We start from the raw sequence: 71737 nt of genomic DNA on the forward strand, positions 1-71737 counted from the left end.
ACTGGATTAATTGCTTTTCATTTGGTCCCCAAAGTGACCTAGGTGAACCCTAAAAGAGCACCTATTTTACTGTATATAATTGGTTGTGTCTGCCTAATACCTCAATGTAATGGAGAGGGTGGGGATTATCTTGTGGCATTTGTATCTTAGTGCCTGGCAGGAGCTGCTAATCCCTAATATAGTACGGGTTTTTAAAATATTTTTATTGGATTGAAAAATGAGCCAAAGAATGCAATCAACAAAGCAAATATGGGTGCAGCTCCACTCTACATTTCAATCCATTCAATACTGGAGGCAAGAATCTGCTTGGGAAGCTCATGGTAGAACTAAGTCCTCCACCTTTCCACTACTCCCTCCGCTCCTCAGAATGAAGAGGCTTAGAATACTATCTTTTTCAAATTCAAGACTCAAGATTCTACCGGCTTTTATCTCCAGCTTCCTTCTTTAAGAATAGCATCTTTGACAGAGCAGTAGTACGTGGCAGACAGGCAGACAAACTGCACATTATAATTATTGTCCAAACCACCTGGCTGAATAAGTCCCTTTAGCTGTTGATGAATCATGTGATGTCTCATCCTGTACAGCAGAGGTCAAGTTCTACCCGCAGAATTCTTTCTGGAACTGTGGTAATGGTGTTTTGTACAAAGTAGTCATTAGAAAATGTATATTCTCACCGTATGTAGCCAGGAAAATGAGGCAAGTCAGGAGGAGACACTGGGGAGTCACCGCCACATGCCAGTCTTGACACAGCAGGAGCCTCAACAAAGGGATTAATCCAGGAACCCTAGGATTATTGGCAGACATTTCTCAGTCATGCAACATCTAGAATATTTATGGCTGCCAGTTTAGAGAAATATGTTGCACCAGTCAAACTGTTAATTGCAAGTAACACCTCAAACTCGCCTCAAAATAGCTTACTATTTTACAAAATTGCAAACTCACCTCAAAATAGTTTAGGCCAAAAAGAGGAATATAGAATGTTATGGAACCACACCAAGATTAGCTTCAGATACTGATATACTCTCAGATCTTGCTTTCCTCTTTTCTCAATTGTGCTTCTGTGTTGGCTCACTCTCTTCTCCTACAGATAAGCCTCTTCCAAGTAGTGGAAAGCTGGGCCAACATAGCAATTGGAGCATCTACAAGGTTCTGGGAAAAACTACATTGGCCCAGGCCAGATCACATATGTGCCTCTGTATGTAAGGAAGCTGTCTCCATTACCAGAAATTTGGGGGAGTACAGGCATGATCACTGGACAAATCTTTGCTAGCTAGGTGACTTGACAATCTGTATTGACTGCATGTTAATAATGTCATATATATATATATTTTTTAAGATTTTATTTACTTTGAGAGAGAGAGAGAGAGAGAGAAAGCAGGCATGGGGCATATGGGTATGCTGGTGGGGGAAGGGGGAAAGAGAGGAATGGAGAGGGAAGCAACTCTGTCCCTAGCCCAGAGCCCACATGGGGCTCCATCCTAGGACCCTGAACTCATGACCTGAGCTGAAACCAAGAGTCAGATGCTTAACAGACTGAGCCACTCAGGTGCCCCTCGTTTAAAATAAAGAAAGTTCAGGGAATACCTGGCTGGCTCAGTAGGAAGAGCACATGACTCTTGATCTCAGGATTGTGAGTTCAATCAAGCCTCATGTTGGGTGTAGAGATTAAAAATAAATCAAATCTTAAAAAATAATAAAAAATGAAATAAAATACAGAAAGTTTGGAAAGGAAAAAGGAGTGGGAAATATCCCATAATTCCATCACTCAAATGGCAGCCATTGTTAGCCTTCTGTTGTTTTGTTTAATGCTTTAAAAAAGAATCCCTTATATAAGTAATTTTGCTTCCTGATTTTTAACATAACACATGCATTTCCCCATGTCATAAAAACTCCTTAAAACATTGCTTTAAGTAGCTATATAGTATACTCTGAAAATTTAATCACCTCATTCAGGAGGAAAGGCAGTGGAATGAGTCAGCATTCCTCCTATACATGTGCTCTGTCCTCAGGCATTTTAGTTCATGGGACTCAATTCCAGCCTCAAAAAAGGGGCCATCCTACTGGCATTCCCCTCCCCCACTTCCTGCATTCTTTTAAACACTTTCAAACTTGTCTAATCCACACTCTTCCTTCCTCTGCTCCAGGCTTAGAGGATTTGCTATGAATCTGGCTAGTGGTGTTAACACTTTAGGTTTAAATCCTGATACTTTGTAGTGATATAATCAGGTAAATTCCTTTTAACCTCTGGAGAGATCATATGTATAATGGGGATTTTGTCAGAGAGCTCTTACAAGGGTTAAATTATATTATGTATCTAAAACACTTAGCACATAATAGGTGATCAATAAGGGGTAGTGAAAACAGCAAAATCCAGATACCCCTCTAGCTATAGCCCTCTTCTCCCTTGCCCTTCTCTTTCAGCCACGTTTCTTGAAAATGATTTATGATTTATACATGCTCTTTTCACTCATCTCCCATTTATACCCCAACTCACTGTAATCTGGCTTTTTTTTTTTTTTTTTTGTATTCTGGCTTTTGTTCCCCGCACCCCCACTCTTTCCACCAGAACTGCTCACCAAAGATCTCCACTCCAGATGTCTTCACAGAGCTTTGAGTAACTTAATCTTTTCTGTATAGTCATTCTTAATTTCTCCTTCAAACTTCTCAGTTTCCATGACAGTAGTCTTCCCAATCTTCCTAATATTCAGACTGTCCCTTCTTACTCTACTTTATTGCTTGCACTCTTTTCCTTAATTACTATTTGTCCACAACTTTCACATGTCTGCAAAAAGGATTCTTTCCCATAACATCTGAATTGGAATTTTGGCTTTCCTACTTACCAAACTGAGTTCCTAAGGTATATAACTTACCTCAACCTCTATAGTCTCATCTGCGAAAAGGTGACCCCTCTCTCGATAATCATTCTAAATGGAGTCGTTGTACACTGAACCTACACTTCCCATTGGCATAATGGATCGGTAGGCATAAATTGGAATTCCAGGCCTGGTACCCATTTCAAATCATAAGAATGTCAAAACTCAAAACAAGTAAGATGTTCTTTAAAATATTTATTAACCATATAAAACTATACAATATGAACTATCATATAAATGTTCCTTGAGGTATTTTTCTTCATGGGCTGGACTGGCCGAGGTTTCTTAGACTCTTAGTTTAATGAAGTTTGGACAGAACATACCATCTTTTCCTGGTAAATCTTCCTAGAGCATACATAGATATTTTTCCTTATTCCAGAGACCTTTGAACTGCATTGAAAATTAGGGTCATCTGCCACAAAGAAAAAAAAAGTTCAATGATGTTCAGATGAATGCTTCTCAAAGGTTTTAAAAGCTAAGTGTTGGGAAAGGGGCAGTTTCAATGATGTCTTACTCCTCCTTTCTTACAAAAATCTACCTGGCTGAGCTTCTGAGAAATTTCTAACAAAACAACCAAGTTTGTATGAAAAACTTCTAGATCCACTCACTCTGCAATGTCAAATCAGTTGCAGTAATGTTTTTTACAGTTATACAAATGCCTCAAAATACTGAATGAGGAAGTTTCTTCCAAATTCCCAGTTCCTACGATGCCTGGGTGGCTCGGCAGTTGAGCATCTGCCTTTAGCTCATGGGATCGCATTGGGCTCCCTGCGTGAAGTCTGCTTCTCCTCCCTCTGTCTATGTCTCTGCCTCTCTGTGTCTCTCATGAATAAATAAAAATCTTAAAAAAAAATTCCTAGTTTCAGGCTTAAGATTTTTCAATATCCAAAACACATCCAAAATTCCTTTTTGATCCATCCTCCTTGTTGATTTTTTTTATAAAGATTTTATGTATTTATTCATGAGAGACACAGAGAGAGAGGCAGAGGGAGAAGAGAGAGAAGCAGGCTCCATGCAGGGAGTCTGATGTGGGACTTGATCCCGGGTCTCCAAGATAACACCCTGGGCTGAAGGCAGGGGTGCTAAACTGCTGAGCCACCCGGGCTGCCCGATTGCTTTTAATTTTTGCCTTTAAAATTTTTACTTTTTATAAAAAAGTATAAAAATACTTTAGGGATGCAACCATTTATTTGATCTGTTGGCTAAAGTCAGGGAGATGCTTTGTGATGAATTTGGAAGAAAACTAATCAGGATGCTGCTACTTTAAGAATTGGGAGACAGCTGAAAGCATTACCCAAATCCAGCTGTTAGCAATATTTTAAATGCCATTATTTCTTGACCTCTGGAACAGAGTGAAAACGAAAGCTTCAGAAGTGGCTCTTCAAAAGACATTAGCTCCTAGCTAAAGGAGGCTGTTTTGGATTCCTGCCAAGTTAAAGATAAGGCAGCAATTTCATTTGCGGTCACATGCAATGCGATTCTCCTACCTGCCTGCGTAGTCCGTATTTAAAATTTTTCTCCCTTACTAAAGTCTGCTTTCCAAAACTTTAGTTGTATCAGTGTTAGATGTCTCAAACAGTAACAGGCCCCTGGATCTTAGTTAACTTTCCTGGAAAATTCTTCAATGCTTCATATTAGCACTTGTAGCTTCCTCCTGATGTTATGCTAACAAGTTTTCATTCTATCATATAAAAACAAAAACTGTTCAGTGTGCAGTGCTCCTATCTAATGAAATCTCTATTCTATAGTGTCCATGCACAGGGGTCCTGGCTCAGGCCTTCTTTCCTCTTACCCTGTCAGTACAATGGCTTTGAAACCAGTCTAAATGTAATTCCCTGGATCTACTTCCTGCTCTACCACCAGCATCTCCCCAAGCTATGTAACTGTCCTTTGAGCTATCACTCTTCTCATAGAATCCCTTCAACATAGTACTTATCACATTTTATTGTCATTTTTAGGTTTACATGGGTCTTATCTATTTTACCCTGAAACTAAGGGGCAAAGACTATTTCTTACAGATCTTGGTTCTACTAGTTAGCACATAGAAGTCACTCAACCTAAGTATCCTGTGAATATGAGCCCATCCCTCCTATCAGCTTTTAGATGGCTTAAAAATTCCTTCTTAGAAGACCAGATTTTTTTCCTAATCTTTTTTTTTTTAAATTTAAAAATCTAATATTCTTAAATATGTGAAAAATCTACTGCCAAGTATTAACTTGAAAAACACCTGTTTTTCTTTGAAGCTAGAGCACTAGAAAAATGCACCTTAACGACTTTGAATGACCCTAATGTACACCAATTATACTTTTTACAGTTTTGTCTAGTGACTACTGAAATGTGTTACCTACTCCAGCCTCTGAAGCTTTTTCTCTCTCACCCATACCTATCACCTTTTTTATCTAATTTACCTGTCTGCACGAATTCCTCTCACACCTCTAAAATGTGCTTTTTAACATGCCATAGGCTTAAAAGCTAAAGTAATTAAGCTTATTAGGAATGTTTATAGTTGGAAGAAATAGACCCTAATCAACAGAAATTAAGTACCCATGATCAAAAAGCACAAGAATCTTGCAAAATCCTTTTTCTTTTCGTGGGGGAGGAGGGGAACATCCATTTTTAAAGTTCTACGGCCTTTGCAGCTTATTCTGGATCTAATCTACATCAGGAAAAGATGTCACATAGAATTAGCACTGTTTATCACTTAAATTTGCACTCTCAATTCTTAAAAAATCAAGCCTAGTTGAGTTACAACTTTAAAGCTTTTGTGTGACTCAGCTCAAATTAGAAAGTTGAGTCATTATACCACTTCATAATCTAAAGCTATTTTAAACTGCATTACACTACTTTTCTAGCAGGTCAAATGCATAATATGCAATGTAATGTACAAATATTAAATACTTATAGTCAAAAAACATTTGATGGACAAATTTTTCTCCAATAACAAAATATAACTGATGTAGACTAAAACTTATCATTAAATAATGTTTCATATTCTGTGGAAAAATGTGCCCTATTTCAGTACTTTATATATATTATACTCTAAGTGTTAAAGTGTAGTGATACTAGAGATAAAAAAGTAGAATACAGGCATTACAAAGATTTAGACAATTAAGGTAAGCTCAGAGTGACTTTTAATATGCCAATCAATGTTAATAAAACACAAGTCAAACAGACAAGTGCAAATGTGTTTTAAACCAAAATTAATAGGAAAACAAACAATAGACAAAATCTATGTTGTTTTTTGCAATGTCTGGTTAGCCAGTATTATTAATCAAATGGCTTATCACTGATAAAACATATTTTGTGAAAAGCTTGGAATAGTCAGAAGTCATTCTGGCATTTCAAACAGCTATGTACACTATCACCAAGATTAGTTTATATACACAAATATTGAAGAGAATCCGGGCAAAACATTTAAAAACAGACTAACAATACAATCAAGTACAAAACTTGGGTAGGAGGAGAGAACATTTTTAAAAAAGAGTCAGGGAAGGGCATTATCAGGAGAAATTACAAAACCAGTAATAATTATACTACATTAATACAGCAATCCAAAAGGGAAAAAAAGGTGCATTACTCCAATGCACTAGCTTCAAAGTTCAAAGGAAAAAAAAAGGCAAATAGCTGCTTGTCATCAAGAGCAGCTATATATTTCACATAATTGTTTTCCAAAAAGCCTATTAACAACAATGATTGTTTAATGCTACAATTTTACAGCAAAGACAAAACTAAAATAGCAGCAAATTCACAAGGCAATACTTCCACAGAATTATTATTCCATGGTTCATGCAATGCCTACAAAGTGCTCCCAGTTGGATATACAAGTATAATTCACAATTAAAAAAAAGAAATATAAGATTGACACACAGGTACATTGAAGGCTGAGTAGTAGAGTCTCTTAGCATCTCCCTTTTCAAAGGGAGAATATGTTTGTAATAAAGCCCTTGAGTCCCTTTACAGGTCACTACAGGGAAAGACACCCTTTATTACAATGCATCAGCAAACTATAAGCAGCACACCACCACAGTGGTTAACCCTGGAAAGGCTGGTGTAACATCCAAACAGTGACTGACATCCTACAAAAGACAGACTGTTAAGACTAGATGAAAGCCTGATATAGCACTGGTCAAAATACAGCTTTCAACTGTAATTCACAAATAAAGTCCTAAAAGGTATTCAGTTAAACTACTGACACCGATTGAGAAAGTAATTGCAAACTGGATTCTAGCAGTGATTTCAACCTAGCTTCCTCTTGTCACAGTTTTTGGGGGGAGGTGGTGGGAAATGAGTAGTTCAGTATATGGTAAGGCTGACAGAACGGTTCATTTTCTTTCCAATAAGTCGAGATGTTCTATTACTCTGGGTGGTGGACCTAGTGGTCATCCGATCAGTGAAGAGTGCTCTTTCCTCAGCTGCAGCTTTTGCCATCTGGGCTTTCTTGAGTTCTCTAAGAACATAAAAATAGGAAACAAGACTTTTCACCTATTGTATTAACCCTAGGAAGGGATCCTAAGAGGCCAAACACAAACTGTATTGTCAACTTGGGAGATCTTAGCAGGCCATCAAAGACACAATCGAGGAAAAAAATTACAGTATGAAACTTTAGCTTGTGCTCAAACAACTTAAATTTATAAAATGATTTTATTTTGTGATCTCAGAATTAAAATATCATATACACTTGGATATCAGTAATAAGGATGCTAGTAATGACTTTGAATTATAATAAATAATTTCAAACAGAACTCTAATTCGTATTGTGAAAATATTTACATGACAGAGATGAAAGGAAAGTTCTACTTTCTATTTCTATGAACACTGGTGGCTAGCAAACTCACGGCAAATAAATCTTATATCGCAAGTCAGTTTTTAGGTTACAATCAGCAATAAAGCAAATGAATTAGAATTATTACAAACATTTTTCTGAAAATATCAAAGGTCATTCAGATACAATAGGAGACTCATCTAATTGATGTTAATTGATGTTAATTTTCATCCTTCCAGGCAGTCCTGGTGGCTCATCCTGTTTTTTAAGTTAATTGATGTTAATTTTCATCCTTCCAGGCAGTCCTGGTGGCTCGGTGGTTTAGCGCTGCCTTTGGCCCAGGGCGTGATCCTGGGGCCCCGGGATCGAGTCCCACATCAGGCTCCCTTGCAATGGAGCCTGCTTCTTCTCCCTCTGCCTGTGTCTCTGCCTCTCTCTCTCTCTGTGTCTTTCATGATTAAATAAATAAAAATCTTAAAGTTTTTTTCATCCTTCCATAAAAATAAATAGAAAGAATGAAGGAAAATGTAAAATTTATGGTGAGAGTTTAGGGGAGGGGAAACCTTATACAGGCTCACTCTGCTTTTGCTACAATTTAGGGATTGAGGATTAATACCACTTGCAAATACATGCTAGTCTTTTTTTTTCTTCTTCTTCTTAAAGATTTCATTTACTTATTCATAGAGACAGAGAGAGAGGCAGAGACACAGGCAGAGGGAGAAGCAGGCATCATACAGAGAGCCTAATGTGGGACTCAATCCAGGGTCTCCAGGATCACGCCCTGGGCTGCAGGCGGCGCCAAACCGCTGTGCCACCGGGGCTGCCCAAATACATGCTAGTCTTAAAAAATTTTAAGTCCATAATTTCGAAGTTTAGGAACAACACAAATTAATAGGTCACAAATACTAACTTAAGTAAGGCAGAAATCCCCAAATTTTAACTGTACAATATAGCAAACCACTACAGCCTTCACTGACAGAAAAACTAAATCTCTCACTAAAATTTGAGAAAATGAGAAAGTTAAAAAACATTCCAAAAAACCCTCACTTACTTCTGCAAAAGTGAATTTTTGAATTTTTCAGCGTTCAATTCTATTCGTAATTGTTCTGCACTTTTTCTAGAAGCAGACAGCAATACCGAATGCTTTACCAATGCCATTGCTGATGGTCTTCTCTCTGGATCTGGATGAATCATAACCTTAGAAAGAGAAGTAAAATTAAGGTAAAGACATGTAATTTAATAACCTATAAAACCATGTGAATAAAAAGTGCTTCATATACAAACAATGCTCACTTTTAGCAACTCTGTAAACTCTTGGGAAAGCACTTGGGGAATCCGAGGTAATCTACCCTGTCTGATTTCATGCCATTGGTCTCCATTTCTGGGAAGAGGTTCAGCACCAGCAGCACACACCACTGTGAGGGCAAGGGCAAAAATATCCGCTTTTGGCAGATGAGTATAGTTCTGTAAAATTAAAAAAAAAATTTTTAAGGGAATATAAAAATGGCCAAAATAAAATAAAATTACACTTTAGTGATGACTGGTGAGAAATAAGACTAAATTAAAATATCCAATGCCACATTTAACTCTTAAGACCTATTCAGATAATAAGTTAAATTTGAGGAGCTTTTTAAAACCACAAATACATACATACTCTGGGAGTGGTAAATACATTTCTAAAAATAAATACCTTCTCCTTTTCACTAGTCCAATTCAACTCTTAGAAAAAACTCCTATTCTTTTGGGAGTATTCATATGAATACAGGAAACATACGTTGACAAATACATGTACACATATAAAAAGAACAATGGGATCATGCAATTTATTTGTTCTACTTATTCTACTTCCATTCAAAACTTTTATCAAGGGATCCTGGGTGGCGCAGCGGTTTAGCGCCTGCCTTTGGCCCAGGGCGCGATCCTGGAGACCCAGGATCAAATCCCACGTCGGGCTCCCTGCATGGAGCCTGCTTCTCCCTCTGCCTATGTCTCTGCCTCTCTCTCTCTCTCTCTGTGTGACTATCATAAATAAATAAAATTAAAACAAAACAAAACAAAACAACTTTTATCAAGAGATACTCTGTCACATTTTTTTGGTCACACTTTTTCAAACAGTACTATTAACTATATGCTGTAATTTATTTAATCGTTCCTTTATTGCTGGACACTTATGTACATCGTTCTCTATATTTGTATATGAACATTTCTGTGGGAGAAACTCCTAAATAAATGTAAATTCTGGGTCAAAGGTATAGGATTTTAAAATGCTGATACAAATACTTTGATCTCCTAAGAGGCTATGCCAATTTACAGTTCCACCAGTAGTGTATAAGAACTTCTTTTATAACTCCACTATTGTTGAATACTGTAAATCCTTGCCTTGACTGAATTTTGCTAGATTAAATATCCCCAGCTCATGGGTTAGGCTTTCTTTACCAGTTTACTAGTTATTAGCTTAAAATTTTAATATGTCTGCATTGTTACCTCATTAAAAAAATAAAGCAAACAGCATTATTAAAGGAAAAAACTACCTCCTGTAAAACTTCATTTGCAAGAAAACGGCTATCACCCTCTTCAACTTGTGGACTAGAGATTCTTGTTACATGTCCAAGATCACCTACAAATATTGAAAAAAAAAAAAAAAAAGAGTCAAGAGTTAAACAGCCTCTTATACTTTAGTTTAAGGCAATAATCTGGTTATCTTTCTTTCTTACCTATTTTAAACATAACTTTGTTGGATGCCCAGTCATCTTCATCTCCTTCTTCAGAGGCAGCATTTGGGATTGAGGTTCGAGATATGAAAATATTACCTGTCAAACAGTTATTTATGTAAGCTGCACTAACAATTAATAGGTAACCAAAATTCATAAACAAGGCCGTACATCAGAATCATCCCAAGAGCTGTCAAACATAGATTCTCATATATTCTACTTCAAAACCCAATGAGAATAAGAATCTCAGGGGATAGGAAATGGTATTGTATTTTCTTTTTTTTTTTTTTATATATAAATTAATTTTTATTGGTGTTCAATTTACCAACATACAGGTATTGTATTTTCTAAGGAACATATGTTCTGGCCTACTGCTGATCTTTGAACACTTGGAAACTACTTCATTAGACCCTTGTCATCCACACATTGATCTTTGGTTTTAACTACATAGAAATAATACAAAAGATAGTAACATAGTAATTAGTCTGTGATGCTTCCAAACCATGAATTTTAACCTAATGCTACAGGATGGTATGAAAAATACAAGTAATTTAACTTTTGAGTTTGGCTGACCATACAGAATTTACATCCCAATGTGGCTTTGTGGTTCACATCTCTGTTGTACACACACTTTTCTTCTTCAAATTCAGGTAAGTTCATGATTAATGTGAGTCTCAGCAACTGATTTCATTTTAATAGTTTTACCAATGTAATACTGAGTTTATAAATGTTACATTCATCTTATTCATCTTTCCAGTAACACTTTATTGGGGGGATCCCTGGGTGGCTCAGTGGTTTGGCGCCTGCCTTCGGCCCAGGGCGTGATCCTGGAGTCCTGAGATCGAGTCCCACATCAGTTTCCCTGCATGGAGCCTGCTTCTCCCTCTGCCTATGTCTCTGCCTCTCTCTTTTTCTCTCTGTGTATCTCATAAATAAATAAATCTTAAAAAAAAATTTTATTAATAAGGACACTTTATTTTAGGATGGTATTTGTAAATTTGAAATTTTAAAACTTCACATGCCTTAATATTTTCAACTATGGTACTTCTAAGGGTCTACTATTATGTTTGTCTTATACTTAATACAAGATATGAGGAAGTATAGGCAAACTTTACTAATTCCTATTTATTGCCATCAGTCCAAATATTATTTTTCCCCTTCGACTATAAAAATTTCAGGGAGTTATTGACAGAGAAGAAATTCTTCATATAACTTACAAGATTAAAATAAGTTGTATGAAATGAATATGAATTAAAATTCTCATGAATCACATTTTCATAGACAAAAAAAAAACCACACACACACACACACACACACACAAAAAAACCCACAAAAACCCTTCATTAAATTCAACTTAAAACACCTAGCCTAAAATTCATACTTGAATTCATCAACCTATTAGTCTTAACTTCCAGTCTATAGGAAACCTAGGGGGAGGAAAAGGAATAAGATAAATGATGCAAGGGAGCAATCAGTCAAATCCAAAAGAAAGGACATCTTATAAAACAAAGTTTAGGAAAAAAAAAAAAAAGTTTAGGGCAGTCGGGTGGGGGGGGGGGCGCTCAGCGGTTTAGCACCGCCTTCAGCCCAGGATATGATCCTGGAGACCCCGGGATCAAGTCCCATGCCGGACTCCCTGCATGGAGCCTGCTTCCCCCTCTGCCTGTGTCTCTGCCTCTCTCTCTCTCATGAATAAATGAATGAAATCTTTAAACAACAACAAAAACAACAAAGTCTATACTAGTATATTTTTTTAAAGTAGGGGAAGGGTAGAATCTTAAAAAAGAAAAAAAAAAGGATAGAGGGAGATGGGATGCATGGTTCTGAAATGGAACTAGTTTGGACAAGTCAACCATTAAGGACTTGGGTCACCTGGGAATAATTTTAATATGATCTGGCTATTAGAAGAGATGAAAATTTACTAAAATAAAAAGGTAAAGCTGTCTTATAACAAGTATTTTTTTTTTAATTTTTAAAAAGATTTTATTTATTTATTCATGAGAGACAGAGAGAGAGAGGCAGAGACATAGGCACAGAGAGAAGCAGGCTCCATGCAGGGAGCCCGATGTGGGACTCGATCCCGGGTCTCCAGGATCACGCCCTGGGCTGAAGGCAGACGCTCAACCACTGAGCCACCCAGGCAACCCACAAGTTTTAAAATAGTGTACATAGGGGCACCTGGGTGGCTCAGTAGTTGAGCCTCTGCCTTTGGCTCAGGTTGTGATCCTGGGGTCCTGGGATTGAGTCCCACATCAGGTTCCCTGCAGGAAGCCTGCCTCTCCTTCTGTCTAGGTCTCTGCCTCTCATGAATAAATAAATAAAATCTTTATGAATGAATGAATGAATGTGTATATGATGAGGTTTTTTTTAAGATTTTGTTTATTTATTCATAGAGACACACACAGCGAGAGAGGCAGAGACACAGGCAGAGGGAGAAGCAGGCTCCCTACAGGAAGCCAGATGCGGGACTTGATCCCGGGTCTCCAGGATCACACCCCAGGCTGCAGGCGGCGCCAAACCACTGTGCCATCAGGGCTACCCTGATGAGGTTATTTTAATAAAATGAGAGGAATTTACATGAAGATGTTACCGCAGCATTTACTTGCACCCTTTTTTTAAATGCAAGATAATACACTGCATGTGCTGTTTTCTGAATAATACAGTAACACTTTCATGGTATATAAGTTAGAAATTCCATGTCTGCATAGCACTTAAACTTCCAAAAATGTTTTCACATATCTCATTTTATTCTAACTACCCTGTTAGCAGCACCAGCAATATTTTGTTGTTATGGTTCTATAGCCTAGCGAAAGAGAAGGGCTTTAAACAACAGGTTCTTAATCTCTCCATCATTGTCTCGCTTTGTGACTATGTGGTTCCCATAAGATGCAGCAGATTTTTCCAACTTTTAATAAAAATGAGTTGGTTGTCTCAACTATTTTGGAGAGAAGAAACACACAGAAATAATAAACCAATATCAATATCTGGCTCAAAGGTCTTTTAAAACTAACAATGAAAAAAGTAGGATGTATATTTTCCTATTGTTTTAATAAAATCATTTATTCTCTATAACACTAAAGAACACAGATCAGAGAATTTTTAATACTTACTAGGCTTTATATCCATATGAACCAAAGACATTGAATGGATATACCTCAAGCCCCGGCCAACTTGCAAAAGAAGATCCTTCAACTCTGCTTCTGTAAAGTAACTCATGCTTCTATAGTTTTCACTTATGGCATCCGCTAAACTTCCACCTAACAAACATGGGAAAAATTAGCAATTTCTTCTTCCTAAGATCTTATTTCTCTTCCATCTTTACTCAATGGCCACAAACTCAACAAAGAAAGTAACATTTTATACGACCTACTCTGTTCTTCCTGCTTATGAAATCAAAATTTTATTTATTCTTTCAATAGGTAATATACTCATATGGATACAAAATATAGTGTAAAGTCTCTGCTTCATCCACACACCCCAGCACACTACCTGGTTCTTTTTCCCAGAATAATCCAACCTTATTGGTTTCTTATATATTCAACTCCTTTTTATACAAATGATAGCATATTTTCATTATCTCGAAGATCATTCTTTACTAATATACAAAGACTACCTTGTTCTCTTGTGTCTCTACAGAATTCCATTTATAATTGAATGGTGATACATTAACCAATGTCTTAATTGATGAGCATTTTAAAATAATTTCTAAGCCTTTGCTACAACATACTATAATACAAGGAATAACTGTACACTGGTCATTTCACACATATTTAACATGTATCTCATAGAAACAATTGCTGGTTTAAAGGGCATATACAGGTGTGCCTGGGTGGTACTTGGTTCAGTGTCTGACTCTTGGTTTCACTCAGGTCATGATCTTGGGGTCGTGGGATCTAGCCCTTCTTCCTCAGGCCATGCTCACTGCACAGTCTGCTTGTCCCTCTCCCTCTGGTTCCTCTCCACAACCCCTCCTCTCTCATGTTCATGCACGCAAATAAATAAAATCTTTTTTTAAAAAAAAATAAAGGATATGTACAGATATAAAACAATACTAATATGTGGCTCAAATATATGTGTGAAATACTATCTCATATATAGAATATATTTTTATAGCTGAGGGGGATTTCTCTATCCTACAAAATAACTTAGGATTGGTATTCACATCATCAGTGCTAAAACTTCATTGCCTGTGAAAATTCACATAAAAGAAGTTAACAGTGTATCCAGTTTCTGATTTCAAAATGGCTGGTACTTAAACTCTGCTAGCACGCGCCTTATGTGAATATGAAGCTTTGGAAGACAAATCTGGGGCAATTTTACTTACATTTACACACACACACACCCTGAGATAAGGCTGTACCAATTTATACTCCCATCATTAATGTATGAGAGTAACTGTTTTCTCACATCCTTGGCAACAGTCTATGAATTTTACAGATAAAAGCCAGTATCTTAGTATAGTTTTAACTTACACTACTTTTAATATGAGAATAAAACCTGCTTTTATAGGATCAAACCAACAAACTCTTTTGTTTATACTTTAAAAAATGAGTTTAGGGATCCCTGGGTGGCGCAGCGGTTTGGTGCCTGCCTTTGGCCCAGGGCGCGATCCTGGAAACCCGGGATCGAATCCCACATCGGGCTCCTGGTGCATGGAGCCTGCTTCTCCCTCTGCCTATGTCTCTGCCTCTCTCTCTCTCTCTCTGTGACTATCATAAATAAATAAAAATTAAAAAAAAATGAGTTTATACTTTATAAGTTTTATTAAAAACATTATAAATTTATAACTTATCTCAGAGGAAAAGAGGAGTTATGTAAAACAAAACAAAACAAAATTCAAAAACCAAAATAAACCACTTCTGTTTAAAGCTTAGTTAGGGATAACGAAATCAGAGCCAGAGTAATAAAATCAGGAAGGTATACTGATACATACATATCAGGAAAGGAGGTACTACAATTTGAACAAGACTAAGGTAGCAAAATGTCCAACGTGTTTTAAAAATAAAAATAAATCACACACCTTGATATTTTAGGCTTAAATATGTTCTCCACACTTAACTTGTACAAATCTTGAACTGCAGGAAAAGAGAGGGCTCTAGAAGGGAGGTCAATAAACGGGCTTCAAGTCCTAGACCAAGTTTAATAAGATAGAATTCGGCTGCATTTTAGCGGTCTACCAACTATAGCTAGGCCAGTTCCTTCTATTTCACTGCTGAAAGGAAAAGAGGTGAGAAGAGCAAGATCTGATATTTCAGGTTCTCTTCCATTATCCATCAAGATTTTCACACACTTGTTTACCAGGGGTAAAAATTTCAAGTCTATCACCAAACCAAGACAAAAGGCTTAAAATGCAAATGACTGTTTAAGATAATAAGGAAACTTAGTCACAATAAAGGATATCAGTTAATCACCATGTACAAATGAAATGTTAACAGAATCATTTCCCTTTTAAACTGTGGAAAAGAATCTGAAGATCAGGCCTATTGCTAGGACATTCAAAAATATATATGGAGAGAAGAATGGTAGCAAAAAGAAATAGAAGAGTTCACAAATCTATCTAGATAGACTCATTTCCTTTCATCCAAACAGAATAGACAACTAAGAGGTTCACACAGATTTCATTTAAAGATCTGTAGATTCTTTAAATGTTCTATACCATTCCAAAATAATAAACTGTTTAAAAATATAATTTTATAATCTAGCTTTATGACAAGACAAAGTTTTGTTTTGTTAAGACAAGGTCTTTACAATCTGAGAGGGCAGCAAGTAAACTCACTCTTCCTTATCCCTCCAGGCCCAAGAGTTTTCTTAAAATCATCTAAATTACACAACCACATAGTTATTTGGTGGACTGTTAGAAATGTGTGATCCCTAGAGTGCTACTGAAATACTTAAGACCAGCTACCATCAACCTCTCCCTAGGTGAGAGGGAGAAAGAAACTGAAAGATGGCATCTAGCACATATGGAGTGGGAAAGACATGGTCAAACTGTCCTATATTAAGAGTAGTAACTGAAAAATGAAGGTTAAGAAACAGATTAGTCCACAGGGGTCATGAGAGACAACTACATAAATATTCTGATGATATGAATAGAAACATTTCGAGAAACGAGTGAAACGAATTAGCAGCAATGCTATATGCTGAGCATCTTTCAAATATAGAGAATACAATGACAACTCAACAAAAAGGTGAGAAATGGATCTTTTACTTGTTTTGTTCAATGTTTTTAAATGCTGAAAACCTGAATCCACTACCTACACTACTTCACAAGCTATGAGAAGGCTAGTCTTGTTGAAGGAAAAAAATAATGAGAATCAAAAAAAAAAAAAAAAAAAAAGTAACACAAATCTTTGCTATCACTTCTCAACTACCCACTAAATTCCAAATTCTCGGGATCCCTGGGTGGCGCAGCGGTTTGGCGCCTGCCTTTGGCCCAGGGCGCAATCCTGGAGACCCGGGATCGAATCCCACATCGGGCTCCCGGTGCATGGAGCCTGCTTCTCCCTCTGCCTGTGTCTCTGCCTCTCTCTCTCTCTCTGTGACTATCATAAATAAATAAAAAAAAAATTTAAAAAAAAATCCAAATTCTCTAATATTCGTAGAAGATATACAGAAATGGAAATCCAGCATATATAAAGATTTACCTATTTAAGAACAGGTATTTACAAGAATCAGAATTGAGACTAGGGTTTTGATAAAGGTTTAATGAAAAAGAGGGGGAACCAAGCTCGTCCTTGAAGGACTTGTTGAAAGGTAAAGCTCTACGGAGGTCCAAAGTTGAATGCTTGTTTTGTTGGTTTTGCGGGGGAAGTGCGGGAGAAAGGCACAGCTAGCAAACTAAAAGCATAACTTAGTAGACAAGTCAGAGTAGATTCTGGTGGTAAACAAAAGGTTGGAAAAATGGGAATGAAAGCAAGATTATAGAATACTTTGTAAACAAAAGGCTGAAGTTAGAACAATGGAGAGCCACTGTCACTATGAGTAACCAGTATCAGTTTTAACAGCACATAAAATGAAATGGAAAGGAAGGCCAGATGCACTGAACATACCTTATTAACTGCTATACCCCAATACAGTATGCTACATGCTAGGGATATCAAAATATACAAGGTAAGGCCATGATCCTTTCAAGATCAGTTTGACTAACAGGTACACAACTACTATGCACAAGGGACTAGGTTTTCAATCTTTGCTTAGTATCCAAGTAGGGGATGCCTGCCTGAGTGGCTCAGTGGTTGAGCATCTGCCTTTGGCTCAGGTTGTGATCCCACGTCCTGGGATTGACTCCAACATCAGGCTCCCCACAAGGAGCCTGCTTCTCCCTCTGCCTCCGTCTCTGCCTCTCTGTCTCTTATGAATAAATAAATATAATCTGGGCAGCCCCTGTGGCCCAGCGGTTTAGTGCCGCCTTCAGCCCAGGGTGTGAGCCAGGAGACCCGGGATCAAGTCCCATGTTGGGCTCCCTCCACGGAGCCTGCTTCTCCCTCTGCCTATCTCTCTCTCTCTCTGTCATAAATAAGTAAATAAAATCTTAAAAAATAAATAAAGTCTAAATAAATAAATAAATAAATAAATAAATAAAAAATAAATAAATAAATAAAATCTTAAAAAAACAACCAAACAAACATCCAGGTAGGCAATGAACTTGAAACTCATGTTAGGCTTCTTGCTCTTTGAATTTTTAAGAGATAAAAGAAAAAAAAATTAAAAAAAAAAAAAGATAAAAGAGACATAGAATTACAGCAGGATTTCAGATAAAAACTATTTCCTCAGTGTTCATTTTTTTAATTTTACAAGTTTATAAAACAACCAACATATTACTCACCATTACAATATTCATTCTGTATAAGCATATGATCATCTTCTGCCCATGCAGAGAAATATCGAACTACGTGAGAATGCTGTCCGAGCACTGCATGGGCATATACTTCCCTCAAAGCGTTCTGCCTAGGAGAAATTTGACATTGATAGAATGGTAAACCACTTTTACTCAATCCTAAACTGAACTAATTTATCTGAAACTTCGTAAGAGAAACTTGTCTTCTGTTATTTATTATTATGCTGAAGGATAACTTAAGAGAGAGGGGATTAAGACTCTACTAGATTTTTCTAAAGGCTTCCATTAAAGAACAATGTTAATTACAAAGAAGGAACTTTGCTAGTCCTAGGACTCAGGAAACTCCATTTTACTATGAATTCTTGGATGCTACCAGAAAAAAGAAATTTAAGTTAGGCTCCAAAATCAGACTATTCATATAATTTTACCAAGTTCAGTAAGAATTAATGGCACAAAATGAAAAGGATCTGATTAAATTATTATAGTTTCTCAAAAGTGAGAAATTTCAGTGCTTGATTATGTGAAACACTGTTTGCAACACCATACGGAATAAAAGAGCAAAAGATAAAATTTTTAATACATACTCATCGACAGAGCCGGCCAATGGCTTTTTTGATCGCTTAATGGCATAAATGCATCCATCCAGCCTCTTCACACACTTAAACACAGAACCAAATTCTCCAGAGCCAATTTTCTCTAGCTCATGAAATTCTGTTGTATACCGTGACTTCATATTGCTTTCAGTAATTGTAATTCTCTGCAATAAAGTGTATCCATATACATAATACAAAGACATGAAGATGATTTTTTTGCCGATGATAGCACTATGTGTGAAATTTAAAAATCCTATATCTTAATGCATATTTAACATGTATATATGGTAACTTGTTAAGAAACAGAAAATGAAATTCAGAAACAATAAAAAGAAAATAAAAAGCTAGTTACTTTAGCAGGTCTTGTTTCATCTTCTAACTCATAATCACTGGCTTCCATGTCTTCACCACAAGAACTGAAAAATATTATGTATGTTTCTATTAACAGATCTGATAGACACATCAACTAGCGATCCAAAACTTTATCTGATAGGTATACAGGTGAAATTGTATTTTAATGAATAAAAACAGACAAGCAAGCACATAATTTTATAATCATAAGATATAGCTCAGCTGATGGAAATGCTGTCCCTGCTGAAATATGCTCATTAACAAGCCAACACAATCACACGTATCAAAATTAAAGTTTTTCTAAATCAACTCTGCCTGCCTTGTTTTTGACACCAGCAGATTTTCTACAAACTCCTTAGGCTTTTTATTCCTTCCTTTTTCATACCGTTACTTTTCCATAGCTGATTACTTTCCACCCACCTTTCCTGGGAAGAGGGTGCTAGTTAACAAAAAAAAATTTTTTCAAAGCATAAACTCCCAAGTCATTCAGATAAAATTAAAGTTTGATAAGTACCACAAACCAATCTTGGGTGACTGGGGACCAAACTGTGGAATACTAAATAACTTACTCATTCCAGTGTGTTCGTTTTCTTCTACGACACTGTCCTGAGGAATGAAGTAACACAGAATCTGGGGTAAAAGGATTAATATTCACTTGAGGCGTCTGTCGCATGTCAAATTCCCTTTTTCCTGATTTTCCTGTATCCATGAATAGAGAACCACCTCGGAGTTTAACAGAGCTGGAATCAATTCCTCGAGCTTTGGAGAGTAAACTCTAGGTCAGGAAAAATAAAATTTTTAGTCTCTAAATCCTGTAGACAGCCTTCTCAACCCAACCTTCAACAAGCCTTTCACATGTCTGATAGTGTGGATTAAAGCAACTGCACAAGCCTCTGTCACATCTGAAGCAAAATAAACACTGGTTAACTTTAGCAGTCTGAAAGGTGGATACTAACCACTTTTCCTGAAAAAGACTGCCACATAAAATAAGTCTCCGACCCTAAAAAAGAGTAGGAATGCAGACTAAAATTAAGTTTATTCTGGAGTCTAAAAGTTAACAAAACCTCTCATTCCATCTAAAAATAGAAAGCAGTCAGGGATCCCAATAAAAGCTCCCTTCCCCCCTTCCAAATAGGGCTTTGAAAACCACCTCCGCCGGACTCCTCCCCTCACTTTCAGAGGGATCATGCCTTGGGCAAGTCCCTAATAAACAGTAACGCTCAAAAAATACTTCTTCCTGAGGTTTACGACAAAGGCACTGCAAGGGACTCAGAAAAGTACATTTTCCATATTAGTCTTATAAACGCGATACTTGTCTCAATGTCGTTGAAGGGTCCGTTTTAAAATCTGCTGTTACTTCCAATGTTCCAGAGGCAGTAATCTGCATATTCACTCGCTACTCAACAAACAGGTGCTGAACACCTTCATCACCACAAGGGTCCAAGCAACCCCACCAATGCTAGCTTTTAACGGATGTCCCTAATCGCTACACTTAGGCTGGCCCCACATAGGCACTGCAAACCGGTGTAAACAAACGCTTACCCAATAATAAACAGCGTGTGCGGACAGAAGCTTAAACGCTACCCTGAATTAAGGAGTCTTTAAGACTGGAAATGCTTGGAAAGCCAGCCTTTTCTCCCAAGTCGAAGCGCACTCTCCCTCCATACCTCAAACTTAACCCCTTAAGGCCACATGACACGAAGCGATAAGCGCATGAAATTTCGTTTAACCCAACTCCTGCTTGCGCCGCCCAAATTACAGGGCCCATCACGGCGTTTAAAAGGCACCATATGGCTGCGGCGCTCGGGAGTGTCAGGTGGCCGGGCCAGCACCACTCCGACATCCTTCCAAACCACGTTATCAGGGCCACACTCCGGGCTGACACGGTCGGGAAGGCCCCGACTCGAGGGGCGTGAAATCATCAGCCACCTGGACGGCGCCGATCAGCCCCTTTGAAAGACGAAGAAGTTCCAGAAGAGGCCCATTGTTCAGTTACATAATCTTAACGGACAACTTCTGGGCAGGGCCAAAAAGAGGGGCTGCCAACTTTTTGTTGCGGCTCAGGGGAGCGAGTGGGGGTGCGGCAGGGCGGTTATGTAACCGAACCCGAGCAGCGGCGCGCTCGGCTCCCGGCGCCGCGGCCTTTTTAAATGGCTGGGCGGGCGCGGGCCCGGCGTGCCCCGGCCCCGCGTCCTCTCACCTTGGGCGTGTGCGGCGTGTCGAAGAGCCGCAGCTTGCGGAAGGTCTTGTGCGGCGGGGTGCCGGGGTGGTCCGGCAGCGGCGAGCAGGGGCCCTCGCTGGCCCTGCGCGCCCCGCAGCCGCGCGGGGACGCGTCCCCCGCGCCGCCGCAGCGCACCGGCGAGAACGAGCTGCCCAGAAAGTAGGCGGCTGCCGGCGACTTGACCGGCGACGAGGAGCCGAAACCCTCCTCCTCCCACGAGTCGCCCTCGGCCCCGCCGCCCGGCGCGTCGGCGCCGGGACAGGCGCCCCGCAGCAACATGTCCTCCTCCAGCTCCCCGGGGCTGCCGGGGGCCGGGCCCGGCGAGCGGCGGCGCTCGGGCCCGGGCTCTGCGGGGCTACGCGCGGGCGGCAGCGGCGAGTCGGGCTCTTGAAAGGCCGAGTCCTCCCCCGTGCTGTGGCCGCTGCCCTCCTCCTCTTCCTCCTCCTCCTCCTCCTCACAGTCGCTGCAGGGCGAGAAGATCAGCTTCTGCCTCAAAGTGCAGGAAGCCCCGGGACGGCGGCGGGGCGGCGGCGGCTGTTGCCGGCTCAGGAAACTCATCGCGCCCCTGGGGCCGGGGCCGGGGCCGAGGCCGAGGACCGGAGAGCCGGAGCCCGCGGAGTCCAGGACGCGGACGGCCCAGGGGGCGGGTCCGCCACGTGCGACTGGGCGCGCCGGGTCGCCGCGGCGGCGGACCTGCGCGGTGACGGGGTGCGGCTCCGGAGCGCTCGGGGCTGCGGGTGGCGGCGGCGGCGGCGGTGGCGGCAGCGGCGCGGCCTGTCCAGCAGAGGCGGGGCGGCCTGGGCACCGAGGCTGGGGTCTCCGCAGGTCCAGCCGCAGGTCCGGGCTCCGCAGGTTCGGGCTCCGCGGCTTCCCGCGACCGTTAACCACGTGAGGGCCTGACCCACCAATCCACGCCCAGCCTCGGGTTTGAAAAAAAAGGAGGGCGCGACGTAGGCCGCGGGGGAGGGATCAACTACGCGATTTTGGCGCGAACCCGCTGGCTCCGCCCCCCTCTCGGCCGCCCGGGCGGGCGCGGCGCGGCGCCGCGGGCCTATGAGGGAGCCGGACTTGTGGGAGCCTAGCCCGGCGCCGCCCGGTCGGGGCCGGGCGGGGGAGCCGAGGCGGCCCTCTGGGAGGGGCGAAAGGTCCCGGGCTCGGCTAGGCCCAGCCGCACGCCCGCCTGGAGGTGGCCCGCTCGCGGTCCCTCAGGCGCTCCGGGGCCTGAGGTGGGACCTGGGAACTCCCGTGGCTCTCGCGCTCTGCCCCGGGAGTGCGGCCTGCGGCCGCCGCGTCCCCGTGGTGCGGGCGGCCGGGGCGTTGTGGGCGTGGCTGTGGGCAGTCACGTTCCCCGGTAGAGGTTGGAGCCGGAAATGGTGACTCGGGCCTCAGGAACTTTGCGAGCTGAGCCCGGGGCTTAGAGGGGACGCCGAAGTCAGCAAGGAGGCCCGCACAGGAGGGCTCGAGGCGGGGACGGCGGCCGTGGGGAAGGCCTCCGGAGCCTCAGTTTCCCCCCAGGGTAGCTGTTAGGGTCGGGTATGCCCCCAGCGAGGCGAGCTTCCTTCCCCCAGGCCGTGGCCCCTCGGCAGCCCACCCGAGACTCGTCCACCCGAGTGAGCAGCAGCGGCCCCAGCGCGAAGCCCGAAGCCCGGGCCCTCCACGCCGCCGCGGTGTTTATATTTGTTTGCCAGCACGTGGGCAAGTGTTGGCAAAGGAGATTGGCCCACCTCGCTGCAAACATAAACGCAAGTTGAGAAAAAATACCTCCAGTACTTGGTCAAATTGTGATTTCGTCTGCCCTTTATCGTCGCACAGACAAGTTTCTTGGAATTTTTCAGTTGTAAATAACCCCATCGCAAAAATTCTGACTTCTCGTGTGGTTGGGTTTTGTTTTTTTTTTGGGGGGGGGGGTGTGTCTGTGTTGTTTGAGGACTTGGGGGGGTTGGTTTTTTTTTTTTTTAAGATAAACTCATAGAAGTGAGAATTACTGGGTCAAAGGATAGGAACTGCCAAACCGACCTCCAGAGAAAAACAATTTAAACTCTCATTAGCAGTGGTTTGGAGTACACTGCTCATGAATTCGGGACATAAGTGAATATTTAATGTTGGTTAATGTAATTTTGTTGTTTTGATATATGCAGTTTTCATGTGCCAGTGGCCACTTATTTTTCTAATTGTTTTTCTTAATTGTAGCACTTTATGAGTTTTAACACTTTGCCGTGTATCGTTGTTCAGACACTTTTCAAAGGCAAACCTCAAGCTGGATTTTTAATAATGGAAACACATTTTAATACTTCTCGCATGGGAAATTCCCGGAGATCACGGAACTAAAGATGCAGTGAAGGGTAAACAACTGTATTCTTCAGACGTTTGCTAACTGATCTATGTGTCCTTTCTGCGTGTTAATCCAAATTCACTGTTAAGGTCTTGCAAGAAGGAACTCTACCTTTTTGTGTTTTCAAGGAGAGGCGTTCACTGTTCCCGGGTGGTCAAAGCCGAGGAATGGTTTTTAGCACTCTCCCTCCAACACCTACCTCCTCACCTTCACTCCTGATGGCGAATATAATTCTTTGATATGAATAGTTGACCATATTGAGTTGATTTTCTCAATTTCATGTGCGTGTAAGTAAAGATAACTTTAGAAAACTACTACTCTCTATTGATCTTCAACATGAGTCGTATGTAAAAATAGTGTTTCCTAAGTAAACTTTAAAGCCCTGTAGATAACCTCTCCCCAACTAGACTGTTGTCGTAAGCCTCTCCTTATACAGGAATTCTATATCCCTCTTGCTGTCCTTGCAAGCTCACATCCCCTCCCCCTTCACTCTTTCACAACACCCTGCTTTATTTCCCTAACAGGCTTATATCTATCTCAAAGTGGGTTGATTGTTTACTACGATCCCCTTCTAGAAAATGAGTTCCCTGAGTGTAGGGAACTTTTCTATTTATTGCAGTGTTCTAACGTGGCTTAGGCCCTCAGTATCTTCTGTGTGATAATAGAGCCCTTATTTAAATATTTGTTGACTGGTTTATTTTTCTCTCTCAATATAAATTCAAATGGTACAGAGATCTTCTGGTTACCCCTTGTATATCCTCTTCTTGGATGTAAACACTCTTTTGACTTTTTTTTTTCCAACTATGCCACCTGTCTGCTTCCCTAAACTGGGAGGTCCTTGAAGTAGGCTGGAGCAAAAGGGCCTGGCTTCTGAACGGGAATGGAAGAGTTCTCGGTACACAGCCCCAGTACTTTGAATTCTTTGAACCCATGTCTGCCCACAGACTGAGAGAGGTAAATTACTGTTGAATGTATAGTATGACTGGAGGAAAGAAGGAATTTCTTTTAAGAGTTGGAAACAAGACTCAGTGGGAGAACCATTTCTTCTATAAAGCCTTTCCTTAACTTTCTCCACTTCTAGGTAAAAGAGACACTCTGTGCACCAGGTTTTCCACCACACCTGTAATGGACTATATAAACAGTCTTTGTTTACTTGTCTGGCTTCCCTTTCACCCAGGGCTGAGATCAAGTTTTATTTGTCTTTAGAGCTCCAGCAACCAGCAATGTGCCTTGGCCCCTGAGAAGGTACTTAATGTTTCTGGAATAAAAATCTAGTTTATTTAAAGCAAAAGTATAAAAATGAGTAAGAAACCCAGGCCCTACCTCCTCCAGTGAGAACATGGCGCAGTGTTATGGTTTAACTACAGCAGTGTCCTAACTGAAATTCTAAATGATTGTTCTGATTTTTTTAAATTTCATGCTCCTCCAAATGGACTCACTGTACTGGAGGGATGGGTCTACGCCCACCTACCCCAGGGCATATCTAATTCAAATTTCCTGTTCATTCTCCACCCAGTGTTGTTCTTAACTGTAATGTTGCTAGGCAACTTTTGCAGAATCCACAAGTTTGTGGTAATGTTGTAATAACTGAGTAAAAATCTTGCCTCTGGGTGTTGGGAGAACAAACTTACCCAGTTTATTCCTTTAGACAGATGACTTAGCAAGTATAAGGTATAATAATACCACTATTGTTGGTGCATTCACCTTCCTTAGCAGCAAAATAAGCAAGATTTCTGCCCTGGAGATTTATAAAGATTCTTAAATCACGTTCTCAAATACTTTTAATACATACAAGCACACAAATACATATACATATTCTTATTAACATAAGCCTTGTACTTTTGAAAGATCCTTTAGAATGAGTAATTTTTCAGTCTGTAGGAGTGTTTCATAAGAATAGCTAGGGTTTACCCAAAGCTGAATCTTTTCTAGTTTCTGCTTTTGATTCTGGAGAAATAATAACTCTCTCTAAACAAGAGACTTCTTTGATAGATTTCTATTAAGATTTTATTTAATTATTTTAGAGAGAGTGAAAGCATGCAGGAGTTGGAGGAGAGAGAAAATCTCAAGCAGACTCCCAAGTACTGGGGGTGAGGAGGTAAGGACGAACTTGGGACTCAATCTCACAACTATGAGATCATGACCTGAACCAAAACTGAGAGATGCTTAACTAACTGAGCCACTCAGGTGCCCCTAGATTTCTAATTTTTTTAAAAAATGAAGTCAGGGACGCCTGGGTGGCTCAGTTGGTTAAGCATATGCCTTCTGCTCAGATCATGATTTCAGGGTCCTGGTACTGAGCCCTGTGTCAGATTCCCTGCTCAGCAGGGAGTCTGTTTCTGCTTCTCCCTCCTCCTCTGCCCCTACCACCCACCCAACCCCCAAGCTTGTGCACACACTCTGTCTCAAATAAATTTTAAAAATTTTTAAACCTTAAATATGAGACTAATGTTGTCCCTTACAAATAATGTTCAATAAATGTTGTGTGTTGCTATTAATTATAGCAATGTTGTTTGAGAATAAGCCATACTTATACTTGTCAATGGCTTTATAGTCAGTAACATTAAACTCCTGATCTCTACAAAATAAATTTGCTTAATATAGATAGACAGTTGAGATTGTGTATAACCAGTGAGGATAATCAAATCAGGACAGAAATAGTACAGTTGACCCTTGAACAACATGGGAGTTAGGGGTGCTGACCTCTCACAGTTGAAAATCATCATATAACTTTTGACTCCCCAAAGCTTAATATAATAGTCTACTGTTTACTAGAAGCCTTACTGATAACATAGTCGATTAACATATTTTGCATGCTATCTGTATTATATATCATATTCTTACAATAAAGTAAGCTAGAATAAAGAAAGTGTTAAGAAAATTGTAAGGGAGGGGCGTCTGGATGTCTCAGTAGGTTGAGTGTCCAACTCCTGATTTCAGCTCAGGTCATGATTTCAGGGTCCTGGGATCAAGCCCGGCTTTGGGCTCTGTGCTGGGCATGGAGTCTACTTGTCCCTCTACATCTGCTCCTCCCCCAACTAATGCTCACTATTAATCTCCAAAATAAATAAATAAAATATTTTTCAATTGAAAGGGAAAATACATTTCCAGTACTGTACTGTATTAATAGAAAAAAAAAACAAATATTAGTGGATCTGCACAATTCAATGTGGTTCAAGGGTCAACTGTATTGATATAACAAGAACTTGAGAAGTATAGTTCAGGAAAAGTGGACAATTGAAAGCTTGTCTTTTAATGAAATAAACATTATTTCTTATGCCCACTTAGTCTTTAAAGACTACTAACATACTATTTCTATTTATCTGTTTAACGTTTATATCCGATAGATCAAGAGCACATTTATTTTTTTTAATGTTATTTATTTACTTGAGAGAGAGAGCACAGAGGTAGAGGGAGAAGCAGACGCCCTGCTGAGGAGGGAGCCCTATGCAGGACTCGACCTTGGATCATGACCTGAGCTGAAAGCAAATGCTTAATCGACTGAGCCACCCAGGGCACATTTCATTACATCCTTTAGATATGGATTATATCAATAATGTGGACTGCATACAAAAAGTTTGAGGACCTAAGGACCTAAGATTCTCACTGAGTTTCTGCTTTAGGGCTTCAGCTATGAGACACCATTCTGGGGGTACTCAAAAGTTGTATCTGCACTTACACAAAACCTTGGCTATAACCAGCCTTATTTGTTAAGCCTTCAGGCCTGCTCCCAGTTATCTTAGCCCTTACACAGGCCTCTGAATCTTGAAAGACTTGATAGTCCATGGCAATCAGTCAGGCCTGTGGCAATGATACTAACTTCAAGACTTTTTCCAAGAGAAAATACTGACTACTGCCCTATCATTCCTAGATAAGAAAGGAGTTCTCAGTTAACATATTTAAAACTATAGCTCTGGAAAGCAGTTAGCCAAAATACCACACTTCCTCTTTGATATTTTAAAAATCCTTTCTACTAGGGTGGAACTGAGTAGCCCTATTTTCTCCAATAACACTTTTTTTTTTCTTTGCAGAGACACAAAGAGTGGCTTTTCTCTATATTCTCAGTGCATTTCAATAACTGAAAAGGTCACTTCACAAAAATGTTATAAACAGAAGGAATCATGAGTGCACAACAGAATGCTGGTGCTCAATACACATTTGAGTAATTGATTAATTGCCACTCCTCTCGGGTTAGTGACATACTCAGGAAGTGACCTGGATGATCACAAGGACTGCTGTTGTTTCTGACCACACTGTGATTATTTAAGCCAGCTTTGTTCTTATTACTGCAGCACAAAAGATGTGATGACTATTCTTCAGTGAGTCAAGGGGTTCAGTCCCATTGGGAGAGAGAAAGGAGATAAGATAGACATCCCCATGCTGCTCTTTTGTGTAGCAACAGGAGTGTGTTTGGGTATTGCTGTTTTGATGACTCAGTAGTGAGTCAGTTTTAAAGTTCTGTAAAAGGCCTTGTTCAGCTCAGACAGGATTAAAATGAGCTCATTTGGTAGCTCATTGGGTAGAGAGGACTGGGTGGTGTGTGATTCGATCAGCTGATTGGTGGTGTAAATATGTACATGGAAAAAACATATCGGCAAGGATGAAACTGGTTCCTAAGTGCAGAAATCTACTGTCCTTGGCAGTCATCGACTGAGTGCCTACTCTGTTCAAGCACCATCCATGTCCCACCCATGTCTCATTACCTTTAAAGAGGTCAGAATATGAGAAATGTGTTAAGTGCTACAAAGATCTGGGGTTTTGGGGATCCCTGGGTGGCGCAGCGGTTTGGCGCCTGCCTTTGGCCCAGGGCGTGATCCTGGAGACCCAGGATCGAATCCCACATCGGGCTCCCGGTGCATGGAGCCTGCTTCTCCCTCTGCCTGTGTCTCTGCCTCTTTCTCTCTCTCTCTGTGTTGACTATCATAAATAAATAAAAATTAAAAAAAAAAAAACAAAGTCTTTATATTAAAAAAAAAAGATCTGGGGTTTTGAAGGAGCTGGGAAAGGGCTGTGTACTGCCAGCTATATGGTAGGCACTGAGCTTTACCTGTTTATCTTATTTAATCTTTATTTAAAATTTGTTTTATGAATGAGGCAATTTATTAACCCAGCATTTGTTCTAATGCTTCTTATTGGCAGCTGCCACCTGTCCTGTGATTCAGTCCAGATCTCTCTTTCCCTGAGGTGTCAGTTTGTGGCCCCCATCTCAGTCCTTCACCACTATTTTCAGCACCTCTAGGGCTTGGAAGATCCTGCAAGCCATGCTCTTGAAGCTTCTACTGAAGGGCTGGGCATGACCTGGTTTTTCTGACATCCCTGGTAGATTTTGGTCATGGAGCCCACCCCAGTGCTGCCCGGGGGGTACAGATGCCATACTGTGGAAGCAGCTCAGGTATAGAACCAGTTCTTGGTGGCGCAGCGGTTTGGCGCCTGCCTTTGGCCCAGGGCACGATCCTGGAGACCCGGGATCGAATCCCACGTCGGGCTCCCGGTGCATGGAGCCTGCTTCTCCCTCTGCCTGTGTCTCTGCCCCCCCCCCTCTCTCTGTGACTATCATAAATAAATAAAAGTTAAAAAAAAATTTTAGAACCAGTTCTTATCATAGGGAGCAAGCTCTTTAAGCTTGGCTAACTTGACAGTGTCTACCCATTCAGGGACTTTCAGCCCTCCAGGCTCTTTGAGGAAGGCTGCCAGAGCTATGACTAACTCCTGCTGGTTCACATCTTTTATAGTAACTCCAGGCATCATGTGGCCTCTGTGCTGCCAGCCAGGGGGAAAAAAAAAAGACTTGGTTAATCTTTGAAGGAACCCTCTGAGAGAGGTATTTTATTCACATTTTACAAAAAAAAAAATGAAACCCAGACAGGTTCAATGCCTATATATACAGTCATGAGGCTAATACTATTGAGACCATTACTCCTGGCTTAAGGACTAGCTCTTTCTATCCCAGCAAGAGTGGGGTAACGTGAGGGTGAGAACTAATTGGAAGACTTGGTGAAGTCAGGGTTGCTGGACCCAGCCAGTGTGCCGGTTATTCAATGTGATGCTGGAGTCTAAACAGGAGAGCACACATCTTGTCTGGTGTGAATGAGGGAAGTGGGATCCAGAGAAAGTTAGACTTGCACCTTTACTTTTTTGTTTTGTTTTGTTTTACCGTAAAACCCACATGTATTTCAAATTCTAAAATCAGGAGGAAATATTACAAAGATTGATATTATCTTATGTTGTGGAGAGTATAGGGAAATGCATTCTTATCTACTGTGGGAGGTGGGTGTAAATTGGCACCATTTTTAAAAGACTGTTTTGGGGGTACCTGGGTAGCTCAGTTAAGCACACCTACTCTTGATTTCAGCTCAGGTCATGGCCTCAGGGTCATGAGATGGAGCCCCGCCTTGGGTCCACACTCTGCAGAGAGACTGAGATTTTCTCTCTCTCTTCATCTGCCCCTCCCCACACTTTTTCCTCAAATAATCTTTTTTTTTTTTTTTTAATTTTTTATTTATTTATGATAGGCACACAGTGAGAGAGAGAGAGAGAGGCAGAGACACAGGCAGAGGGAGAAGCAGGCTCCATGCACCGAGAGCCCGACGTGGGACTCGATCCTGGGTCTCCAGGATCGCGCCCTGGGCCAAAGGCAGGCGCCAAACTGCTGCGCCACCCAGGGATCCCTCTCAAATAATCTTTTTAAAAGGATTTTTTTGATGATTTCTGTTATAATTTAAGTATTTATATTCTTTGACGTAGCAGCTCTACTGAAATGTTTATATAGATTTGCAAAAAATATGTCAAAGAATGTTTATTACTATGTTAGTTCTTTTTTTTTTTTTTTTTAGGATTTATTTATTTATGATAGAGAGAGAGGCAGAGACACAGGAGGAGGGAGAAGCAGGCTCCATGCCGGGAGCCCGATGTGGGACTCGATCCCGGGACTCTAGGATAGTGCCCTGGGCCAAAGGCAGGCGCTAAACCGCTGAGTCTCCCAGGGATCCCCTACTATGTTAGTTCATTCAGTGGAATCTCATAGGATTCTCCTAAGAGTTTAGTACACCCCTGGTCACTGGGAGCCATGAAACAAAACAAAATCCTCACTTTCATGAAACTTTTGAGGCCTTTGCTGAAAACAAGGCATAAGTAAACAAATGTATAAAAAATATCAAGTAGTGACAAGTGCTATCAAAAAGAGGAGTAAGGGGGATCCCTGGGTGGCACAGCGATTTAGCACCTGCCTTTGGCCCAGGGCGCGATCCTGGAGACCCGGGATCGAATCCCACGTTGGGCTCCCGGTGCATGGAGCCTGCTTCTCCCTCTGCCTGTGTCTCTGCCTCTCTCTCTGTGTGTGACTATCATAAATAAATAAAAATTAAAAAAAAAAAAGAGGAGTAAGGGATTAAGAAGTGGGAGGGGGGCAGCCCCTGTGGCCCAGCGGTTTAGTGCCTGCTTTTGGCCCAGGGTGTGATCCGGAGGCCCCAGGATCAAGTCCCACATCGGACTCCCTGGATGGAGCCTGCTTCTCCCTCTGCCTGTGTCTCTGCCTCTCTCTCTCTCTCTCTCTCTCTCTCTCTCTCTCTCTCTCTCGATGTGTGTCTCATGAATAAATAAATTAAAAAAAAAAAACCTGTTAAGAGTTGTTATGGACTGAATGAGAGAACAAGTCAAAGTGCCTAGATGCCAACTAAGGAGAGAGCCTAACTAAAGCATAAGGAAAGCCTTACTGTTGTCTCTAAAACAGGATGGGGCAGACAGAACTTTGACACAGGGATCCCTGGGTGGCGCAGCGGTTTGGCACCTGCCTTTGGCTCAGGGTGCGATCCTGGAGACCTGGGATCGAATCCCATGTCGGGCTCCCGGTGCATGGAGCCTGCTTCTCCCTCTGCCTGTGTCTCTGGCTCTCTCTCTCTCTCTCTCTCTCTCTCTGTGTGACTATCATAAAAAAAAAAATCTATAAAAAAAAAGAACTTTTTTTTTTAATTTTTTTTTAATTTTTTTTTTAATTTTTATTTATTTATGATAGTCACAGAGAGATAGAGAGAGGCAGAGACACAGGCAGAGGGAGAAGCAGGTTCCATGTACCGGGAGCCTGACGTGGGACTCGATCCCGGGTCTCCAGGATCGCGCCCTGGGCCAAAGACAAGCGCCAAACCGCTGCGCCACCCAGGGATCCCAAAAAAAAAACTTTGACACAAATCCTAAAGGCTTATACCTTTGCCTTTTAAAAATTTATTTATTTATTTATTTGTTTGTTTGTTTGTTTATTTATTTATTTATTTGATTATTTATTCATGAGAGACAGAGAGAGAGAGAGGCAGAGGCAGAAGTAGGCTCCATGTGGGACCATCCCTGGGACTCCAGGATCACACCCCAGGCTGAAGGCGGCGCTAAACTGCTGAGCCACCTGGGGTCTCCTCTTTTTTTCTTTAAATCAGGGGAGACCGTGAATGCAGTCCCCCACTATCACAAATTATGCAGTCCAGTTTCCCACATTTTGGGAAATCACAGGCGTCTGCACAAACAGAGTGTAATAGATAAGCCTCTATTACCCTGGGAATACCACCTTCATGATCATGGTATTTCCCCTGTCAGGTAAGTATATCCTTACCTTTTCTGATATATTGGAGCTTTCCTCTCAGGTCACTGATGTCTGAGCGCTCCTTCCCTTTCCTCACTTCCCCTCATCCCTATCCCCCTCTTCTACTTTTGCTCTTGAAAAAGGAGCCTGTGCTTCTGTTTTCTTAGCCTACTTACTCCATCTGGACTAGCCTTCCTTCCCCTCTCATACAGGCAACTCTGTGCTCTGGCCGCAGTGTGTGCTGAGGTGCTGATAAGGAAGAGGGCTTCCAGGACCCCCCTGATTTATTACAGGCTCACTTCTAAGTGCAGAATAAAAAGGCTTCATCCATGGTTACCAGCTTCAGAAAACTAACTGAGCCAGGAGCTTGGTTTGGGGGATAGGGTTGCTCACACACACTCCTGCCAGCATTGACCAAACCACCTGCATTGCCATCAAGATTTTTGAAGTGCTTAAGCCTTAATTAAGCATTTGATGTCCACTCCCACTCCCATCTACTACTACCAAACTCCGCTGACTTCCTGGGCCCTGAGTATCCATATGTTTGTCAACTAATTGTTAGAAACAACACAAAAAAAAAAAAAAAAAAGAAAGAAAGAAAGAAAGAAAGAAAGAAAGAAAAAGAACACAGCACAGAAAAATGGCCAGTATACAATAAATATTCAAATGGTCTTTATACAGTTTCTAACAATTTTTTTCAGTTGGTTATTTTGGATTTCTAGATAGACAATCATATAATTGATAATTCTCTTCTAGTATTTATGACTTATTTGTTTTATTGTCTGATTGTATTAACTAGCACTTCCAGAACAACATTAAATAATAGGAGAAGTGTTCAATAGCCAGTTAGCTCAGTTGGTTAGAGCATGGTGCTAATAATAGTAGAGGTGGTTTTATCTTTTAAATATATATATATATATATATATATATATATATATATTTTTTTTTTTTTTTTTACTTATGATAGTCACAGAAAGAGAGAGAGAGGCAGAGACACAGGCGGAGGGAGAAGCAGGCTCCATGCACCGGGAGCCCGACATGGGATTCAATCCCAGGTCTCCAGGATCGCGCCCTGGGCCAAAGGCAGGCGCCAAACCGCTGCACCACCCAGGGATCCCAATATTTTATTTGTTTATTCATGAGAGACACACAGAGAGAGGCAGATACATAGGCAGAGGGACAAGCAGGCTCCCTTGGGGAGCCTGATGTGGAACTTGATCCCAGAACCCCGGGATCATGACCTGAGCCAAAGGCAGACGCTCAACCACTGAGCTACCCAGGCATCCCTTGCTCTTGACTTTAATGGGACTATTAAGAATAATACTGCTGGGGGTGCTTGGCTGACTCAGTTGGTAGAGCATGCAACCCTTAATCACAGAGCTGTGAGTTCAAGTCCCATGGTAGGCATAGAGCTTACTTAAAATAAATACCAAAAAAAGTAATACTGATTGATTAATGTATACATCTGTGTGGGTACATATGCACAGGGTTTCTACCTGTGTTATGTTAAAAAAGTATTATTTTCCTTTTATCAGGATATTTGTGAGGAGTGAATATTAAATGATATCAAATTTTTAGCATTTCTCTTAATTATTCTGCTTTTTCCTCTTTTGATTTATCTAAATGGTGAATTGGATTAATGGATTTCCTTATACCAATTTCTGCTTCCTGAAATAAATGTTTACAAAATTATGTTCATGTATTTCATTTAGGCATTTTGCCTCTGTATTTATAAATAAGACTGGTCCCTAGTTTTTCTGTTGTACAATCTTTCTAAGATTTTGGCTTCATGAAATACTGGGCTGTCTACTTCTTTCTCTATGTTTTGGAACAGCTTTAATAGAATGATTGATTTCTTGAAAGTTTTGAAAGAAGTTGCTTGCAAACGTATTCAGACCTTTTTTTTTTTTTTTTGCGGTGTATGGCTTTTGACAGATCATGATTATTTATGTTTAGATTTTCTCCTATCTTTGAGTCCCTATTGGTAGATAATTTATATTTCCTGAGTATTATCCATTTCATTCAGATTTTAAATTTCATTAGCATAGGACTGGGCAAATGCTGACTGCATCCTCTCCCTTGTATTTCTCATTGTTTCTTCCGTACCCATCTGTAAACCTTTTCTCATTCCTAATTTATACATTTATGCTTTGTCTTTCATTTTTATTATGTTAGCTGGTGGCTTATCAGTTTTGTTTTTTTGCTTCTTCCCAACCCAAAGAACTAGATTTTCGATTTATTCATCAGTTATATTGTTTTTCTGGTTTTGAAATCGTTCACTCATGTCTTTGCTAACTCCTTTCACTTTCTTTGTATTTTGCTTTGTGCTGTGGCTTTTTTTTTCCCCTTCTAATTTCCTGTGTTGTCTGCTCTCTTACTGAACTTTTCTTTTTTCTTATTCAGCAATAAAAATGTTTAAGGCCATACATTTTCTTGTGAATACAACTTTGGCTGCATTCCATAAATAGTGTTTCATTGAGTTATATTTAAAATAGTCTCAGGGGATCCCTGGGTGGCTCAGCAATTAAGCGCCTGCCTTCAGCCCAGGGCGTGATCCTGGAGTTCCGGAATTGAGCCCCATGCCTGCTTCTCTCTGTGCCTGTGTCTCTGCCTCTCTCTCTCTGTGTGACTATCATAAATAAATAAAAATAAAAATAAATAATAAATAAAATGACACATAAAAAAAAGACACAAATTAATTCTATTACATTTCTGGAGATCAGAAGTAAAAAAAATTAGTTTCCTGGGTTAAAGTCAAGGTCCATTAATGCTGGTTCCTTTTGGAAGCTCTGCTAGAAAAATCCATTTCCTTGCCTTTCTGAGCTCCTAGTAGCCACCTACATTCCTTGGCTTAGGGCCCCTTTATCCATCTTTGAGGCTTGTCACTCCAGTCTCTGCTTCTGTCACCACAGGACCTTCTCCTTTGACTATCACTTTCTATGTCCCTCTTACAAGGACCACATCAGGTTCATCCAGATAATCCAGGATTGCCTCTCCATCTAAATATTCTTAATTTAATTACATCTGCAAATTCCCTTTAGTCATAAAAAATAACACAGATTCTGAGAATAAAGACATGGATATATTTGGGGGCTGTTATTTAGCCTGCTGATACCTGTGACCAGTCCACCCCAGAACCTCTTGCTTAGAAGCATCCCACTCAGTGCTGAGGCTTGGAGGACCTGATAGAGCAAGACTCTCCCATGACTTATTTAAGTAGTCCTCCAGTAAGATGTTTTCAAACTTCTCCTATTATGAGCAATGTTGCTTTGAGTATTCTTAACATCACTTCTCCAAGTGTGAATGTATCCTTAGGATACATTATTAGGCGTAGAGTTGCTGGTCAAAGGGTATGGTCACTTTATTTTATTTTAAATATTTTATGTATTTATTCATGAGAGACACACAGAGAGAGGTAGAGACATAGGCAGAGGGAGAAGCAGGCTTCTCGAGGGGAGCTCGATGTGGGACTCAATCCCAGGACTCCAGGACCATGCCCTGAACCGAAGGCAGACGTTCAACCACTGAGCCACTCAGGCATCCCAAGGATATGGGCGCTTAAAATGTATTTCCCTATATCCTGGCTGACAACAGATCAACTTTTTAATATATATATTTACCAATTTGATAGGTGAAAAATGGGGTCTCAGTTTAGCTTTTTTTTTTCTTTTCTTTTTAACTTTTTTTTTTTTAATTTTTTTTTTTATTTATTTACGATAGTCACAGAGAGAGGGAGAGAGAGAGAGGCAGAGACACAGGCAGAGGGAGAAGCAGGCTCCATGCACCGGGAGCCCGATGTGGGATTTGATCCCGGGTCTCCAGGATCGCGCCCTGGGCCAAAGGCAGGCACCAAACCTCTGCGCCACCCAGGGATCCCTTCTTTTTAACTTTTGAAATAATTTGGGCATAGTTTTACATTGGGTTTCATTCAATAGCAGGAAGGAAAAAAAAATAGCAGGAAGGGTCCCTTGGAGTTCTGCTAGGATAACCATAGCCACAGTTTAGCAATTCAGGGGAACAGGAGAAGTGACTAAAGCAGAGTCAATCCTCAGGAACAAGGTCAGAGCCCCCTTACTAGACTCAGACCCAAGTGCAGGGCAGCAAAGGATATTTATCCTCATAGTTGCTGCCTAAGAACATGGAATAGGAGCTACCGGCATCCTCTTGCCTCCAGTCATGGTAGACGCCTTCCAGTCATGGTAGACACTGGGACGTTGGGCTGCGGCCTGTCTTTGGTGAGCAAGTGACTCCCTGTGGAGATGGGCGGACAGCCCTATCGACCTTCCCCTGAGACTGTAATGTGATGCTAAATGCCAAATACTGCCAGCAACCTGCCCATCCATTAGGACAGGGCTTAGTACTGCTGAATGTTGCTAGGAGTAAGTGACTAGGGCTTGGGACTCCTCAGACCTGGCAGGTATTTGCCCTGTCAGTGCTTGTGTGAGAGAGATATTCAGTCCTCGGCACGTCCAAATTACAAAAATTGCCACTGGCATCTCAGGACTAAGTCTGAGATGCCCTCAGAAATATCTCTTTGGGGCAGCCCCGGTGGCGCAGCAGTTTAGCGCCGCCTGCAGCCCGGGGCGTGATCCTGGAGACACTGAATCGTGTCCCACGTCAGGCTCTCTGTATGATGCCTGCTTGTCCCTCTGCCTGTGTCTCTGCCTCTCTCTCTTTCTCTCTCTGTCTCTATGAATAAATAAATAAAATATTTTTAAAAAAAGAAATATCTCTTTGGTCAATATGATTATAAAGCCAAAAGTGGCTGACAGATTGGGCAGGGAGACACAACTAGTCTTCCAGGTCTGATGTGGGCATGTCCTCCTTGGTATCATCCCAGCAACCTGAAGAGGCAGGGTCCTTCTCTTCCCATCACTCAACCAGCATGAAGTAACTTCCTTTCAGGTAGAGAAAAGACTACCTCCTCTCACCCTACTCTGGCCCAGGCTGGTTGATTTGTTCTAGAAGGAGGTGGTGCAGCAAAATGCATATGGTTGTGGATTGATTCCTGAACCTACATAATAGCACCTCCTGCTGGGGACTGATCCCAAGGCTTACTGTAGTGCCTTCATTCATTAACTAGTTCCTTTTTTTTTTTTCCCATTTTTTTGTTTTATTTATTTATTTTTTTCCATTTTTTGTTTTATTTAAATTCAATTAATTAACATGTAACGTATTATTGGTTTCAGAGGCAGAGGTCAGTGATGCATCAGTCTTAAATTACACCCAGTGCTTATTACATCACATGCCCTCCTTAATGTCTACCTCCCCCAACCACCCACTAGTTCCTTTCTTTTTGACTTTGAAGTTTCAGAAACTTAAGGTCACTTTTGCAGAAAAAATGGTCCAGTTTTCTACTGTTCCTAATTTTCTGTTGAAAAGAACATCAAGCAATTTCAGGATATTAGGAATTCCCCAAGACTGTGGAGAAGCTGCTTGCCTGATGGATTTTATCTGGGTAAAAGATCTGGTGAGTGTTAAGAGCTGCTCCCAGGGCCCTCTTGGGCTCAAAAGCCCTGTCATTGGCTTGGAGAAAAACGTTCCCATTTTAAAAGATAAGACAACCCCCTTGAGGCAGATTTTACCTCTTTGCTTTTTCCATAGAAATTGCAGAATTTGTCTGGAGGCCACTGGGACTGAGTCTGTAACTCAGATTAGAACTGTTTTCCACAACCTTTTCTTGGGAGGTGGGACAGATTAGTGAGGGTGGCCAGCCTTGTGGAGAGCTCTTGGATGCCTCCAGTGGGCCCAGGAAACCCTGTGGAGTTGAGACAAACCAGGGGATTGTGATTGACGTTAGAGCAGGAATCCCATTTTCCTTCACCTGAATGCAGAAAAGTAAAAAGAAAAAGCTTTTGCTGGATAGTTTTCATTTTAACTATGCAATATTTGCTCTCAGTGTGACCTTCTGCCATTCAGTTTTAGACGTGCCTGGGAAGCAAAATGAAACCCCTGCATCAGGACTGGAGGATTCTCTGTACCTCTCAAGCTAGGTGAGTTTAGAGCTGGACAGAGCCGCTCGAGGTGACCCGTTGCTCTTCAAGGCCTCCAGGAGTTATGGAGAAGCTGAAGTTACCAATTATATTAAGGGAGCCCAAACTCTACAAGGAGAGGCAGATGATATATTTCCAAGACACAAGTGATACCTCTTGTAGGACACTGAATCTTTTCACTGAAGGGCTGACGGAAGAGCTTTCTTCAGCCGGGCAGGCTACATGATATTTGGGACTCAGTGCAAAAAGAAAATGTGAGCCTCTTGGTCAAAAAGCAGGAAAAAGTTTTGTTAACGGTACATATAAAGCCAGACACAAAAGGACAAATAGTGATTTCACTTATATGACGTCCATCCTGAGAGTAGTCAAATTTATAGAAAGTGAAAGTAGAAGAGTGGTTGCCGGGGGCTGGGAGGATGGGGGATGGGAACCAGCATATCATGGATAGAGTTTCAGTTTGAGGAGTTGGAAAGTTCTGGAGGTGGATGGTTGGGAATGTTTGCACATTGCTGTGAGTGTGCTTAATGGCACTGAACTATACACTAAAAAATTATTAAAATGGTAAATTTTATGTTATATATATTTTACACTCCTCCATACATACACAGGAATACATGAGTTTTTCCTTCTTTTGAAGCCTCTCTCTTGACTTGTGGTGTTTTTTTATTTGCTATCTAATATCATTCTAAGAAAAATCTCAAATTTTTAGCATGAATTTTACCCTTCATTTTTATATTATTCAATGCTTGTTTTATTTTATTTTAAATATTTTATTTATTTATTCCTTAGAGACACAGAGAGGCAGAGACATAGGCAGAGGGAGAAGCAGGCTCCCTGCAGGGAGCCTGATGTGGGACTCCGATCCCAGAATCCCAGGATCATAACCTGAGCCAAAGGCAGAGGCTCAACCACTGAGCCACCCAGGTGCCCCAACAATGCTAGTTTTAAATATCATAGTATTTAACTCGTGTTTGAAATCACTGGAGGGCCCCTGTGTGGCTCAATGGGTTAAGCATCTGCCTTCAGCTCAGGTCATGATCTCAGGGTCCTGGGATTGAGCCGCGAAATGGGGCTCTCTGCTCAGTGGAGAGTTGGCTTCTTCCTCTGTCCCTCACCCCCCTCAAGCTCTCTTTCTCTCAACTAACTAAATAAAATCTTTTAAAAAATGAAATCACTGGAATCATGCAATTCGAATTCTGTGACTCATCCCAGAGGGTCCTTGGAGTTGGCTAGAAGAACAAACAGAAGCCGGGCTCAGGAAAGGGGGAAGGAGAAAGCCAGGATCGCCCAGGCACAGGGCTTGTAGACACCGTCCACCCGGGCACAGGACTTCACAGGTTCCTGAGGCGGGTACGTCTTGGTCTCACAGCTGCCAGGCCCCCCTTCCCACGGGCCTGCCCTCCAGCCCACAACAAACAGGCTACTCCCAGGTATCTTCACAGTTCAAAACTGGGAAGCGCTCAGTACAGGGGTGAGCAAGAGGCTCGCCCCTCTCAAGACTTGGCTAATGTTAGCTGTTCACCTGGAGCCCTGGAGTGCTGCCATGCGGGGTGGCAGGGGGGGGGGAGGCTGGCCCCCTCTGTGCAGACTCCACAGGGTGCCTGTGCCCCACACCCTCCTGCCAAAAGCAGAGGGCATGGCAGCAGTAGCAGGGTGAGGGAGAGAACAGGAAGTTAGGTGGGGGGGTGACAGAGAACCCCCTCCAGGGAGGCTGGCAGGGGGTGGGGGGTGGCACTGGGTCTCACTGCTCCAGGAGACCTCACTTAGAGAACACAAACTCAAAGATAAAACTATTAAGAATTCCAAGACTGCAACCACAAGGCATTAAATCCCAAGTGCAGGGTCTTGTTCGACTGCACTGGTCACACGTCTGTGACTCAGCTGTGTTCCTCAGGTGAAAAAGAAGAGGGATTTGGCTGGAGTATTCTTTTTTTTTTTTAATCTATTTATTTATTCATGAAAGACACACAGAGAGAGACACAGGCAGAGATACAGGCAGAGGGAGAAGCAGGCTCCATGCAAGGAGTCCGATGTGGGACTCGATTCGGGGTCTCCAGGATCACACCTCGGGCTGCAGGCGGTGCTAAACCGCTGTGCCACTGGGGCTACCCCATGGCTGGAGTATTCTTTGGAAGATCTCATCCTTGAGGAAACCTAAGCATAGAGTACTTCCAGCAGAGGGGGCTGAGCCAGCCTTTCTCCACTTCCCTATGCTCCCTTCCCCAGCTTGGCAACAGACTTCAGCTCTGACCCTGTCCTTTCTGTCCCCTCACTCGCTGCTCACTATTGGGATCTGCCAACTGTTGACTGGTTTACAGTCTCATCCGAGCTAGGAAAGACTGAACTGTGAAGTCCTGGAATCCAGTCCATTTCATGGCTGAGTGCATGGTTTCCCGTTACTTATGAAGTCCCAGGGTTGCTGTGTGTGAAAAGGCAGCACGAGACCCTCCAAAGCTGCTTTGCCCCTGCAGGCTTGGGGGTGTCGGGAGGGAGGAGACAGAGGGAGCCATCTGGCCCTCGGCAGCAGCTGCCACCTTTGGAGGATTGAGGAAGCCAAGTCCTTCTCTTACTCTATTTCCTAAATTCTTATGACTACAGACTGTAGGCAATATCCTTTTTCTTTGTAGTGGCCTCAAGCTGTGTCTGGGAGAGTGGGGGTTTTTCTTGGACTAGGTTTTGCCTTGAGCACAGTCTGGATCACACTGCAGAGTTGTGCTCCAACCGGCCCTATTTGTCAGGCATACTCTTGTTACAGCAAATGTCTTTGGGGAATCTTCAACTTTGGAGGGTTCCTTTCTGCATCTTACACTGAGGAAAAACTGCACCAGCTTTACTAGGAACCCTTTGCTCATCAGCTGGAGTCTTCCCTTGGGGGAATGTGCCACCTCCTTAGACCTCCGAGGTCCATTCCCAGGAAGGCAGGCAGGGGACAAACCAGAGCATTCCTCTGCCCTTTTCCCTGGTGCCAGTAGGAAAGTATTTTCTTTTGAACTGAAAGAGAATAAGGCCAGCAGAGTCCAGCTCAGCCCTGTCCAGTCTAGCTGGCAAAGGACTTGGAGAGAGGGAGAAAGCCTGGAAGCTGAGCAAAGGCAGCTGTAAGGGGTGCAGGGAGCCTGATAGCTTGGGTTTGGTTCTGGGAAGCACAGCAGGCCTGGATGAGCCCAGCAGAGGAGCTCCCTGTCAGTGGCCAGGCCAGGACTGGAAGGCCAGAGCACCACCCTGTGATTTTGCAGGTCCTCATCTTTATCTCCCAGCCCCTTTGTGAGCCTTAGCAGGCCTCAGCTGGGAGTTCTGTGTGTGCTGAAACGTCTCCGTCAAGAGTGAAGACTGGACCTGTGTGTATGACTAAGGCCTTTTCTAATGTTGAATATCTATGAGAAGCTTTGAAGGGAAAGCAACTTGTCCCCTGCCCAACCCTGAAGGGTTTCCCATTTCAGATGACTAAGTCATGACCCTTTTTAGCCAAGACTTCAAAGAACCTCATCAAAGATAACATCTATATTAAATAAAACAGTGCAACATTTCCCCCTTTTTACTGTAAAGCTTGAAATGAAACACAAGGCGCATTTCAATTTCAGCTCTCTGGCAAACAAAGCACAGTGAACCATGGAAAGGAGTGATTACTGCAGGACGAACCTTCCCTCCCCCGCCCCCCTTTTTTGGGACCTTGGTGGACTAAGCTGAATTTCTGACATTAGACATGGTTTTTCAAGTGCTCAGGTCATGAGGCAATCGGAAAACCCCAGAGTGCCTCCTGATAATCTCCGCGGTGTGGGGAGGTGTGGGGAAGGCACACGGGCATGCGGTTGGAAAGTCTGGGTCTTGCCCCGTCTTTGTCCTGCCTCTTCACAGCCGGAGGCCCTGGGTGAGACTTTTAACTTCTCTGGAAACTGTTTCCCCTTGTACAAATGGGGATAATAAATCCCATATATCTCACAAAATTGTTTTAAGTACGTAAAAATGTATGAAAAGATAACTTATTCTGTGCTTGATAAATGCGATGTACTCTCAATCTGTGTGTGCAGGGTTATAATCGATGCCATTTGGGGTATTTTCTGCCACAATCTCCCCCACCCCACCCCAATTTAATAAAACAAAGGTAAAGGTAACATTTAAAAAATTGCTGTATTCAAAATTAATAATAAACTTTAGGGTAAATAAGCTTTAAAACAAAAGTACATAAGCAAAAATAAATAATTTACACCAACCCACTAACCTAATTTTCAGAGTAAAGCCATTTTCAATTACAGCACTGTTATCCCGGGCTCCAGCCTGTGGTCAAACTTTGATAGTTCATTATTTTTTAAAAACAGTAACAAAAAACTGAACGCTAAGTAAAATCTTTAACAAAACCAAAGCACTGGATTTAACTTTTTAATTTTAAATAACCAAACTTTGTCATTTTATACATAATCCAATGTGATGGATCCAATTCAATTTAATTAGCATTTCCACTTGAAGAGTTGATATTTTAACAGGGATGGAAAACTGTAATGAATGGTCTTCAAACCGTGAGGTACAAATAAAAGCATACAAGAATACAGTAGAACAAAAACTGCAGACACCCTCTTAACTTGGGGAAATATTCAAAGGCTTTATATCCGTTATTATCTATGATGGCTTTTGGAATTGATTGTTTGAAGTATAGAACCTTTAACGTTTTAGATACAGCTTTTATTTTTTTTCACAGTAAGTTAAAAATCCATTGTAAGGCTCCATTAGACTCCACCAATCTTGCATGTAGACTCTAGGAGTTTGCCAACTGATAAAAGAGTAATATGAAAATTTACCGTATTGCCCTAATTTCATACATCCTTGTACACGATGAATCAGTTTGGGAATCTATTCCAAGAATTATATACACAAAAGTGTCAAGAATAAAATGTTCTCCATTCTTGCATAAAATTGTGTACAGTATTTCAGGAATGGAAAAGTTCTAATTTTCCTGGACCCGGGTTCATGGATGTCTGCTGCCTGAAGATGAAAGGCTCCTCCTGCTGTAGTAATGTTCCACTGTTCTGAGGATTAATCATCTAACCCTGGCGTTTCTCCTTGTTGGATCCTAGATGCTATTCTAATGGCTTCTTCCAGAGATGGCTGTTCTCCAAGCTGAAACAGGAACAACCACAAAGCCATAGTCAAGATAATACCAAAGAAAAAAACCAATGGTTGGCATTTTCCTGAGCATGTGCTAACTCTTCTCCAGCTAAATAAATGAAAAACAACTCTTTCCAAGAAACGATAATCTGCACCTAGCATTCTAGACTCTCTGCTTCAGTCCAGGGACCTGACAATAGTTTTTTCTGCCTTCTGATGTCTCCCCAACATAAACTACAGCTGAGCAGTGACTGATTCTCACCAGGGGACTAACTTAGGGTCTGTGTTTACACTCAGTTTGTCTCCAAGAAGTAGCTCTTCAAGTGCTTTATAGAAGCCTGCCTAATTAGACTTATTTTGAAAGTAAAGATGGCTGGCTAGGGGCACGCTGGAATGTATACCAGAAGCTTTATTTTTCCTCCTGTAAATTACTCTAAAATATACAAAGATAATAGAGAACAAAGTGCTGGTATCTTTGAGTCCTCCTCAAACACAGCAGTTTTCTTCAAGTAGCTCAGTGCCATAGATTATTCTGTGCCTGCCTCCTGAAAAGGTTATGAATAAAGCACAGCGCACAAGGCTGAGAGATATGAAGTAGTCCTGCTGTCGCCGAGGATGGCGGTCACTGCACTCACCTGAACTGCAATCTGGGTGCCGTTGGATGTTGCCACTAAGGTCAGGGGTCTGGTTTCCGTGGTTACTAGGTGATGGCTGTGCTGTTGGTGCCCCATTTCTGATGAGGCAGTGTGGAATGCTGCCAAGTCCTGAGCCACAATCGCAACCTTAAACAAAAAGTACATGGAAGTAAAACTATGATTAATTGAACTTCATTTATTTGTTTTTTTAAAAGATTTTATTTATTTATTCATGAGACACACACACAGAGAGAGAGAGAGAGAGAGAGAGAGGCAGAGACACAGGCAGAGGGAGAAGCAGGCTCCATGCAGGGAGCCCGACGTGGGACTCGATCCTGGGACTCCAGGATCAGGCCCTGGGCCGAAGGCGGTGCTAAACCGCTGAGCCACCCAGGCTGCCCTAATTAAACTTCATTTAATGCGTGGGACTGTCTTTGGATTTGAAAGGAAAAATTCCCTTCTGACCACTGGCTTGTAGTAGCCTAGAGCTGGAAGAGAATTTATATATTGTCTATTCTCGACAGTGCTTCTTTTTTTTTAAAGATTTATTTATTTTATAGAGAGTAGGGGGAGGGGCAGAGGGAAAGAATCTCCAGCAGATTCCCTGCTGAGCGGGGAGCCCCACACAGGGCTCAATCCCATGACCCCAAGGATTGTGACCTGAGCTGAAATCAAGAGTCAGACACTTGAGCCGAGTGAGCCACCCACGTGCTCCTGGACTCTTTGTTACTTGAAGTTGAGGCTCAGAAAGACCTTATCTAAGCTTAGTGAACCAGTGACTCAACGGGGTAGAGGACACTGGACAGTGGATCTGCTACACCAGGCTCATTAACCAGGGCAGATGAGACTATGCCTAGGCTCTACTACCTTAAGTGGCTGCTTGGGAAGTTACACATGTGGATGAATTCAGATCTCAAAGGTCTATTTATTCTTGAGTTGGGGTAAGTGGTAGGTAATATACTATTTTCTCCTGTTTACTTGTTTCATTTAAAATTAGATTTCCATTTAAGAAGGAAAGCTGAAAGGGGTGGAGATTGAAAGGAAGGGGTCACAAGGGAACTTTCTGGGGTGATGGAAATGTTCTCTATCTTGTTTGGGATGGTGGTTATATGAGAGCACATGTTTAACAACTCATTGAAATGTAAGTTTAAGATCTGTAAGTTTTATGATGTGTAAATTTTACCTCAATTAAGAAAAAACAGATTGTGGGCTGATATGAAAAACCTCATTAGTGCTCAAATGACAATAAAAACAGAATTCAACTTTTGCTTGTGAATTATGCAAGTATAAAAAAAAATCCTCCATACTAGCAGAAAGAGTACAGGGAAACAAAGAAGCTTTTAGGTCCATGGCATAATTGTTAAACTTTTTGGAAAACAATTTCGCAGTATGTAGCAAACAGCTTAAAATATACCATTAATTCAATAATTCCATGTCTAGAATTTGTTCCTATGAATATAATCAATTTCTGTAAATGGAATGAATAAATCCCATTTGATGGGATTACCTTACAAATGATAAAAATCCTTTTATAAAAACGTTTAAGGGCAGCCCGGGTGGCTCAGTGGTTTAGCCGCCTTCAGCCCGGGGCATGATCCTGGAGACCCGGGATCGAGTCTCACATCTGGCTCCCTGCTTCTCCCTCTGCCTGTGTCTCTGCCTCTCTCTCTCATGAATAAATAAATAAAATCTTTAAAAAAACAAAACAAAACATTTAATTGGTATGAGAAAGTACTCAGAATGCAGTGTTAGGTGGATGACAAGCACAAAATTATAATCCTAACTCTGTATACACACAAAGCTAAGTAGTCCTAAATGCTGAGACTAGTTATTTTAACATCAAAAGGGTATAGGTTTTTTTTTAGATGTTATTTTTAAGTAATCTCTACACCCAATGTGGGGCTTGAACTCACAACCCTGAGATCAAGAGTCACATGCTCCATTGACTGAACCTGCCAAGTGCCCCACTGATAGCAGATTTTGAGTTTGTCTCTATTTTTAATTCTTTTGGATATATATCTATAAGTGGAATTATAAGATCATACGTATTTCTATGTTTAACGTTTTTAAAGTAAGCTCTGCCCAACGTGGGTCTTGAACTCATGACCCCAAGATCAAGAGTCGCACATTCTACGAACTGAGCCAGCCAGGTGCCCAACTATGTTCAATATTTTTTTTTTATGTTCAGTATTTTTGTAAAATATTTTACTTATTTATTTTAGAGAGAAGGTAGAAAGTGTGAGCAAAGGGGAGGGGCAGAGGGAGAGGAAGAGAGAGACAGAATCCTAAGCAGGTTCCACGCTCAGTGCAGAGCCCCACATAGAGCTCAATCTCACAACCCTGAGATTATGACCTGACCTAAAACCAAGAGTCAGACACTTTACCAACTGAGCCATTTAGATGCCCCTATGTTCAACTTTTCCACAGTAATTGCACCATTTAATATTCCTATGACCAATGCACTGGAGTTCCAATTTTTCTGTATCCTCGGCAACACTTGTTACTGTCTTTTGGATGATAGCCTAACCTAATGGGGGAGAGTAGTATATCAGTGTGGTTTTGATTTTTATTTCCCTGATAACTAATGATGTTGAGCATCTTTTCATGTGGTAATTGGCCATTTCTAAATCTTCTTAGAGAAATGTCTATTCCCCAATGATAGCAGATTTTGAGTTTGCTCTTGTTTAAATTGGGTTTGCTTGCAGGTTTTGTTATTGTTGAGTTATAGGAAGTCTTTATTCTAAATATTCATCCCTATCAGATATATAATTTGCAAATATGTCCTCTCATATAGGTTGTCTTTTCACTCTCCTGTTCCTGGCCTCTCATGCATGAAGTTTTTAATTTTTTTTCCGTTTTCAAATTTTTATTTAAATTCTAGTTAGTTAAAGTTTTAAATTTTGAACATGGTAAATTTATTTCTTTCATTGCCTCTGCTTTTGGTATCATACGTAAGAAATGATTCCCTAATCTAACGTCATGAAGATTTTCATCTATGTTTTCTTCTAAGCATTATACAGTTTTAGCTCTTAAATTAGGTCTTTAATACATTTTGAGTTAATTTTTATATGTGGTATAAGGTAATGGTCCAACTTCATTCTCATGTGGATATAGTTTTTCTATCACCATTTGTTTTATTTTTATTTTTTTTTTTAAATTTTTTTTTATTTATTTATGATAGTCACAGAGAGAGAGAGAGAGAGAGAGAGGCAGAGACACAGGCAGAGGGAGAAGCAGGCTCCATGCACCGGGAGCCCGACGTGGGATTCGATCCCGGGTCTCCAGGATCGCGCCCTGGGCCAAAGGCAGGCGCTAAACCGCTGCGCCACCCAGGGATCCCCACCATTTGTTTTAATTAATTAATTTATTTATTTATTCATGGAGACATAGACAAAGAGAGGCAGAGACATAGGTAAAGGAAGGAGAAGCAGGCTCCATGCAAGGAGCCCGATGTGGGACTCAATCCTGGGACTCCGGGATCACGCCCTGAGCCAAAGGCATAGACGCTCAACCACTGAGCCACCCAGGAGCCCCATCTATCACCATTTGTTTAAAAGACTATCCTTTCCATTGAATGGTCAAATTTTAATTGTTGAAATTTAATTGACTATATATGTGAGGGTTTATTTCTAGGCTTTCTATTCTAATACATTGGGAATATGTATTACTTTTATCATCTCAAATTAAAATAGATGGAGAGCATAGACTCTTCAGTCTATACTTGCTAGGTAGGCTTCTAGAGGCACTGGAAAACTGAGTCTAAGAAATGCAATTACCTTAATTAAAAAAAAAAAAAAAGGCCAGTGAAGGACCAATTGCTTTCTTCTCATGCATGTACAGAAGTTAGGCAATTTAAGCATTACAGATAATTCATAGGTGGTGTCTGGAACACACCAAGTGGATAATCAACATTTGCCCAATGGCCTACAGTTGCAACAGAAGGAGCAGTGGCAGCATCTGGTCCTCAAATAAAACCCCCACTCCTATTGTGATATCCCTGGTTGCTGGAAGCTGCCTGGCTTCATTCCAGCCCTCAAAGCTGCCTCTCCTGAAAATCTTCTTAGGCTCCAGGCCACAGATAAACTACAAAAGAATGTTTGCTTTAGGGTCACTATCCTTCTAGACCTGCAACTGTAACTGGTACAACTGTATTTACCCAAGCTGTGCTATACATCCAAATAGGAATCCTACATCCATGGAAAGGATTGGGACCACTCCGAAAGACAGCCTGAAAGCTAGTGTTTGGGTTTCACTTTTTTAAAAGATTTTATCCATTTATTCATGAGAGACACACAGAGAGAGATGCAGAGACACAGGCAGAGGGAGAAGCAGGATCCTGCAGGGAGCCTGATGTGGGACTCGATCCCGGGTCTCCAGGATCACACCCTGGACTGAAGTCGGCACTAAACCGCTGAGCCACCCAGGGTGCCCTGGATTTCACTTTTGTTTCTGTTTTTGCATAGGGCATAATTAGCAAACAATAAAAATGCATAAATCATTAGGTGTTCTGTTGAGTTTTGACAGTTAGATACATCTGTGGAACCACCACCTAAAACAAAATAGAGAACAGTTCCTTTCATATTCTATCCCATCAATTTCTTTCCCCCAGTCAAGCAGCATTTTCTGATTTCTATCACCATAGATTTGTTTTGTCTGTTCTTGGATTCCATATAAGTGACATCATACAATATGTATTCTAGTGGAATTGCTGGGTCATGGGTCTAAGAAACCACCAAACAGTTCTTCAAACCGGTTGTATTTTACACTCCCCCGAGCATGTACGAATGTCCTAGTTGCTTCACATCTTTACCAAATGTTAGTCTTTTCTGTTTAGTCATTTTCCTGTGTCTGAAATAGTGATATATTATTGTGATTTTATTTATTTATTTTTTAAAGGTTTTATTTATTTATTCATGAGAGACAGAGAGAGAGGTGCAGAGACACAGGCAGAGGGAGAAGCAGGCCCCATGCAGGGAGCCCAACATGGGACTGGATCCCGGGTCTCCAGGATCAGGCCCTGGGCTGAAGGCAGCGCTAAACCGCTGAGCCACGGGGGCCCTGCCCCTCTTATTGTGATTTTAATTTGCATTTCTTTGATAACTAAAGACTTGAGCATTTTTTTATGTTATTGGCCTTTCTTGTACCTTCTTTTGTAAGAAGTCTGTTCAAATGAGCAAATGATTTGCTCATTTAAAAAAAAATTTTATTGGGATGCCTAGGTGGCTCAGCAGTTGAGCGTCTGCCTTCAGCTCCTGGCATGATCCCAGAATCTGGGACCCAGGAGCCCGCTTCTCGCTCCGCCTCTCTCTCTCTGTGTCTCTCATGAATAAATAAATAAAATCTTTAAAAAAATTTTTTATCTATTTTGCTCATTTTAATTGTTGAGTTGTAGAAATTTGTTATATATTCTCCATACAAATCCAGTGACAGATATATATATATATGTGTATATATATATATATAGTGTGAAGATATTTTTCCCAGTCTGAGGCTCATCTAATCTTTTAATGTTGTCTTTTGGTGAGCAGAATTAATTTTGATGAAGTCCAATATATTGGCTTTTTAAAATTGATATGCATTTTTTCATCCTATGAAATCTTTACCCTAAGGTTACAAAAATATTCACTTTTCTTCCAGAAGCTTTAAAATTCTGAGTTTTGTATTTCAAGGTATAGAAGACTTTCAACTTTGTTCGTTTTTCAAGAGTGTTTTATCATAGATCATTTCCATTTCATGTAAATTTTAAAATGAAATTATTTAGTATCTTCAAAAAAGTCTGCTGGAATTTTGATTGTGATGGTATTGAACTTATGAATTAAATTATGAAGAATGAGAGTTACTAATTTTGACACTTTTTCATTGAACATGGTAAAGGCAGCTGCTGTGAATCTCAACATTGCTTTCAGCATAGTACAAGAACCGTTGTAAAATGTATTAATATGTCTTTATGGGAACTGAAAAATTAAAACTACAAAGAAATATATTAGATTGGCAAAAATTCAAAAGTTTGATACCATTGTGTTGATTATACAGAAAAGAAAGAGGCAGTCTCGAATGCTGATGGTGGTAATGTGGATTAGTACAACCCCTTCACAAGAAGGGAAGTTTGGCACCACTTATCACAATTACAAATGCACATTATCGGGACGCCTGGGTGGCTCAGCGGTTGGGCATCTGCCTTAGGCTCGGGGTGTGATCCTGCAGTCCCAGGATCAAGTCCCACATCGGGCTCCCTAAATGAAGCCTGCTTCTCCCTCTGCCTATGTCTCTGCCTATTTATTTCTGTGTCTCTCATAAATAAATAAATAAAACCTTAAAAAACAAAACAAAAAACAAAAAACAAATGCACATTATCTTTTCACCCAGCAATTCCACTCTAGGATTTACCTAGCAGACATACTCACACACATGTAAAATCACATGAGCACAAAGTTACATGTTGTTTGAAACAGCACAAGACTTTAATTATGGTGTTCATATAGTGAAATATGATATAGTTTTAAAAAATAAGGAAGCTCTCTGTATAATGAAATAGAAATATTTTCTAGATGTATAGTTAAGTTTTAAAAAAAAACAAAATAAGGTGAAGAACAGTATGGTTTACTACCATAAGAAAAAAAGGAAGGTGGGGGGATAGATGACTTTCTATTTGTTTGTATGTGCTTCATGAATTGTTGGAAGACTACACAAAAAACTAATAACAGTGGATTATCTCTGCAAGGGCAAGGACTGGGTTGATGTAGGTAGGGATGGAAGGAAGATTTTTATATACTTTTTGATTTCTGAACTATGTGAATATATTACATATTCAAAATATTAAATAAAATAAAATTTTTTTAAATTTTATTTTTTTTTATTTATGATAGTCACACAGAGAGAGAGAGAGAGGCAGAGACACAGGCAGAGGGAGAAGCAGGCTCCATGCACCGGGAGCCCGATGTGGGATTCGATCCTGGGTCTCCAGGATCGCGCCCTGGGCCAAAGGCAGGCGCCAAACCGCTGCGCCACCCAGGGATCCCAAATAAAATATTTTGCAAATGAATTTTTCCTAAATATCTGAGGATGATGATAGGAGGAGATACCACTAATGAACACTTAAGATACACCTGGGCTTTATATGAAGCATTTTATTTATTTATTTATTTATTTATTTATTTATTATTTATTTATTTATTTATTTATTTATTTAATGAAGTATTTTATACGCATTATCTCATTCAATCCTTATGGCAACTTTCTGGTGTGGATGCAACAATCACTCCTATTTTACACAGGAGGAAAAACTGAGACTCAGAGGCTTATATGGCTAATATGCTGTAAAGCTGGGATTCAATCCAAAGTTTGTGTGCTTAACCACCATATCGCACTGCATATCTATGTAACAGTTATGATATTGATCTATGTACTATATTGATTCATATAAAAGAAAATAGCGATTACCTGCTGCCCTTCTGTGCCCTCCGCAGTAACCATAGCAACAGAGTGTGTTCCCGCTGAGGAGATGACTGCATCATGAGCCGGGACTGTGATGGGTGTGCCATCCTGCGTTACCATTGTGATAGTATTGCCAATGGCTTGCATGTCAGCTTGAGATATGTTGACCTGCAATAAAAATGTGTTTTACAAGTTAGTTTCTTGTCGTATTTGGCAAAAAAAAAAAAAAAAAAAAAAAAAACCAAGGAAAAAAAAAACAACTTTTAAGTAAGTTCTACACCCAATGAGGGGCTCGAACTCATGACCCTGAGATCAAGAGTTGCATGTTCTACTGACTGAGTCACCCAGACACACCCAATATTTGGTAATCTTTATTAAGGACTAGGCCTAATCCTTGCCTAAGTCTACTCTAGGGGAGCAAATAAGAATTCTATAATGGAATAAACTCTTTTAGAAAAAAATCAGAAAACTATTTATTTTCTTTTTTGAGGATTTTATTTTCAAGTAATCTCCACACTAAACGTATAGTTTGAAGTCAACCCCGAGCTCAAGGGTCATGTGTTCCATATACCGAGCCAGCTACGCATTCCAAAACCGACTCTTTCCTTCTTTCTTTCTTTTTTTTTTTTTTTTAAGATTTTATTTATTTATTCATGAGAGATACAGAGAGAGGCAGAGACACAGGCAGAGGGAGAAGCAGGCTCCATGCAGGGAGCCCGATGTGGGACTCAATCCTGGGTCTCCAGGATTAGGCCCTGGGCTGAAGGCGGTGCTAAACTGCTGAGCCACTGGGGCTGCACCCCAAAACTGACTATTTCTTAGATACATTTTCTCCTCTCCATCTCTATGGCCAATTTAGGTCCTTATTTTCCTCTCATCTGACTTCTGGTAACCATACAACTTCTTTCTAGGTATCCAGTCTAACCCTTACCTAAACCATCCTCTACTTAGACACCTTTCTAAGAAAACAAATTTTATTATGCTCCCTGCTTAAATCATCAGTGACCCCCCGCCCCCCATCACTAGAGTTCAGACTTCTTACATGGCATTCATGACCTTTCACAATGTGGCTTCTCCAGACTCATCTTCCACTACATCCAAACCAGCATCTGGTACTCCCAGCCACAACTAATTGTTCGCTGTCCCAGAGTATCGTATTGTTATATCTTTGTGACTTCTCCCTTTCCTTCACTCTGCCTGCCAGACTCATGAAAATTCTTCAAGATCCAACTAAATGGCCACTCTCCATAATGGCTTCCAAGATTCCTTCAGGAAGAATCATTTACTACTTCCTCCAGACTGCTGCTGTACTTTACACATCCCTCAATTATATACCCATCATCATAAGAAGTTATTGTTCACTTAGGAATATCTCTCTCCTACTAGACTATGATACCCACCCCCACTTTCTATACTCCCCACACTCAGCCTACCAAAATATCTGGCATTGGGTAGAATTCAATAGCTGCTATTTAATTTTATAAAGGAATGGAAGAGAAATTTAATCCTTGAAGGAAATGGGAAGGTTACATCTGGAGAAAATACATCGGGATAAGGAAAACAGCTCTTTTGGAACACATGAAGGGGGATAAAGCTCATTTTATCTGGTCAGAGAGGAGCCAGGAGTGGCTGACATAGCAGTAGGTTCCAGTCTGATAAACAATAGAATTATCCAGCAACGGAACAGGCTGCCTCTTACGAAAGAAACTGCCTTATCTGTTTGGGGCGTGGGGGGGGGACGTGGGGGGGAGGGAGGCTGTAGTGAGAAATTATCCTGTGTCAGGAGGGAGGGAGGTGACTTCAAGAGGGCCTCTGTCGTGTTGATCTAATTCAAGAAAAAGTCTTAGGCTTGATGCTAAACTAAAACTGGGTTAATAAATATGTTTAATCTTGCATGGCAATCAGTGGACAAAGACTACTGTGAGCATAATTAGTGCTGTCAAAAGTGAGGAGGACGGGCATGAATGAGATGGCATAAGTACCCTGAACTTTCCAAACCTAAATATGTTCTGCCTCCTAGTTAACATCAGCATAGTAATAGTTATCAACACAGAGGGCAGGTTCATCATGGGAGGTGAGCTCTGAGAGAGGCAGGGAAGGAGAGAGCTCCCTGTGGAAGAGGCAGTTACAAGAGGATAAAGAGCTCCATATGCCTATTTCTACCAGATACAAAGACAATCTCAGTTGGAGCTTAAAAATGAAATCAAGTCTGAATTATTTTAAGCTAGTGGCATCTAGAAAACAATGGTTCAGAGAAAAACCATTTACTGCTTTCCCTGGGGAAATCAAGATACTTGGTCTATTGATTCTGGGAGGTAAGTTGTGTGAACTTCCATAACTCCAGGTAGGGACGGAACCATACCCTGGAAATTTTACAGTTGTGCCCATTGCTGACTTCCCAGGATGTTTTTTTTTTTTTTTTTTTTTTTTAAGTCATCTCTATATTCAATGTGGGGCCTGAACTCACAACTACAAGATCAAGAGTTGTATGCTCCACAGACTGAGCCAGCCAGGCACCCCCCCTCCCAGGATCTTTTTTTTTTTTTTTATGATTTTATTTATTTATTCATGAGAGATACAGAGAGAGAGGCATAGACACAGGATGAGAGAGAAGCAGGCTCCATGCAGGCAGCCTGATGTGGGACTTGATCCTGGGTCTCTAGGATCACACCCTGGGCCGAAGGCAGGCACCAAACTGCAGAGCCACCCAGGCATCCCCCTCCCAGGATCTTTTTTTTTTTTTTTTTTTCCTCCCAGGATCTTTTAATGATGCCATCACATCCTCATTCCTTCAGCCAAGGCTCTGCCGGTTTCTCAATCTCACCTCCTGGATCTAATCAGCTACTAAATCCTAGCCCTTCTCTGAATTATGTTTTCTCATGGATCCTTTACTTTTCAATCCTTCAATTTCTCTGTGGCTCTGACCTTTTATTACATCAACCTCTGAACTCTACCAATAACACCATGTGAACACTGGAGTCACTAGGATCCTCTCTCCCCTAATGTACCTGTATGTAGTCTCTTACAGTAGACTACTGGAAAACCTTCAGCTTTAGCACTGTCTATAAGCTGATATTCAAGGCTTTCCTCAGTTGGGGCCCAACCTGCCTTCCATGCCCATGTTCAGAGAAATATTATTTATTTGGCTTTTGGTGGATACTCACATGCTGAGTCCCGTCCTGGGATATGAGTGTAACTTGTTGACTCAATCCCGACTGGGTTACTGTGGCTACTTGTGTAGACACAACATCATCCCCTTCCACACCTGTAACATACGTGATCTGGGACCCTTTAAGAACATCTTCACTTTGACCTATTTAAAACAAATGAATCATTTATTTGACCAACCAACCAAGTTGTTTAGAAAACAGGATATTTTTCCCTTTTTAAAAAAATCACTTTGAATATTTTTTCCCAATTTTTAATTGTAATTCGTTAGTTAACATACAGTGTCATACTAGTTACAAGTGTACAATATAGTGATTCAATGCTTTCATACAGCACCCAGTGCTCATCACAAATGCCCTCCTTAATCCTCATCACCTATTTAACACATCCACCACCACCTTGCCCCCCACCAGTAACCATCAGTTTGCTCAGCATAGTTAAGAATGTTTCTTGGTTTATCCCTCTTTTTCCCCCTTTGCTCATTTGTTTTGTTTCTTAAATTCCACATATGAGTGAAATCACATGGTATTTGTCTTTTTCTCACTTATTTCACTTAGCATAATACTCTCTACCTCCATCCATGTCATTGTAAATGGCAGGACTTCATTCCTTTTTATAGCTGACTAATACTCACAGATACAGGCTGCTTCCCTATCTTGGCTATTGTAAATAATCCTGCTGTAAACATAAGAGTGCATGTATCCTTTTGAATTATTCTTTTTTTAAAGATTTTATTTGAGAGAGAGAAAGGAAGCTGGAGTGGGAGGAGGGGCAGAGGGAGAGAATCTCAAGTAGACTCTGTTATGAACATGGAGCTTGGCATGGGGCTCAATCTCACAACCCTGAGATCGTGACCTGAGCCAAAATCAAGAGTTGGATTCTCAATGAACGGAGTCACCCAGGGGCCCCTCTTGTTTTTGTATTCTTTAGGTAAATACCCTGTAATATGATAACTGGATCATAGGATAATTCTATTTTTAACTTTCTGAGGAACCTCCATACTGTTTTCCATAGTAGCTATACCAGTTTGCATTCCCAACAACAGTGGATGAGGGTTGTTTTTTTTCCATGTCCTGGCCAACACCTATTGTTCCTTGTGTTGTTGATTTTAGCCATTCTGCCGGGTGTGAGGTGATACCACAGTGTAGTTTTGATTTGCATTTAGAAAACAGAGCATATTTTATTTTATTTTTTTTTTAAAATTTTATTTATTTATGATAGGTACACAGTGTGAGAGAGAGAGAGGCAGAGACACAGGCAGAGGGAGAAGCAGGCTCCACACACCGGGAGCCCGACGTGGGACTCGATCCCGGGTCTCCAGGATCGCGCCCTGGGCCAAAGGCAGGCGCCAAACCGCTGCGCCACCCAGGGATTCCAGAGCATATTTTAAATATGTCAGAAATACTTGTACAAATTAAAATGTATACATATTATATTCCAAATCATAAAAATGGCTTCCAGCACCTCCTTCCAGTTCTTCTACCTCCACTGTAGTAAAAAGCCAGACCAAATCAAAGCTGACCAAACTATATCTTTCCACATCAAATTTAAATGTACTAATTTTGAGGGCACCTGGATGGCTCAGTCGTTTAAGTGTCTGACTTCTACGTGAGTCATGATCAGTCCTGGGATGGGCCTGAGGTTGGGCTCCATGCTCAGTGGGGAGCCTGTTTCTCCCTCTCTCTCTGCCCCTCCCTCTGCTTGTGCTCGCTCTCTTTCTCAAATAAATAAATAAAATCTTTAAAAAGAAGTTCTAATTTGGGGAGACCTCTTTTATTCTTAATTGGAGTAATTATGTGATACTGTGCATGTATGCTGGGGTAGTGTGGGGGCGGGGGGGATGTGGGAGGCAGGGGTGGGTACTGTACAGAAAGGCTGCCTGGCAAGTAACCCTTTCAACATGGCAAGAATGCACTAAGTACTTGTGGTCACTTAAGAAGCTGTTAAAAATGATAAGACAATCTTCATAAACATTAACCACAAAACCGGAATGGTGTGTAAACAGAACCTACTAATACTAAATTACTTACTCTTTAACACAAGTGATTGATTGCAAGTCATCAGTACACAATGTGCACATTGTGTAAAGACAATGTAATAGCATATTATTTGCAGTAAGGTTAATCATTTAATAAGGGACAGAACAGGAACCCGCATCCAACTTCTTTATTTCATAAAGAACCAGCAAGTAAACAGCAATTTCAACAGTCCATTACTGCTATACTTGGCAACCAGGAGGCCTGCTGATCCCTCTCTCTTCTATTGCTTTCCACCTCCCATGAAGCCAGAAAGAGGGTAATAAATACGGTGTTTTTTTTTTTTTTCCCTCTTCAAGGAAGGACTTATGCTAATTTAAGAGTACTTCTCAAAGTTAGTGGCTGCCACTGCACTCATATGGCTCTGGTCATGGTGGTGTAATCTCCATGGCAGTCATTACTTCATGTCTGTCTGTTCTGTGTCACAGCTATTTATATACTATTATCCCAATGGGCTACAAAACCTCGAGAATCATAGGAGAGGAAAGGAACACAAACCCATCCCTATTCTTGGAAAAACAATCTTAATTTATTATTTCTTTAACAAAATGTGTATTGTTATTATATTACACTATTTTCTAGAATACAAGAAATTCAGACCATCTGAAAGAGTAACTTTTCAGGAAGAGACTGAAGCTGCTTAAAAAAGAATTTTAAAACCTGAGCTTGTCATCATTAAAACTGGTTTAAAAAAACAAAGCCTGCCTCCTAACTGCAAGGATCCAGCAGTTGCAGGAATATCTAATCATGCACACTTACAGTGCTAGAAATACAGCATCCAGGGCTGAAAGAGTTGTTAACTTCTATCATGTGGCAAATGTCTAAAAAGACAAATTAGGACTACAGGGAATGACTGCAGCAGGTAGTGAGTGATCTGTTCTTTCCCTTATTCTCCAGCCATCTTCTTTCACTAAAGTGTTTTTTAACACTTTAATATAAGAGTGGGAAAATATGAATTTTCAAATCTACTTCATTTAGAAGGTAATCAGCGAAACAGTAGGACAGTCTATGTTTTGTTTTTTAGAAAACCTTTACCTACTTACCTATGCTATCTAACTGAAATCACAGAATGTAACCCTCTAACATATTTTTCCCCAAGACTTCTTTTTTTAAAGATTTTACTTATTATTCATGAGAGACACAGAGAACAAGAGAGGCAGAGACACAGGCAGAGGGAGAAGCAGGCTCCATGAAGGGAGCCCGACGCAGGACTCGATCCCGGGTATCCAGGATCAGGCCCTGGGCTGAAGGCGGTGCTAAACCGCTGAGCTACCCGGGCTACCCCCAAGATTTTATTCTTTCAAAATGAATGTTTTTGTCTCCTGCCACACTACTGAATAGCACACAAATCACTAAGAATTATCTGGGAGTGCTTTACCACTCTTATGCTTAAGATCAAATCCTCAGTGCACCCAAATAGCCTAGCTGCCCCTACCTTGCTCTCCAGGCTCATTTCATACTGCTTCCCAGGCAGATGTGCCACACTGGCCAGGCTTCTCTTATTCTATCCAATTTATTTGGTTCTCTCCAACCTTAGGGCTTTCTGTATGTGCCATTTGAATGTTCTCTTGCCTTTGCTCCTTATTTCCCCTCCCTACCAAATCCCCGCCTCTCCACCTAATCAACCCCTATCCACTCTCTAAGTCCCTCGCAGTAGCTATTCCTTTAACCTATTTAAGAAGTGGGTCTAGCTAACTTGTAATACTTTTAAAAAGCCAGAAAGCTCACATTGCTTGTGCAAGAGATTTATTGCAACTATTTGCCTTCACATTCTATTATACCTAGAGGTGACATTATTAAGCAGCAAAATAATTCACATCAATCACAGCTCAAACGAAGGCATAGACTGCTGTAGACAACAAACAGGGAGGAGTGGGTAACACCAATGCTTTCAAATCTGTCCTCCTCTGCTCCTACAATTCACACCACTGTCACTTGCTTGATCTAAAAGTGGGCAGGTTCCAGGGCTTCTTTAGTGACAATTACAGCTTTCCTTGCCAAACAGAAGCCACATTCAAGAGGTAAGACCCTCCACCACATATGTAAGTGCAACCAGGTCTGGCACCATAGCCTGGCCATTTCTCAGAAGGAAAACTGCAATTTGAGCTGAGTGTCTTAACTCTACCTTATTCCCATCCTCTGTTTTTTGTTTTTTTTTTTATTTTATTATTTATTTATTCATGAGAGACAGACAGAGAGAGGCAGAGACACAGGCAGAGGGAGAAGCAGGCTCTCTACTGGGAGCCTGATGTAGGACTTGATCCCAGGACCCCAGATCACGACCTGAGCCAAAGGCAGATGCTCTACCACTAAGCCACCCAGGCACTCCCCCCAATCCTTCTGTTCAATTAGAGAACTAAACATGGAAAAAAACAAAATAAAAAAAACAAAACCACAACAAAAACACCTCCCAGACTAGACCAACTTCCCTTCTTAAACACCCCAGAGCACGAAGTCCCTTTCTTTGATAGCACTTTTTACAGTTATAAATTATAGGTTTGTGTGATTTTGTGAATTAAACTGTCATCTAAGAAAATGCTATGAATCATAAATTATGATGGATGTTGAGTCCCCAACACAGAGACAGATCTACTGGAAAGAATGCTCACCTGGAGGAGGCTCAAAGAAGGCCTCCTGCTCTTCCTCAATGGGCTCAGTGTCATTGTGGGCCGTCCGCTTGTGCATGGCCAGCGTGGAGATCTGCTTGTAGGTCTTCCCACAGTGGTTACAGTTGTAAGGTTTGGAATGAGTGTGAACAACATGATGTTTGTACAAACTGGAATATTCTGTAAACCTTTTGTCACACCCAGGGACTGTACAAACATATGGCTTTTCACCTAAGGAAAGAACACACACATACACAAAAAACAGCTTTTACATATGAAGGCATATCACTGCATTCCTCCCATGGGGGAAAATAGCTTCTAATGGCAAAATTGGTAGTTGTCAGATCTCATCCTATACTGCCATGAGGCAGAACACAAGAAATGACTCCCTAACTATGGTTTCATCTTAGCTCAAAAGGTAGTCTGCATTCTGAGTCTTATCTCATGCCTGAATACCACTTTTCCCTTAATTTTAAGGGATGAGAAAAGGAAATGTTGCCCAGTTTACTGTAAGCTTTGATAAAACTAATTTATTGTTAACTATAACTAGACAGCTCGATGTTAATAATCCTATATTAAAAATAACAATAAGTAAAATTATTACTATAACAAATGCAGCTTTCCCTAAGGGTTTTATAAGGACAATAAAAAAAAGATTGTCTACTAGAAAGAGTTTGGACACTTTGGTAAACCTAAAAGGACATTCCATTTCTAAAATGTGCATATGCATGTGTACATACACATGCATGTCTTTATTCTCATCTTGTACCTTCCTTGGGTAACTGTATTTTCTTGCATGGCTCTAAATACAGTAAAACCACCCATAAATAGTAAAACCTCACACTAATGTAATCTGTAACATAAGTCTTCAGCATAAAGTATTTGGAAATTGCTTCCTTCCTCTGCCCAGTCTACACTCTCAAAACAGGGCAGGTTAAAGTTCTTATCTTGGTGAATGATTATGGGAGAGATGTGTTGAGGCCTAGGCCAGGCAGGGAAATGGTAGGCAATTCCAACAGAAAACCTGCCCCGTTGATATTTAGGCTGGAATAGAAACCACCACTAGGTGGCACCAAACCACAGTCAAGATAGAAGTGGATTTGACGAGTTTTGGAGCTGTCTGCTAGCCTTCCATAGCCTCAACTAGGGCATCTATCTAACCAACTCTGCAGGAATGGATTGCATTTTACATGGCTGAATCTTTGCACTTCATTTATAGCATAATGTGGGCATTTACTGTATCTACCTGATGATCGTTAGCCAATATTTTCTTCCAGTCCAGACCAACCTCTTGGGTCAGACCAAAAATTATAACTAAGTACTGCATCTCTCTACTTCAATGATTCTCAATCATGTACACATATAAAAGATCTGGGTTGGTTGGTGGGTTATTTGATTTGGACTTGGGGTTTTTTAAAATATATACTAATGCCTGGGTCTCATTCCATAAAATGATGTCAGAATTGTGTGGACAAAATATGGGGAACAAGTCTATTTTTAAAAAGTGAATCCAATGTGCAGTCGCATTTAAGAACACTGCTCTATATAAATGTTCCAAAGATCAGTATGGTAAACTTAATGTAGGCATCCCTTTTACTGGAATGTAATTTGCCCGTTAGACATGTGGAACAGTAAACTTTCAGGTAATGAGTCTATATTCCATTTGCTTTAAGTGGGAGAAATGTTTTCCCAGCCCATCTAAAAATCCCAGCCAATCTCCCCAAATATTATACAAAGGTTCTTAAGAACCTGTGTTATAATCCACCAAGAATGTCTATATAATATGAAGCACTTCAAACACCAATTATCTAATTACTTAACATTCAGTAAAGTCAGCAGTAGGTATACTTTTGTAAACACAATGATACCATATAGTAACAGATAGGAATTTTGTTTTCCTTCACCACAAATACGTACTATAACCTAAAAATCAAATATCTTAAAGATATAAAAGGAATGCAAATCATAGTAACAAAATATAACTTTTCTTCTAATCTTCCAGGCCTCTTAGATTTTCACAGGCTTTTCCAGTTTCTTAGAGAAGACTAATAATGTAGGGAACATGATGGCAATAATGCATATTACACAACGTAAGCATAAAATAGGACACTATATCGGAAAGAGGACTTCAGGACTATGTTCTCTTACTTAGACTCACATGCGACTTAAAATTTTTTCCTTTCATATAAAAATGGATGCACACGTAGACTCGTTATAGTGGGTTTTAAGCCTGGATAATAAATTTTGCGTAAAAATTTTGCAAAGCATGAAGGCAGTTATACAGCTGGTAAAAGTTCAAGGGGGAGGGATATCCAGAGATCTATAGATTCCAAACCAACAGCATTCTCTTCCCTTTGACACTTGCTCTCCCCGTCTCACCAATAGCATCTAACCTATTACATAAGCTAGATTGATAGGTTCTTCTTATGCCTCGTGTGAGTAACTGAGTCACCAAGTCCCTTGCTGATACCTCTTCAATGTCTTTCATTTCTCTAGCTCACTTACTTTGAATATTCTAATAGCCCTCACTTTCTTCACCATTGGTCTCATTTCCCTTTAACTTCTTTCTATAATATGGACTGAGTGATTTTTTTTTCTAAAAAAACCAAATGGGGGGCAGCCCCGGTGGCGCAGCGGTTTAGCGCCACCTGAAGCCCAGGGTATGATCCTGGAGATCCGGGATCGAGTCCCACGTCAGGCTTCCTGCATGGAGCCTGCTTCTCCCTCTGCCTGTGTCTCTGCCTCTCTCTCACTCTCTCTGAATAAATAAATAAATCTTTAAAAAAAACAAAACAAAACAACTCAAATGGTCTTTAAATCCTCTTAAAGCTTATTCTCTGCCCATAGAGATATTAAAATTTGTTAATGTACTCTCTCCAAAGGGAAGGGATTATTGTAGATCCCTGAAAAGATTTCCAGAGATACCTGGGGATCCAGGGAATGCAGCCAGGGAAACACTGCAACTAAAGTTCCATTCTGTAAAAATGTCTTTTAATTTTAAATGATTGCAAACTTACTCTTAATACTAGTAATCAAGACAATGCATTAAACAACTTCTTGAAAAATGAATGCACATCCTGCCTTAGCCTCCCATTGGCCTTTCCCTTCCCAACCATTAAAAACAGATTCTCAGAGTGCAGCATTGAAATTAAAAACCTTTGTACTGAAAATGATACCATCAAGGATATGAAAAGACAACCCACAAAAAAGGAAAAAATATCTGTAAATCAAATATCTGATAAGGGATTTGTATCCAGAATATAATAAAGTATTCTTACAACTCTAAAAAGAACGAAATTTGAAAAACGGGCAAAGGATCTGAGTAGACATTTCTCCGAAGACCTACAAATGGTCAGGAAGCACTGAAAAAAAAAAAGCTCAACATCTTTAGCACATCAGGAAAATGCAAATCAAAAGGACAGTGAGATAGATCCCATTTCACACTTGTTAGGATGGCTATAATCAAAACGACAGATAATGTTAGCTGTGCTGTGGAGAAACTGGAACCCTCACACTTTGCTGGAGAGACTGTAAAATGATGCAGCCACTGTGAAAAACAGTTTGGAAGTTCCTCAAAATGTTAAACACAGTTACCATATGAGCCAGCAATTCCACTCTTAAGTATATACCCAAGAGAAATGAAAACATAATTCACACAAAAACTAGTACGTGAATACTCATAGCAGCCTTATTCCTAACAGCCAAAGTGAAAGCCACTGTTGAATGAATAAATAAAATGTGATACATTCATATAATTACTATTATTATATATAATATATATTATATTATATATTACTATTATTACTATTCAGTAATTAAAAGGAAAGAACTACTGATATAAGCTGTGACATGGCTGAACCTCAAAACATTATGCTAAGTGAAAGATGACCTATGAAAAACACCATGTTACGCGATTCTATCTGTAGCAAATGTCCAGAAATGGGCAAATCCATAAGTACAGAATGATGATTGCTTATGGCTGGGGGATGCAGGTGAGAGAAGACTGCTAATAAGTATGAAGTTTCTTTTAGATGGAATGAGAATGCTCTAAAATTGGACTGTGGTGATGGTTGTACAACCCTGTGAATATACTAAATAACAGTGAATCATATACTTTGATTAATGAATTTATTTACTCATTTTTACTGAAGTATAGTTCATCTCTCCCCAATTCAACTGCCCTTGACAATGTCTTCTCTGTCTCTGTGTCTTGGATGCCTGGCAGGGAAACACACAACAGGTGTTCAGTTAACTGCTGAATAAATGAATGCATAAATGCTAATGTGAAGTTGTATTTTTTTTAAGTTGTGTGATTACCCCTCCACTATGCCAGGTGGTAGAAGGAGGAGGGAAGGAGTTACTGGAAAATGGTTTATAGAAGAAAGACAGAAGACAAAGAAATCAGAGACTGTTACCTGTGTGTATTCTCACGTGATTTTTATAATTGGTTGCACTGGCAAATGCCCGCCCACATCCTGGTTCTGTGCAGTAATAAGGTCTTTCTCCTGTGTGTGTCCTAATATGCACTTTTCTGATATTTGATGTTGTAAAAGACCGACCACAGCCTTCAAAGGGACATTTAAAGGGCCTTTCTCCTGCAATTACAAAAAGAAGTAAGTTAAATGGTATAAAAATACACAGAAAAGCGAAATGTCTTATCCTTCAATTCTGCCTACGAGCATGCTCAAGACTCTAGGTTTCCTGTACTGGGCTTCAGGGTTTTTTTTTTCTTTTTTCCCCCTGGTAAGTAGCATCTTCTACTCCAAATTTAAATTTCTGTAGGGAGGGCAGCCAGGGTGGCTCAGCGGATTAGCACCTGCCTGCAGCCTGGGACGTGGTCCTGGAGTTCCGGGATCGAGGCCCATGTCAGGCTCCCTGCATGGAGCCTGCTTCTTCTCCCTCTGCCTGTGTCTCTGCCTCTCTCTCTCTCTCTGTGTGTCATGAATGAATGAATGAATGAATGAATGAATGAATGAAGAAATAAATTTCTGTAGGGAAAGTTGAATATTGTTCAAAACTCATCACTGACTGCATGACTTTCCAAGATGGAGTCATTCAGGTGGGCATATTAAAAAATGATCTGAGAAAAGCAGAGAAAAAAATCATAAAGAAATACAAAAGAAAAAGTCAAGAATTACATTTGAACAAAAAAAATAAAAAAATTGATAAACTGGAAAAAAATTATATTTGCACAACCCTAGAATCCCCACAAAAGCTTATCTCCTAACTTTATTTATTCTGTAATACCTTGAAAAAACTTTTGTTTTTTAAAAAATCTGGCATCTAGCACATAACTGTGCTAGATCCTTTTCAGGGATCTAGCACATACTTGCTGAATATATTACTATTCTCATAATCTAAGCTTAGGAAAAAGTCTGTTCTGCCAGTTATATTCTTTTTCTTCATACTTGCTTTACACAAACTCAGAACCCAAAGGGCCTTTAGCTTTTAACTGTCAGGCAGAAAATGTAGCCTTTGGTTTTGATTCCCATATGTACTTTTCAGACTGAGGTCAAATTAAGCAAGCAACTTTTGTGGTTAAAAAAAAAAAAAATCTCTGGACGTGTGTAAATAAATAGATATAAAAGTTTGTTATTTTTCTTTTGGTTAAGTAAAATTATGCTCTGCTTGCTGGTAAAAACCATTCCAAAATATTTCTTCCCTCAAGTATGAAATCATTTATAAAGAAGCAGGAACTGGGATGCCTGGGTGGCTCAGTAGTCCAGCGTATGCCTTCAGCTCAGGGTATGAACCCAGGTCCTGGGATGGATTCCTGCATTGCCCTCCCCATTGGGGAGCCTGCTTCACCCTCTGCCTGTGTGTCTCTGCCTCTCTCTCCCGCTGTGTCTCTCATGAATAAATTAAAAAGACTCCTAACTCTGGGAAATGAACTAGGGGTGGTGGAAGGGGAGGAGGGCAGGAGGTGGGGGTGAATGGATGACGGGCACTAAGGGGGGCACTTGATGGGATGAGCACTGGGTGTTATTCTGTATGTTGGCAAATTGAACACCAATAAAAAATAAATTTATTATAAAAAATGAATAAAAAAAAAAGCAGGAACCTCTGATCCTTTCTTTAGAGAAAGTTTTTTTTTCAATGTGTTAACCTAAGGAAAACAGTTTGTCTTAGCTAAGTCCCTTCTCCTCTCTGAATCCTGATGCCCTTAACGTTTTCCCAGCTCTAACATGCTGTGATAAGGAATCCAGCATTCTAACAATCCCCATGGTGTCATACAGACTACCCTAGCTCTGAAATCACTTGTGTTTGTAATAAACACTCCTGAAGCCCCCTTACTCAATCCAACATTTTTACCAATGAAAATATTCATGATTTAATAATTGATGCATGAATATGTGGTTTGCTAAATGAATAAAACAAAGAAATTCCAATTCCAATGTTTTGACCAAATATTAATGGAACCAGATTATGTTTTTATGTAACTTTTATGTAACAGATTGGCATTATATAGCAAATCCAAATAGAATTTGCAGGAATTTAGAAACATTTGCCCCTGGGAACAATGGATAAAAATAAGTACGTGGATGAAATAGAAGCAGAGATTAAGGCTTTGTTCCTAAGCATTGTAAAGCAAAGCCTATGTGGGATCATATTTGAACTAAAAGCTAAACTTTGATGGACAAGTCCTCAGTGGAAATTTGCTAAACTATTTCAGAATACTTAGAAGTATCTGGGGATTGGGGCACCTGGGTGGGTGGTTCAGTCAGTTAAGTGTCGGCCTTCAGATCAGGTCATTATCCTGGAGTCCCAGGATGGAGCTCTGCATGGACCTCCACATCGGACTCCCCGCTCAGTGGGGAGTCTGCTTCTCCCTCTGAATCTCTCCCTTCTCATGCTCCTCTCTCTCTCAAATAAATAAAATCTTAAAAAAAAAAAAAGTATCTGGGGATAAAGTTATACTATGTTTAAAACACTAGTAGGGGGGCAGCCCAGGTGGCTCCGCGGTTTAGCGCCACCTTCAGTAGGGCGTGATCCTGTAGACCCAGGATGGGAGTCCCACATCAGGCTCCCTGCATGAAGCCTGCTTCTTCCTCTGCCTGTGTCTTTGCCCCGCGCCCCCCCACCCCGTCTCTCATGAATAAATAAATATAATCTTTATTTATTTATTCATGAGAGACGCACACAGAGAGAGAGAGGCAGAGACACAGGCAGAGGGAGAAGCAGGCTCCATGCAGGGAGCCCGATGTGGGACTCGATCCCGGGACTCCAGGATTACACTCTGGGCTGAAGGCAGGCACTAAACCGCTGAGCCACCCAGGGATCCCCAAAATCTTTAAAAAAAAAATAAAAATAAAACATTTGTAGGGGATCCCTGGGTGGCTCAGGGGTTTAGTGCCTGCCTTCGGCTCAGGGTGTGATCCTGGAGTCCTGGGATCAGATCCCATATCGGGCTCCCTGCATGGAGCCTGCTTCTTCCTCTGCCTGTGTCTCTGCCTCTCTCTGTGTGTCTCTCATGAATAAATAAAATCTTTAAATAAAATAAATAAATAAAACATTTGTAGTAAAATTTCAAACTAAATTATTAAGCTATAGATAAGCTTAGTCAACAGGTTATTACAGCATCTTTTATCAACAGTTTCTGAAATTCTTCCAACTCTCATCCAAAGCAAATAATTACCTTTATAATTGGTATTCTGATTCTACAAATAATCAAGTACAAGAAAGGGAGTGGAGGTGAGATAAAAACAAAGTACCCTTTAGGAAAATAAGAGAAGAAAATCTAAAGGGGATGAGAGAAGATTGTGAAGAAGAAGCCTTTCTGTGGGGCTCTTAGGAGTACATTTTCTTTAGTAGCAGCTAATATAGAAGAAGAAATGCTTAACTGAGAAGGAACTGAATAACACCTACAAGCTGAGAGGGCTGGTAATCTATGACTATTGTTCATCTTTCTGGGACATGGACCCCTTTGAAAATCCTTTTTTATTCTTTTTTAAGATTTTAATTATTTATTTTGAGAGAGAGAGAGAGAGAGAGGAGAGCATGAGCAGGAGGAGGGGCAGAGGGAGAGAGAGAATCTCAAGCAGACTCCATGCTGACCATGGAGCTTGACTTGGGGCTCTATCCCATAACCCTGAGCTGAAATCAAGAGTCAGATACTTGGGGATCCCTGGGTGGCTCAGCGGTTTAGCGCCTGCCTTTGGCACAGGGTGCGATCCTGGAGGCCCAGGATCGAGTCCCGTGTCAGGCTCCCGGCATGGAGCCTGCTTCTCCCTCTGCCTGTGTCTCTACCTCTCTCTCTCTCTATGTCTATCGTGAATAGATAAATAAAATCTTTAAAAAAAAAAAAAAGAGTCAGATACTTAACCAACTAAGCCACCCAGGTGCTCCGCCACTCCTTTGAGAATCTAACCAGATTATGGGCCCTCATTCTGGAAAGGAGTATACACATGCACAAATGGTAAGGTGCACGGAATTTTAAGAGTTTAAGAGAAACCCTTGAAGCTAACTCTGAAAATTCCAGAGACTCCTTCCCCAAGTCCTTTCCCTGCAGATTAAGAATTCCTAAATTCAGGGTGTCTGGGTGACTCAGAGTTAAGTTGCTGACTTCGGTTTCGGTCATGATCTCAGGGTCCTGGGATCAAGCTCCACATGGGGCTCTGCACTCATGGCTTATATCAAGGAGTCTGTCCCTTGCCCTCTCCCTCTGCCACTTCCCCCACCTCCCTCCTCATGAGCACACACGCATGCTGATAAATAAAATTAAAAAACAAAACAAAACAAAATTCCTGGCTTTCAATCCATCCTGGCCTAGATATGGTATTTGTTCACACTAGTACCTGTATGAGTTCTGATATGTTTCTGTAGATCTCCTGAAGTTTTGAAAGACTTAGTACAATTATCTTCTGAACATCGGTATGGCTTTTCTCCTGTATGAGTTCTGACATGACTTTTTAGTCCATAACCTTTAAGAAAAATTTAAAAGGAATTTAATGACATGAGACCCCTCTAAGCATGCACTGTTTAGTAGTTTAAACTACTGAAAAATACAGTAAACACCATGGATATAATACTAGGCAAACACAACAAAACAACTATTAATAATGTACAAGAGCATGACAGCTAAGGACTGTCATGTTGGAAATTCAATAGTTCATCTCTGTCTAGAAGAGGTTATATGTGTTTCCTTTTTTAAAGTGCCCCAATCTTACTAGATGTTCACAACTCATACTCCAAAAGCCTGAAGTAGAATTGAGACATTAAATGAGGAATAGGGTGAAAGTCAGGAGGCCTCGTACCAGTCCTGGCCCTGCTGGATATAACCCAGGAAAGCCCCAAGCCCTGCAAAGTGCCAGTTGCTCATGGTTCCCCCAGGTCTATCCTAACATTAAATTCTGTGTCAGCTTCTAATGCTCAGCTTTTACTTTTCTGCTAAAAGAAAGTAGAATGTGGAGTGAAACACCAAACATAGTAGGCAGAAATAGGCCTGAGGAGAAAAATGGAAAGAGAGAGAGAGAGAGAACAGAGAGAGAGAACAGAGCAAGCAGGACAAGAGAAAGTTAAGGGAGAGACTGAAAAACTGGTCATTGTGCATCCACTAATTCAGACCAAGGCAAGGGGTAGTTCCTGTCCCTGGCCAGTCTCTGCTTGCTCCCTAAATGGAACCATGAAATAAAGAAAAGTCATATCTTTACCTGTTGCAAATGCTTTCCCACAGCCTAGATGCTCACACTGATAGGGCCGGTCTCCCGTGTGTGATCTCTCATGGACCTGTCATTAAAATGCAGGCATGATTCTATTTCCTGTAGGCATTCCTCATGTAGATGGTCTCAAGAGAGACCTATTTTTTACCCTCTGCTGAATTACAGTTGACCTCTGAACAACCTCTCATGCAGTCAAAAACCAGAGTATAACTTCCTTAATCATTTCTCACAACCACTCTGTGAGGGAGGTGCTTTTATCATAAGGAAAATGAGACACTAAGACACCAAGTAACATGTCAAGGTTACATACCAGTAAGTAATGGGGGTGGGCTCTAGGGCTGCCACTCCAAATATGCTAAATGCCCACCTCCTGACCCTCTGTAAGTTATTCAGTATAAGTGTTAGCTACTGTGCCGTGGAATGTTGTGTTTAGCTGCAATCAAAATACTTGGCCTGTATATTTGAAAGAAAGGGCAAATTAACACCAACTTCTGCTAGATTTCACCAGATCACTATTAACAGAATGATTACACACACATCTCTCATAAAACTTTATAAATTTCACATCTGACAAAAAAAATATATCCAAATATATAGAGTACCTACCATCTTCCAGGAAGTATGGCAGACATTAGGAAGACAGAGATGAAGAACACATGGTCCAAGCTCTTAAAGAATTGACAGTTTCTAAAATCTGCATAGGGTTTTGCGTGGCCCATGTATAAGTGTGTGGGTCTATATCTTGATAAGTGAGGAAAAATAATGGCACTGGCATTATTTTGGCATTTAATGTCCTAGGTATTGTCATAACTAAATACAGCATTTCCTTTATATATACCTTAAGATGATGAGCTGTTGTATATAATTTTCCACATCCATCATATTCACATCGAAATGCCTTTTCTCCACTCTGCTGGGACTTAGCAGTTACTCTTGTTGCATGTCCTTGTAAGACAATCTAGATGAAACAAAAAGTTATTTAAATTATTCATACAGAAATAAAGTAGATGAAATTACTGTTTTCAGAAATCACCATTATCATAAAAAAGATAAAACCGTTAATATGGGTTTCCAGACTCAGGTTATCATTTTACAAAGATTCTGTCATGTTGAGCCAATTAGGTTATTTCTGTTCCATAGCTGAAGTCAAAAGGAGATCCACAAGGGGGCATAGCTAGAGCTCCCAGATATCTATTCTCATTCTAGAAAAATCAACCCAAGTAGCAATGTCATTGCCATTATATGCAAGTATTTCATGACATGCTTAAGGGATGGATACGGATATATATATATATATATATATATATATATATCCATGACATCTCTTCTAAAAACAATGTAAAGAACATTTTCTTTGTCAAAAGCATTTCAAAGCAATGAAAAAGAAAGGTTTATGTCCTTGGGGTCACCTGTGGGATACAGTATGACCCATATGATCCTAGTCTGTACTCATATTCAGTAGAATAATTTTTCTGGGACTCAACACCATAAGACTTCAAACAACTGTCCTGATTTTGGAAGCTTTTAAAGATGATCACCTATTTTAGAAATTAAGATACCATAAAAATAGAAAAATGACTTTCTACTCTGTGGGCCCTGGGATGAACAGAGCTGCAGGTTAGGGTGACTTGTTTGGAAGTGAAATTCGAGGCTGAAAATGAGAAGTGAGGTGAGCAGTCCAGACAGAAGGAAGAGTATGATGAAAAGTATGGGAGTGTGCCTGGGAGAACTGGAAACTTAATGTAAGAGTATTATGTCAATACGACAAGAGTGAATAACATTAAGAAGAAAGAGAAGCTGAGGACAACATTTGGGAAGAGCTTTAGATGCCATTCTGAAGAGTAAACCTAGACAACGAAAGCAAAGCGAGGCATTAACCTTTTTCTTTAAGTTTATTTATTTATTTAAGTAATTTCTACACCCAATGTGGGTCTTGAACTCACAACTCAGAGATCAAGAGTCACATGATCTTCCAAGCGCCCCAACATTTTTAAAGGGACTGACCAAGATCAGCTCTGTATTTTATTTTTTTAAAGATTTTATTTTTTTATTCATGAGAAACACAGAAAGAGAGAGGCAGAGACATAGGCAAAAGGAGAAGCAGGCTCCATGCAGGGAGCCTGATGTGGGACTCGATCCCAGGACTCTAGGATCACACTCTGAGCAGAAGGCAGATGCTCAACCGCTGAGCCAACCAGGCATCCGGAGCTCTTTATTTTAGAAAGAGAACTCTGGGAGCACCTGGTGGCTCAGTGGTTGAGCGTCTGTCTTCAACTCAGGTCCTGGTCCTGGGATCGAGTCCCACAATCAGCTCCCCATAGGGAGCCTACTTCTCCCTCTGCCTATGTCTCTGCCTCTCTCTGTGTGTCTGTCATGAATAAATAAAATCTTAAAAAAAAAAAAAAGAGAGAGAGGGAGAGAACTCTGGTAATGGTGTGAAACAGTGAAAGAAAAAAGAGGCAAGGACACTAAAAGAAGTCTGTGTAATATTGAATATGGAGGGAAGAAGTGGTAAAACCTAGCCTGGGCCAATGACCATGGAATAGAAAGCAGTAGATTATTCTGCAGATATTTTAAGGATGAGGATGGACAGAATCCAAATTTTAAAAGCTAAATGAAGAGGCTAAAGCTATAACAGGTATCTCAGGGCTGTATCAGTTATTTCAGTATAGGACATACTAGTCTTTGTCAAAAGAAAAACCTGATATACTATCACAAAGGAAATGTCTCAAGGGCAAAAGTGAAGCTAATCAGTGAAATACCAATCAGCTTCTAAAACCATCTACAGAAAATGACTTCATTACTATTTTGCTTAATGTATGTTCTGGGAATTAAGGGAGAACCTTAGCTCTGCCATAAATTC

The 71737-nt window shown here is 40.8% G+C and overlaps 2 protein-coding genes, 1 non-coding gene and 1 pseudogene across 5 annotated transcripts in view; all 4 read right to left on the bottom strand.

Moving 5' to 3' along the window:
* Positions 1 to 5986: 5986 nt before the first annotated feature.
* WEE1 (WEE1 G2 checkpoint kinase) lies at positions 5987 to 22332 on the bottom strand. Of its 2 annotated transcripts, none has more exons than XM_055317873.1 (11): positions 21328 to 22332; positions 19697 to 19902; positions 19129 to 19192; positions 18768 to 18940; positions 18172 to 18293; positions 13457 to 13603; positions 10350 to 10445; positions 10167 to 10252; positions 8929 to 9099; positions 8687 to 8832; positions 5987 to 7320 (listed from the first exon to the last, which is right to left on the bottom strand). In XM_055317873.1, the coding sequence occupies exons 1-11, from the start codon at positions 21904 to 21906 to the stop codon at positions 7167 to 7169; spliced, it is 1944 nt and encodes a 647-aa protein (XP_055173848.1). In that variant the 5' UTR covers positions 21907 to 22332; the 3' UTR covers positions 5987 to 7166. The 2 variants fall into 2 exon arrangements, with proteins under 2 accessions (XP_055173848.1, XP_055173849.1); XM_055317874.1 differs by lacking the exon at positions 21328 to 22332 and adding an exon at positions 20670 to 21188.
* Positions 22333 to 28799: 6467 nt separating this feature from the next.
* On the bottom strand, positions 28800 to 29425 carry LOC129504966 (40S ribosomal protein S19-like; annotated as a pseudogene).
* A 2675-nt stretch (positions 29426 to 32100) lies between these two features.
* LOC129505185 (U1 spliceosomal RNA) lies at positions 32101 to 32268 on the bottom strand. Its single transcript, XR_008663491.1, has one exon. It is a non-coding gene; the product is annotated as a U1 spliceosomal RNA (small nuclear RNA).
* A 10077-nt stretch (positions 32269 to 42345) lies between these two features.
* Positions 42346 to 71737, bottom strand: part of ZNF143 (zinc finger protein 143) — a 59686-nt gene continuing 30294 nt past the window's right edge. For both annotated transcript variants that reach the window (XM_055318028.1, XM_055318027.1), the window contains exons 8-16: positions 69713 to 69832; positions 68866 to 68941; positions 68011 to 68136; positions 63631 to 63810; positions 59219 to 59446; positions 54570 to 54718; positions 51412 to 51573; positions 43972 to 44118; positions 42346 to 43348 (exon numbers count right to left, since the gene is read on the bottom strand). In XM_055318028.1, the coding sequence (XP_055174003.1) occupies positions 43265 to 43348; positions 43972 to 44118; positions 51412 to 51573; positions 54570 to 54718; positions 59219 to 59446; positions 63631 to 63810; positions 68011 to 68136; positions 68866 to 68941; positions 69713 to 69832 (1272 nt within the window). In that variant the 3' untranslated portion in view covers positions 42346 to 43264. The remainder of the gene's footprint in view (positions 43349 to 43971; positions 44119 to 51411; positions 51574 to 54569; positions 54719 to 59218; positions 59447 to 63630; positions 63811 to 68010; positions 68137 to 68865; positions 68942 to 69712; positions 69833 to 71737) is intronic.

This window comes from Nyctereutes procyonoides, unplaced genomic scaffold (assembly GCF_905146905.1).
Source record: "Nyctereutes procyonoides isolate TBG_1078 unplaced genomic scaffold, NYPRO_anot_genome, whole genome shotgun sequence".
NCBI lineage: Eukaryota > Metazoa > Chordata > Mammalia > Carnivora > Canidae > Nyctereutes > Nyctereutes procyonoides.

Bases quoted from the DNA above. Each gene is read 5' to 3' on its own strand.
- WEE1 (XM_055317873.1), bottom strand. From the start codon at position 21,906: ATGAGTTTCCTGAGCCGGCAACAGCCGCCGCCGCCCCGCCGCCGTCCC. The intron at 18,294-18,767 runs GTATGTATTAAA...AATTTCTCCTAG, and splicing joins TTGGCCGGCTCTGTCGATGA to GCAGAACGCTTTGAGGGAAG. The intron at 8,833-8,928 runs GTGAGCATTGTT...TCTCTTTCTAAG, and splicing joins AGTTTACAGAGTTGCTAAAA to GTTATGATTCATCCAGATCC.